The sequence below is a fragment of the Solanum lycopersicum genome, chromosome 9, assembly GCF_036512215.1.
Source record: "Solanum lycopersicum chromosome 9, SLM_r2.1".
Lineage (NCBI taxonomy): Eukaryota > Viridiplantae > Streptophyta > Magnoliopsida > Solanales > Solanaceae > Solanum > Solanum lycopersicum.
The window spans coordinates 40,769,981-40,842,069 of NC_090808.1; the positions used below are offsets into that span (position 1 = coordinate 40,769,981).

At 34.2% G+C, this 72,089-nt stretch overlaps 2 protein-coding genes and 1 long non-coding RNA gene across 31 annotated transcripts; all 3 read left to right on the plus strand.

Moving 5' to 3' along the window:
* The first annotated feature begins 12,025 nt into the window (after positions 1 to 12,025).
* Positions 12,026 to 27,408, plus strand: LOC101253223 (protein FLX-like 1). Of its 5 annotated transcripts, none has more exons than XR_743155.4 (5): positions 12,026 to 12,679; positions 14,874 to 15,073; positions 15,186 to 15,268; positions 15,382 to 15,482; positions 27,075 to 27,408. XR_743155.4 is itself a non-coding variant. In XM_004246971.5 (4 exons), the coding sequence occupies exons 1-4, from the start codon at positions 12,144 to 12,146 to the stop codon at positions 27,123 to 27,125; spliced, it is 870 nt and encodes a 289-aa protein (XP_004247019.1). In that variant the 5' UTR covers positions 12,026 to 12,143; the 3' UTR covers positions 27,126 to 27,408. The 5 variants fall into 5 exon arrangements, 2 of the variants coding, with proteins under 2 accessions (XP_004247019.1, XP_025888548.1); XR_011211415.1 differs by having other exon boundaries at positions 15,390 to 15,482; XR_002028610.3 differs by lacking the exon at positions 15,382 to 15,482 and adding an exon at positions 16,959 to 17,060.
* Positions 27,409 to 52,298: 24,890 nt separating this feature from the next.
* Positions 52,299 to 58,170, plus strand: LOC138338249 (uncharacterized). The gene is made up of 2 exons (XR_011211690.1): positions 52,299 to 54,196; positions 54,633 to 58,170. It is a non-coding gene; the product is annotated as an uncharacterized lncRNA (long non-coding RNA).
* An 897-nt stretch (positions 58,171 to 59,067) lies between these two features.
* LOC112942180 (uncharacterized) lies at positions 59,068 to 69,050 on the plus strand. Of its 25 annotated transcripts, none has more exons than XR_011211649.1 (15): positions 59,068 to 59,464; positions 59,574 to 59,775; positions 59,877 to 61,318; positions 62,673 to 62,759; positions 63,017 to 63,083; positions 63,164 to 63,303; positions 64,884 to 65,160; positions 65,251 to 65,622; positions 65,697 to 66,179; positions 66,324 to 66,373; positions 66,641 to 66,688; positions 67,616 to 67,686; positions 67,898 to 68,030; positions 68,439 to 68,624; positions 68,709 to 69,050. XR_011211649.1 is itself a non-coding variant. In XM_069288975.1 (14 exons), the coding sequence occupies exons 12-14, from the start codon at positions 67,640 to 67,642 to the stop codon at positions 68,935 to 68,937; spliced, it is 462 nt and encodes a 153-aa protein (XP_069145076.1). In that variant the 5' UTR covers positions 59,068 to 59,464; positions 59,574 to 59,775; positions 59,877 to 62,759; positions 63,164 to 63,303; positions 64,884 to 65,160; positions 65,251 to 65,622; positions 65,697 to 65,787; positions 65,892 to 65,955; positions 66,085 to 66,179; positions 66,324 to 66,373; positions 66,641 to 66,688; positions 67,551 to 67,639; the 3' UTR covers positions 68,938 to 69,050. The 25 variants fall into 25 exon arrangements, 19 of the variants coding, with proteins under 19 accessions (XP_069145076.1, XP_069145077.1, XP_069145080.1 ...); XR_011211650.1 differs by having other exon boundaries at positions 59,877 to 60,349; XR_011211652.1 differs by having other exon boundaries at positions 59,877 to 60,035.
* Positions 69,051 to 72,089: the final 3,039 nt, after the last annotated feature.

The window sequence follows — 72,089 nt, forward strand, 5'->3', positions numbered from 1 at the left end:
CTCTACTTCATAGGCATTGCCTTCAGTACGCTACGAGGATCTACCTTTACAGGCTATTTGTCGAGGACAACCCTTATCGGAAAGTGTTCCATCTCCCACAAGTACATTTCTCCTAAGTTATCTGCCATGAGAATTAGATATTCTAGTAGAAAGCAGTCGGATGTTATGGCCAATACACCTTCATTAACTCAGCGTTATGTGCATCCTGATGTATCACTCTCAGCTACAGCTACACCTAGTGCTACTCCAAATGATGAGATACCTCATCTAGTTCCTATCCACAATGTCATACTTGGTAGAGTTATGATTGAGCCAGATGGATCATCGTAAATTTATTTTGTTATGTATTTGTTTGATATTATGGTCTAGGATCTCAAAACTATGTAAGGCGATACCAGTCAAGCTTAGAATGTATTGGATCGTCAAGTCAAGCCGAGACACTTGATGGTGTTCATATTGCTACTATGTTGGCTCAAATAACACAACTTACATCGGCACTGAAAGTGTCAGAGCGGAGAGGGTAGATGAACAACAAAGCATGAGCAACACAGTTCAGCAAATCCATGAACAAGTGATGAACCTCGCTCGTCGACATACTATTTTAGATCCTAAGGAAACTATAGTGAAGATGAAGATGATTGTGTAGAGTCCACTCCCTAGCTTAGATCTCTGGAAATTTTATGATTTTTTTGAAATTTTGAAACAAATTTTGAAAGACTTTATAAGTCTTTAAATTTTGATTAAGATATTTTTGAATGTTATATTATGTTTCTTGTTTTATGTGTTAAATTGGGCTGAATAGTGTAGAATTGAATAGAATTGAATTTGCACGTGGGTAGCAGAAACAGGATTGCATCGCGGTTCCATCACTTTCATTCAAAAAAGCGACGGACTGCATCACTTTTGTTCATCTCTTTTTAATAGTTCTTTAATAGTGCACAATCCAAATTACACATGGAAAATAAAATTACAAAAGTCTCAAAACAAGCCATTTGACATAGGCATGACAATAAGATAACAACATACTTAAAATAAAGCATAAAAATGAAATATAAGTCTCAAGCTATATCTCGTAAGATATCAAAGTCAAAGTACAAAGACGGTAATATGTGAAAAGCTACTAAATCTCACGGCAAGCCTATAGTAATCATAGATGTGATTAGAAAAAATCCTAGATCACAAATAATCTGAAAACTAAAATGACATAAAACAATAAAAGGTGTGATTAGGTCCTCGAACCGCAAGGACTCGCAAAAAGTTATGCAATGCTGATCAATCCACTAGCCGCAATGGATGGAGCAATGTCACAACCTATATTATATGACAATATATGCATAATAGAATGTATGCATTAATACTTGGAATATAATGAATATGAGGAAAGATGCATAAGTATAAAATATGATAACATGATATTTTTGAAGACGTAGTAATGCATGATTAAGTAAAATATCTCAAATATGAAAAGCTGAAATCATAAGGCATATAATAAGGTCAATGTAATACTTGAAAATCATAACATAAGCTTAAATCATGATCTTTGAGGAAGAGGAAGTCATAAACTGTTATGTAAGACCATATTCTTTTGTGGGATATTTCATGTTCACCGACATAAATCGTGTAAGCTATAACATGGAGTTTGGTGTACTACTATAGAGTATCTTACTTGTCAAGTTAAGGACCATATTTTCTTAAGTTTAAATGGATCCACTACTATGTCCAATCGAACAAAGTGTTTGGGGAGGGGGGGGGGGACATAGTTATGGAACAAGCATGTTGCTAGTTGTTGACACCCAATTTTGACCGACCTTTAACAATTTTTAGGAATATTATTCGATTAAATACGTATTTTAAAGTTTAGTTAAAGTTTAGAATTTAGTCGATTTTACTTGAAAAAATTATATATTCTAGTATGTTTACTTAATAAACCTATTGTAAATATTATTAAAATGTTTTTAAATTATTAATGAATTTCAAATGTTTTAAAATCTAAATGATTTTCAATTATAAAAAAATATTTTAATATATGTAGTATTTTAATTAAATAGTAATTCCTACACTTTCCTTAAAATTATTTAATTTATAGCCTATTCTATTATAATTTCTTCCAATTCTAGCCACTCCAATTAAATTTTTATTACAATCATAGCCACTCTTTCATTTCAAATCAAGCCAATTTAGTTACAATTTTAGTCATTCCAATCCTCCAATCAATTTGATTTAAATTTTTCATCTTTTAATCTCATCCATCCATCTTACAAAATAATTCCTAGATCTAATCCTAGCCCTTCATTTAAAATTAGATCAACGATTGAGATCAACTTTTTCTAGCTCTCTTTAACACCAAAAGACCCAAAACCTAAAATGAAATTATTATTCTTCCTCTCTTCCTCTCCAGCCACCTCCCTCTCCCTTCTCTCTCCCTCTCCTCCATTTTTTCCGGCGAGGGAGACAGCTGGACGGGAACACCGGGCATCCCGCGCAGCTGCAGCGCCTAGAAAGGCGCACGCCAGCCAGAAGCCTCTATCTCCACCCCTCTCTCCCCGCGCCCTTCTCCCTCCCTCCACCTTCCCAACTTCTTCCCCTCTCTTTCTCCCTTATTTCCGAAGGTAATCGCCCCAAGTGGTGGAAGCCCCCTTCTTTCCTCCATCTCCCTTTCCTCTCTTCTTTCTCCCTTTCTTCTTCCCTTCCCCTTCATAGGCAAGAGTAGTGACGATTCCAAACTCAAAATCCCAAAAGAGTTGTTAGTTCGTGCATAAAACCTGTTTTTACGAAAAATGGGGCGTGACAGAATGGTGACTCCGCTGGGGATATTAGGTTCTTACCATTACGTGTTTCGTGTTTATTTATATGGGGTTTACTTTATTTTGGTCATTTCATTATTTGTTAGGTGCTTACCATGTTTAGTTTATTTTGTTGCCTTATTTACTCTCTTCTCTCCATGTTCCATCCCTTTTCCTTTTCCTTAATTGTTTATTACCATGTTTCACCTCTTCCCTTTTCCCTTATTTGTTTAATTACATGTTTAATCTCATATCCTCTTTCATTATTTGCGTGATTTTTTCATATCTTTATATGTTTAAATTCCTTTATTTATTTATGCTTATTTATCTATTTATTGTTTATAAATTGCCAATAAGTTACCGCTTTCCAATTTAAATGCTAAGTGTTTATTGCTTTGATAACTGGCATTCCGCTCATACCTCCACCAATTGGGACCCTATTCCTTTTTTTTATTTTGTTCTCGTGATGTTGTGCTTTTGGACCTCTCACAACTACTCCAATTTTATTCAAATACCCATTATAGAGAGTCAACATATGCATGGACGTAACAGATAGTTTATCTATCGCGAAACCACGAGCCTCTCGCATAGAATCCCTTTCAAGTCCGTTTCAAGCAAACTCTTAGAAGTCCTGGTTAGGTCATACATGATGCATAAGCCCTAGGTGGTTTGACCCTTGGTGTCAATCCACATAATTAGTAACCACCCTCTCGTCTAAAGGGCCCCAACACTCTTTAGACAAATTTCATACTTATGTGTCAACATGATCATAATATAATTAAATCAAGCCAATTTTGCCAAAATGGAGTTTAGAAGTTGTTTATTGTTTTATTTGCAAAGTCATGGATGAGTATGAACCCCCAAACCCTCAAATGGTGAAGGAGTGAGTCAGAGACTTAAGACCTGGTTGATCCGTAGACCATGGTTTACCACACGCGATCAAAGGATTCATTTCCTTCTCTTTCGACTGAGGATTACAAAGGAAAAGTGAAAGCGACTAATGCTAGAGTTATGTGCAAAACTATTGAAAAGAAGTGTCTTTCAGATAAGTTGGTATCAAACCTTGAGCAGAAAATAAAGAAGTTAGAAGAAGAGTTGTTGGACATACACAAGTGGGCAAAGTTGTTACTCTCTGTCAATCCAACTTTGGAGACAAACATGGATATGTCACCTTTCGCAAGTCAAGTCATTCTCTAAAACAATCCTCCTCCAGATTACTTTACCTCTCAAAGTCAACCGAGCTCCATTCAAATACCTCCAAAGAACATCTACTTTCCAAATCACCGGAACGTCATGCATATGCTCCTAAACCTTAAACCTTACTTTACACCCGCATCATCCTACTCTGCAAGCTCCTCAATATGAAACACATCTGCACCAAGTCCCCTGGTATCATGTGCCTCTCATACCACTTCCAATCCCTCCATATCAAATGTCTCTGTATCGAAGGCCTCATCGACAACCAACATATCCTAGCCCCAATGCCAAAGTCGTCACTCGACCGCATATCTGCAAAAACCTCTTCAAGGTTGAGAGGAGATTTACTTATACTCCTCTGACTGAGCCTATAGGCCAACTTTATGAAAAGTTGAGGATCGCTGGTCACATAGCTCCTATGAATGAAATAAAGATGACTACACGTGCATCGTGGATTGAACCCTTCAAGATTTGTGCTTATCATTCAGGAATGGAAGGACATACAATAGAACAATGTTGTGACCTGGAAGATAGGATTCAACAACTGATTGATACTAAGGCCATATGTTTGGAGGACTTTGCAACAAAGGAAGTTCAGATGTGAACGCACCAACGTCTACTTGATCCAGTTTCCCAAATAAGGCTTGCGCCATTTAAGTTCATGTTTTCCATATTCAGACACCTATGATAACATATGAGCAAATAAAGTTGGTCAAAATCTACCATTCACTTGCTGCTCAAGAATGTTCTCAATATCTCGCTTATACTCTTATGTAATTTGGAACTACGTCAGACCTAATTTCCGTTTAAGAGAGTATACGTAGGCGTTCCTATGGGGGTTCGGTCTTACCATAATAAAAATTTTCATTTTCCCTTTCTATTAATAACTGGGGCAAAATTTTTGAGAGTGTCTCAAAAATTCCACCAAGATTTCTCCTTTCACATTTCCATACTGAGGCAGAATTTTTGAGTAAAGTTCCATCAAAAGTATTTCTTCTCAACAACTGGGGAAGAATTTTGAGAGGATCTCAAAATTACTGAAAATCAAGACCTGGTAGAATTTTTTTTATTTTATTTTTTTTAAAAAAAGTTCAACAGTCAAGCTACAACAACAACAGATCAGAATAACAGAAGTTCTATACTGCGGCGGAAATTTTGAGGGGATCTCAAAATTTTCGACAACACTCTGAAGAACATCCTATCAGACACCAAAGGAGCACGCTGTGCCAAATCATGGATACAGATCAACTTCCCCCCTTTAAACTAACTATTTTCCATTGAATGTAGAAAATACAGGTACATATACAAAGGCAATTTCAACAATCAACATATGACTTTTGAGCCCGGCAAATGACACTCGACCCTCCCAACAAGGCTAATGTCCAAGCTATTACATACCCTCCTCATTCAACTATGAAATTGCACTACGCCTGAGATCTATGATTGCATGATTAAGCTAGCGTTTGGCCATTGATTTCCAAATATTCTTGGCAAATATTATTTGAGTGAAAATTTGGGTGAAATTTCACCATGTGTTTGGCCATAAAATTTGGGAAATATATTTCACCTTTTTAGAAAAATATGATTTATACACACAAGTTTTAAAAACTATCAAAACTAACTAAAAGTTTGTATTACAGGTCAATTGAATGTTAGTTACAACAATAACAAATAATATCCATGACACTGAAGCAATATGGTAATTTGGAGTGAGTGCAACAAGAATTATTTCATACATCGTGAAGTAGATAAAGTACATGACTTTGATACCTAAAGCCAATTTTTAATAATTTTCATCAACAATCATATCATTATTTAATATTCACTAAATATTTCATCACTATTTTGGTGTTCACGTAAAAAATGATGTAATACAACGCAAGCAAATACTAGAGAGGGTGTTTTTGTAAAAGATAAAAGATTGGGGTAAAATTTTAATTTTTAAAATATCCCAAATAATGATATTTGACCCAAATACTAGAACAAACTAGTATTTGGAAATTTGGGATATTTGCCAAAAATATTTGCGAATTGATGACAAATTGTATGGACAAACATTATTTGCCAAATTTTTCCCAAATATTATTTGGAAAATTTATGGCCAAACGGGCCCTTAAATTGTGCCCGAAGAAACGCATTATTGCGTGTGCCCGAAGAAATGCATCATTGCATTGTGCCCGAGACTGCATTGTGCCCGAAGTTCGCATAAGCCCAAGATTGCATATGCTCGATACTACATGTGCCCGATATCACATTGTGCCCGAAGAAATGTATCATTGCATGTGATCGATAATGCATGTGCCCAAAGAAATGCATCATTGCATTGTGCCCGAAGATGTGCATCATTGCATTGTGCCCGAAGAAATGCATCATTGCGTTGTTCCCAAAGAAATGCATCGTTGCATTGTGCCCGAGACTACATTGCGCCGGAAATATGTATAAGCCTAAGCTTACATCGTGCTCGAAGTTTGCATGTGCCCGAATCAAATCAGGTCACAAGTATCAACAGATGCCAAAAACAAATACACTCTCTTTACTCATTACTTATATTCCAAAGGCGTCATCCTCCAAAGTCATCATATTTCATGGCCTGCGGACCCCATTTCATTGCCCGAGGACTAAATTTATGCTTGTCATATTCCTAAGGTATCATAGTCTAAAGGCATCATCCTCATGGCATGCAGACATCATATCATGGCCTAAGGGTTTAATTTCTGTGTATCATGATCCGAAGGTGTCATAGTCTAAAGGCGTCATTTTCATGGCCTGCAAACAACATTTTCATGACATAAGGATACATTTTGCGTATCATGGCCCTAGATATCATAGCCTAAGACATCATTTTTTCATAGTCTTATGGCAAACATCATGGTCAACATGGGGAAGTGCATCATGTTTACATTTACCACTTATTCTGCTCTAACCATTCTATTTAAGTCAAAATATAGCTATGCAGACTAAAGACAAAGCCGCCTTCTGAATGGTTGTTCCCGTGCTTACAAACGAAGGCTCCGACAAATTCTTGGCTACTCGCATTATCGTTTTGGCTACTCAGCTACCATGAAGATATCTTCGAACTTGCCACTGTAACCTACTATCTCTTCATCAAGGCTCGTCTGCCTTACAATGCAACATCTAGGCCCGTCCGCCTTACAATGTGACTCTAGGCTCGTCCTCCTTACAATGAGACATCTAGGCTCGTCCGCCTTACAATGCGACATCTAGGCTCGTCCGCCTTAAAATGCGACATTTAGGCTCGTCCGCCTTACAATGCAACATCTAGGCTCGTCCGCCTTACAAAGTGACATTTAAGCTCATCCATCTTATAGGACATTTAGGCCCATTCGCCTTAAAACGGCAGTTAGGTTTGTCCATCTTATAGGACATTTAGGTCGTTCACCTTAAAAGGACATTTAGGCTTGTCCGCCTCATAGGAAATTTATGTTCGTCCTCTTTATAAGACATTTAGGTCGTCCGCCTTAAAATGACACTTAGGCTCGTCCGCCTTAAAATTATGTTTAGACTCTCCTTACAATATTTTCGTCTATATTATTATATCGCTATACTATCAAATCTATTGGAGTTTGACATTATTCTTCAGAGATGGGTTTCAATCTTTCAAAAAGTTAAAGATTATCAAGGCTTGCACTATGTCTCAAACAGATACGCTGCTTATCACCTCTTGTCATTTATTTAGAACTCATATTTTATTATTATTGGTCATACTTTATCTATTTATAAGTTGACATTTTATCTAGAATTTGCAGATATGATCGTCGCCCCTGATAACAATTATCATGTTATCACCTATCACAACAAAGACCCTATCAATTCTTTGCCCCAAACCTTGCTCAAAGGCTGATAACCTCACTCTATAATGCTCTTCCTGCTTTTCTGTCATAGTTCTTTTAGCCTCTCAATCTCTCTTTTCTATCTACTTTATTCTTATCCATTCAAGCCGATATCGTGCCTTTCAAACACCTTAGCGCTCTTTCAATTTTTAAGAGTTTCATTTGCTCTTGAATCTAGAACTACACACGACCTGATTCTCGTATAACCAGAGATATGTAGGCGGCTTAATACCAAAGTCTCGGTCGTACCCTTTTTTCAACTCTACCTCGCTTCAATTGATCCTACTGACATCTGTCGTCGGTTGGACAAAATCGGCTACTAAGTCAACGTTGGTTGCCTGACAATTCATTCTTTATTCTCAATCAACCAAGGGGCAGCTGTTGACACCCAATTTTGACCAACCTTTAATTATTTTTAGGAATATTATTCGATTAAATACGTATTTTAAAATTTAGTTAAAGTTTAGAATTTAGTCGATTTTACTTGAAAAAATTATATATTCTAGTATGTTTACTTAATAAAACTATCGTAAATATTATTAAAATATTTTTAAATTATTAATGAATTTCAAATGTTTTAAAATCTAAATGATTTTCAATTATAAAAAAATATATTAATATATATAGTATTTTAATTGAATAGCAATTCTTAAACTTTCCTTATAATTATTTAATTTCTAGCCTATTCTATTATAATTTCTTCCAATTCTAGCCACTCCCATTAAATTTTTATTACAATCATAGCCACTCTTTCATTTCAATTCTAGCCAATTTAATTGCAATTTTAGCCATCCAATCCTCCAATCAATTTGATTTAAATTTTTCATTTTTTAATCTCATCCATCCATCTTAAAAAATAATTCCTAGATCTAATCCTAGCCCTTCATTTAAAATTAGATCAACGGTTGAGATCAACTTTTTCTATCTCTCTTTAACACTAAAAAACCCAAAACCTAAAATGAATTTATTCTTCTTCCTCTCTTCCTCTCCTGCCACCTCCCTCTCCCTCTCCTCCATTTTTTCCGGCAAGGGAGACAGCCGGACGGGAACACCGGCAACCCGCGTAGCTGCAGCGCCTGGAAAGGTGCATGCCAGCCAGCAGCTTCCAGGCGCACGCCAACCAGCAACCTCTATTTCCACCCCTCTCCCCCCGCGCCCTTCTCCCTCTCTTTACCTCCCCAACTTCTTCCCCTCTCTTTCTCCATTCTTTCCGGAGGGAATCGCCCCAAGTGGTGGAAGCCCCCCTCTTTCCTCCGTCTCCCCTTCCTCTCTTCTTTCTCTCCTTCTCCTTCCCTTCCCCTTCACAGGCAAGAGTAGTGGCGACTCCAAAATCAAAATCCCAAAACAGTTGTTAGGTCGTGCACAAAACCCGTTTTTGCGAAAAATGGAGCGCGACACTAGTAAAGAACTCTGCATCGACTAATGGGTGAGCCTCCATCAAAGTTCACTAATTGCTAAATAAACTCTCAATATAAATATGCATACTCATATCATAACCATAATACCTTGAAATGGTAAAAATATAGTAATACCAATTCAATCGTAAACTTAATAACATATATAAAATAGATCCTTTCAAAATCATGATTTCATAACATAGTCGTAACGACACTTATTTAATCATGATCCTCTTTTCATAATAAGAATACTTCAAATGTAAACAATCTTTTCATAAAACATGTTGATACATAATCTAAAAGCATCCTTGATCTATAAATTTCTCGATTCGTAATGCATTTATATCTTCAAGCTTAATTCAAAATCATAAAACATTCATGCGGCATGAATTCATGTGAAAATCATTAAAAACATGTCTCTTAGATTAAATCATGCAAATTAAATCAAATATAATGAATTTATTCATAAACAATAATGCAAAATCCTAAAATTTGGGTTAGACTCCTTTGAGAGATAAATAGAAGATTCTTTGGGATTTAATGGATGAATAGGGACCCATTAATGAACTTTCCACATACCTTAAAGAACTCTAGCCTTGAGCTTGGAAGAGGAGACCTAAAAGCTTGAAAACCCCCCAAATCACTTATGGAGAATCCTTGGAGAAGAAAACCTTGTGAGCTTTCAGGATTTTGAGATACTCAAGGAAATGGGAGAATTTTGAAGACTAATATTAGTTATAGGGATTAGGAATAATCTAGAAACAACAAATCTTATGTATTAAAAAGGTAGAAAAATACCCAAATAAACTTTAATCGAAATTTATCGAATTTACCCTACGAATTCATGGTACTAATCAATTGTAGACCAAATAATGGAGATCAAGATTCTAAACTTTAAGCCACGACCCGTCAACCCTTCCACGAACCATCGACCTCTCGTACATCCAAGTCAAGAATTCCTTCTAAGTCCCAAATATCACTCCATGACCAAGTGTTACAACCCGTGCAACCATTCACGAGCCACCCTATCGGCCTGTGAAATCCTATTATAGGCTTAAAAAAATTCCAACTTTGAAGACTTTGAATGCCTTGTACGGACCATAGGACCTTGTATAGTCTGTACTTGCCCTTGTTTAAACTTGTATGAGCACACTCTTTTGCACTTTTATTTTCAACTGAACTTTTAATTTCGGAGGTGCTACAAAAGGCTCATTCATATAATTATTTATTCACTCAAATGAAATGAATGAACAATTTTTTTAATCAATACCATTAGCACTATATATCAGTCGGTTCAGCTAAGTTTTGAAGTTTATCGATTTGACTTATCGATAATCAGTTTGTAGATATTCTAAACCATTGAGATATTTTCATTAGTGCGGTTATCAATTTATCAATTAAGTGTGACATAAACAACAATCTTTGAGAAATTGCATATGAGTTGAGAAATTGCACTTGCTAAGACCATCTCCAACCTCACTCTATTTTACTCTCCATTCTCTATATTTGGAGAGTAAAATAGAGAATGAGCTTTCCAACCACTCTCAAGTTCACTCCTTATTCTCTATATATATAGAGTTGACTCTTAGTTTTCCATATACTCTATATTTCACTTTTTAATTATTTTATTATTATTTTAATTATTTTGTAATTAATATATTATTTTTCATATAAGACTAAGAATTGAATCTCTAATATTCGTAATTCTTTTTAAATGTAGTATAATATTTTTAGAAATATATATTATTTAATATACACTACTTTCATTTCGAATTAATAATATATCAATTTTTTAATTTTTTTTGTCTATTTTATATAATTTGATATTATTATTAATTTTCACTATTAAGAATGCACAACTTTAAATGGTCTACAGTTATTCATACTATTCGTAATCCACGTTCTCAAAAGAAGGAATATTTCACGATGAACCAAGAATCAAGCCAAAAAGATGTTGAACGTACAATAGGAGGTTAGCAATCAAGTTTTCCAGTTATTGTGGGACAATCACATTTTTGGAGAAAGGTAGTGTTAAATAATATAATGACTACATGTATTATATTTCACAACATGACAATCGAGGATGAATTTAAACTTAATGCACTAATTCAAGATGTCGTAGAGACTCCAACTGTAACGACAAAAATGGTGGTAGATGAAAAGTTTGGATTTGAACAATTTTTAGCTAGATATAAAAAAATTAAGGACAAAAAACTCATTTTGAACTCCATAATGTGTTAATAAAACATTTATGGAAGCAACATAATAATCTTGAAAGTTGGGTATTTATGTAATGTTTATGTAATTATATTTCATTAGTGATTTTACTTTTATTTGAATTTTTTATTAATTTATATATTATATAATATTTGCCTCAATTTAATGTTATTTACAAATTTAGAATAAAATAAAATTTTATATTAAAAATTTGAAAAAATTAAAAATTTGTAACAAATGAAAATTATATAAAAGTGATTATTTGGAAGAAAGAAAGAAGAAATTATGAAATAAGAAAATAAGAATTAAATAGAACTAATATAATATTGAGGAGAAAGAAGAAAATTATTTTCTAGAGAATAAAATAGAAAATTGAATTGGAGTTGTATGAAAAAATAGAAAACGAGTATGATGCAATCAAAAGTAAGTCATTTCTCAAAATTGAATAATATATTAATATATATTTTTTTAAAAAATAATTTAATTAATGACATAATCGAATCATAAGAAAAATAATTTTGCAACAAAATTAATTGTAGTAAGCAAATAATGAAATAATTTTTTTAATTGAAATATATAAAGCAAGTGAACCATATTTAAGCTTTCTCCTTAAATTAATACTTGTTTTTACCAAAAAAAAGAAAAAACAAAATGAAATTCTGAGTGTTCCTTTTTCTTTTTCCATCTGTGCAGTGGTCATGACGAGACGAAAATGCCGCCACGCCCCTTATACAGATGATTCTCGCCGCCGTTTTGCACCACCGGAAGCCCAACCCCAACCCCATCTCCAACTCCAACTCCGTATTCACCCGTCAGACTTAATTGATGATCGGGAAGTTGCTCAGCAACGCGAGATTGAAAAATTGCTCCAGGAAAACCGCAGCCTAGCGGGCGCACACGTCTCTCTTAACCAGGAGCTCTCCGCCATCCAGCACGAGCTCCGTCTTCTCTCTTCCACAGCCGCAACCGTCAAGACCGAAAGGGATGCTGAAGTCCGTGAGGTTTACGACGAGGCACGGAAGAAGGAGTCTGATGTTTGTATACTCGATGAGCTTAGAGTAGATTTGGCTCGGGTTAGGAGTGATATTCAGAACCTAGTTGACGACCGTAAAGAGCTCACTGCCAAATTGCAGAACATGGAGGAAGATCTCGTCAAAGTTGGTTCCGAGTTACAGCAGTTTCCCGTAATCAAGGCCGAAATGGAGTCCATGCGTAAGGAAGTTCAACGAGGAAGGTAACCCACTACTCCCTATTCCAGTGTATGCTTTTACGGCAAATCAATGGCACTTGCTGCAACATGAGTTTACTTGACTGAGGATGATTTCAATAACAATAATTTAAGTATCTTTGATAGCAAAACAAAAAAACAAGTAGTTGTGTTTTATGCAATTGCTAGCAATATCTAAACTAAAAAGTAGCTAGGTAAGAAAAAGATACAAGGATGTAAATTTTGAAGATAATATGGATGCAAAAACGGATCTTTATTTAATGAGATATGCTGCTATATAGTCATTTATCATTTGTTTCTTTTGAGATGACCAATCATCATCAAAAATTTTCGTGTTGTATTCCTTTTCTATGAACATGTTCGTACAAACTTTTTGTGGTTTTATAAGACTATCCCCACTACACTTCCTGATCTCATCTTATCTGTGTGAAATGAGATAATAAGTTATAAGAAAGACAAAAACAATAAGAATGGATTACAAGGGTGGGACCTAGTAGTCAATGGAGTGGTTGAGAATCCTAAGGTCTCAGGTTCAAAACAGAAGCGACAAAAAACACTAGGGGATTCTTCTCATTTGTCCTACCTTTCGTGGATAGAGTAACCTGGTACATGTTGCTGATGGGAGGGAGGTGACAGGTAACCCATGAAACTAATCGAGGTGTACAAAAGCTAGTCCAGGTACCACGGTCATTAAAAAAATTAAGATCAAGATAATCATCAGGGATTTTGAAATGCACCTTAAGTCGGAGCTTTTCGCCTTCCCTATGGTATGCGTTGAATTTTCTTTGGCTTAGAACACTTCAGTTCTACTTGTAGAGTTGTAGTTGACCTCGTTGTGATAAACTGATTGTAATTTTCCGTCTCATTCAAAAAAAAAAAGAAGATAAGCATGGATTATTCTTTTGATTGTCATTGATACGAATCACAAACCCTTGACCTAGTGAAACACTAAATCATTTAGTGAGTGTTTGGATTGACTTATTTTTAGTGGATTTTGACTTTTAAGCTATTTTTTAAGTTTTGGAAGTGTGTAGGTAACTTAAGAAGTGCTTTTAAGCACCTTTTAAGGCTGAAAAAGTACCAAAAAAAGCCAACAGTCAAAAGTTGTGTGTCTCCAACTTATGACTTTAGCTTTGGACTTATAAGTCACTTTAAAAAAGCCCATCCAGACAACCCCCTTAATCTACCACTGATCTCAAGGAAGACTCGTAATCATTCTTTATTTTTAAAGAGATATATTTCAAGCCTGGTTTTACTAATGGAAACAAGACCCATGTGAAAGTGGATTCTTAATACCAAATAGATTAGCAACAGTAGATGCAAGGTTTAAATCAGTGAAAAACAACTTGACATCATAATAATTATGGTTTATCATGATATAAGAAGCCTAATCCCTCTCTTAGTACATCTCAGATACATGCGAAGAGATTCTAGAAAAGATTTACTGATTTTAGAAAAGAAAAGGAAGACAACACATGCCTTTGCAATCAATGATGAAATATGGACAATTGGAGATCTTTGTTTGCTGTTGAAGTCATAGTTATATCCAAATTGAAATGTAACCTACTCAAACTCAAAAGAATATCAGTTCACCTTCTCCAATATTAGGTAACCCTACTTTAGCTCAGATGTGGTTGAAGGTCCTCCACGTTTGTTTATTAATGAGCAAAACTTCTTGTTCCCTTTTTAGTATATGAAGGATATCACTTTAAATTCTTCAATGTCATGTGTTAACCCTACTTTAGTTCAGATGCTGTTAAAGGTTCATTATGTTTGTTAAATATCTATCCATTTGGGAAGTAGGAGGAGAACCATGAGGTCTCCGGTTTAGATCTATGTGGTGGCAAAAAACACTAGTTGATTCTTCCCATATGTACCTCTGCCTGTGCTGGTGGGAAGGAGCAGGTACTCTGTGAAACTGTCGATGTGCGTGCAACCTGGCTGCACACCACTATCATAAAAAAATAATTGTGGCGATCATGCGTCAAGGTCACATTTCTATGATGTCAATGGACATTGCTATGGAAAGCCACATTACAGATATAGTAGCTTTGCTGTGACATGAGCCCCTTTGTAGTTCATATTGCCATTTTGGTCATTTCTGCATCACATGCGTGCATTTGTTCTTGTATTGTTGTTTCTCAAGCTCGCATACTCTTGGTGATATTTAGAGATTTTTTTCTGCTGTGTACATGAACAGGGCTGCTATCGACTATGAAAAAAAGATGCACACCAGCAACCTTGAATATAGTCAAGCAATGGAGAAACATAAGATTACTCTGGCTTCTGAAATTGAGAAACTACATGCTGAGCTTGCAAATGCAGAGAAGAGGGCAAGGGCAGCAGCAGCTGCAGCGGCTCCAAGTAATTTAAATCACCAGATTTCTGCAGCAACTCCGAGTAATTCAAATCACTTGTTTGCTGCTCCTTTAGAGTTTATCGTTATTATCTAGTTATCTACTTCATAGAACACTCAGCTAATTAAGATAGAAATTGTGATTTATCTTTGCAGATTTTACATATTCTGCCAATTATGGAAATCCTGAAACAGGATATGGAGAGAATCTGTACCCTGCGCCTTATGCTGTACATCAGGTTTGTAATTACATCTCTCTTTCATTCTAAAATGGTTTTAGCTTCTAGTGAGTTTTGATTTAATAGTTTCTGTAACATTTTGCATGAAGAAATTTAAAAAGAAATTCTATTAGTGTGGCAGCAATGAGATGTAATGCTGCATGGGATCTTAAGTATTTGTCGTCTGCCTGTTGTTTCTTCAATGCTTTAGAAAATTCAGATTCCTCTCCGCCATGTAAGTTTCCTCTGTCCGTTGCCTGTCAATGAGCTTAATCAGCATAGGCAGTATAGGTGAATTTCCTACTTGTTCTACGTGCACTTAAAAAATTGTATGCTTCTTCCATCCAGATTCAATAATTTTCTTTGTAGTATGTCCATTACTGTGTTCTGTTGGATGTCAGGACAATGATAATATCTTTTATGCTTCTTGATACATGAAGGTGTTTTAAGTCAATATGGTCATGTTAAAGATAATTTCTGGGGAATACTGGAAAAATATTTTTTGTTCTAATACCATTAACGCATTTTTGAGAATAATTTCTCTTCATAATAAAGCAACAACTCTCAAGGATTTTTTTTTCCATATTGCTTACTTGGTGAAGATTGTTTCCATGGTCACTTTGTCTTCTTCTCCATTTTCTTCACTTGACTAGTTTACATCTGGAATTAGACCATCCTTTCTCCAAAAAAAGAAAAATTGGAAATAGATCATCATAATTGATTTTACGTGAGAAAGATTTTCATATATGTATTGATTCTGTGATAGTTGCTCTGGAAAAAAAAAGATGGCATTGCCTGTTCAAATCATACCCAGGGACTTCTATGCTTGTAGTGACACTAGCTTGTGAACACGTGTATTTAGTTTTAGTAAGTACAAACTTTTCAATGTGACTGAAATAATATTTGAACTTGTGCATGGGATACAAAACATTTAATGATAACAAAATATAAGCTCCAAATGATGAAAAAGGAATTAAGGATCCTATTAAAGCAACATTGCAGTTTAACTAACCGAAAAAAAGAATTTATTATTTATTTATTTAGGTTGGTAAGATTTGTATTTGTACCACTTTTGATGAAGTTCAAGTACGTGACCTAATATTTCTTTACTGATGTTGTATGGATAGCTTATTATAATGTCTTTGTTGCTCTGTGATGTGACTAATACATCTGTTGTGATATTAGTATCCTCTTGGAAGTATACAACTACTGTTACTAAAATGTGGGTGTCATTTGTAGAAATAATAATAAGAAATTTGCTTTGGGAATTCTCTCAAATTAATTGTACTATTACAACTAATAATAACATGTTAGGTTGAATATTTCTAAAATTTGTCTACACAAGAATATCGAGTCGTATGAATATAGTTCTGGAGATAACAGTTGCATATTGTTCTTCGAGTTATAGTGACAAACTTGAAGGACCAATTATTAGAAAGAAAATCCAAAAAGGAACATTTCAATTTCAATATTTAAGGCATTGTCTATACATAGTTTGATCTTTCATTAAAATCTTCAAGGTTCATAAAGATCCATAAAATGGATGTTGGTTCTCTTCATATCCATCCATGACGAATACATATAACATAATACATTAGAAGCACTTCATTTTAAAAAGGAACTACTTGGCATCCAAGGGTGTGGCCTAGGTGACTCTTTCCATCTGTTGTAGCCTTGGTGGACTATGTTATTTGGTACCTATTGTTGGTAGGAGGTGACAGGTATCCTGTGGATTTAGTCAAGGTGTGCGAAAGCTGGTCAGGACACCAAGGTCATCAAAAAAGAAGAAAGGGAACTACTTGCTTCTTTTCAGGTTGTTTGGATCTCTCTTTGTATTAGTATCCCTCCCAAAAAAGAATGATTCATTCCTAGATGTCTCCTCAATGGAAAGCTCTTACAACCATACACATTATGATATGTTTAACACCAACACGTTTTGAGAGTTTTTGCATAGTTATGACATATTTCAAAGACAAGTTTCAAAAGTTTTATTTCTTTATTAAACTTTATTTCAAGTCAGATTATGAAAACAAAGTGAAACAACGAGGGTATTAAATTCAAGTCCACCATTGGTGTCTGAAGTGTCCCAGTACCAACCTAAACTTACAATGAGTGTATATCTTTTTGTACACCAATAATCGGATGACATCGGTCAACTATCAAAACATATTAGCAATAAGATGTAAACGTGCAATTTTTATTCCAAAGAAAGCGATCAAAACAGATGCTAGTTAGCCAACTTGTAGTACCATTTCACAATAGCACTTTTACAATCTTCAGAGTTATAGTTATAGTTTATCTGGATTGCTTCTCAAAAATATCAATATTAGTTGGGACAAGAGTCACATTTGATCTAGTGTTAAACATGGTTCAATATGAAAAAAGTATCATTTCAGAGGATTAAGATTAAAATTTTAATATTAAAACAACTATTATAATCATTCTCAAATATAATTTTTGAAAAGTGATCGAAGAAGAATAGTTTGTACATGGATTTTCCATGAATAGATCGGCTGATTTTTCGCAAGTATCCATTGGGGAGTAGAGAAGTCATCGAAGTGACATTATGGATTCTTCACTATAATGTCAAACGGGTATATATACACTAATACAAGCTAACACGTACATTGTACGTTAATATAAGAACAATAAATTCAGCTCTAAGAAAAAGTTAATGTTGGGATTACCGTTACTAAAAGCAACTTTCTAAAATTTAATGCATACTATGAATGTGAGGTAGGAATTAACCCTATTTCTTAAACTGTATGTTTACATATTTACAAATATACAATCGAAGTAGTGCTTACTCGAAGGGCAAAAAAATTCAACATTTGAAGGACAATTTGGTCTTTGAACTTTTTACCATAAGGCGTCTTACTTATATATGTAATGTGCTGAGAAAAAATTACTTGTTTTGAAAAGAAAAAAATATTAAAACAAAATCTTGAAATCAAATAATGCAATGCGGAAAAAAGAAACAAAACCCTAAAACTAAGAACAATAATAAAAGATATAAAAGGGTGTCAAGTAATTGATTGAATAATAAAACAAATAGCAAAAAAGCTCCCAGGCACATTCGCGATAACCCTAAATTGAGGTCCCTACTGAGCCCAATCTCTCCCCTCTCCGGTTGACTTCCACCACTGGAGTCGCCATCTAAAACCCACCTTTTTTCATCTCAACCTAATTGTTTCATGGACAACATAATCATCTTCTACCTTGGAGTCCACCGGAGCTGCCATCTAAACCCACCTTTTCTCAACTCAACCTACTTGTTTTATGGACAACATAATCATCTCCCGCCTAGGGGGAAAATCTTATGATATCATCTAAACCCAAATAAGGTATTTGGTATGATTGGATCGGAAGTGGAAGATACCACATGAGTAAGTTGATACTCAGCAAGGGAGCCATGTCTTGGATATGCCAAAAGCTGAAGGAGGCATTGTAGAATAGAGGAAAAACCTTCAAGTCTTGGAAATGCAGAGATAACACAACCAACATTTTCTTAACGCAAAAGTTCAATCGACCAGAAAGAAAGAAATGGAAGATGTTTTAAAGATAGATTCAATTTCATCCACAAAGTTAAATGGAATTGTATAGTATCTCTACTTTTTTGGTGTAAACAACTTTGTATAGATGATATAAGACCAGATTATAGATTTGAGAGGAAATCTGTAATTGTTCCTTTTTGGATGTAGCCAGCATACCCATAATGCCGAAGAATTCAACCTTACCAGTTTCAAAAAGAAAAAGATTCGTCTTAGTGATTACTGTTAAAGGAAATGACATGACAAAGAGTGAACAAAACACATGCAATGAGGGATGAAATGTTCTAGTTGCTAAAATAGAAAAAATTTCATTGATAGAAATCGTACAACATTAATCACAAACAAGCAACATAAACTCCTTAATCAAATTAGAGAGGAGAATAGTTAACAAAGAGATGCTTTTCAAGAACAAATGGACTTAAGAGACACAGAGGAAAAAGGCATGCTGGAAAGATGCTTGGTGGGGAGTTTCACAGGGGCTGAAGACACTCCAACTCCTAACGACATCAAAAGATGGCTTCAACAAATTCGGAATGGAGTCTAGGTAGCTAAAGTATACGGCATGTATGAATTCAAATCCTTTTCGAATTTTGTCTGAGAAAGGTGGCAAAAAATCTTTTGATGCGGAACTAGAAGAGGCAAAACATACAGTTGATGCTATAACGGTGGTCGCCAACTGTTGGAACCTTACATAGTAGCTCAAACCTTAACTGGATCTAGATTCGAGTGGTTAGTCTTCCGCTGCATTTTTGGTCAAACTTTACCTTTAGGGAAATGGGGGATAGATGTGGTGGATGGCTGTAAACAGAAGAAAAGAGGGGGCTAATAAAACCACCTTTGATGGGCCAGGATTCGTGTGAAGGGACTGCGAGAGAAGATTTCGGTATCCATTGATATCGGAGATGGACATCTGATGTCCCTCCCAATCTGGTCGGAGCTACCAGCAACTGATCGGAAATTGACAACCTACTGGCAACTAGAGAAAGTACAAAACAACACTTACGAAGTGAGAAAACGGTGACTCTCTCGAGGAGAGGAGAGGTACAATCTACTCTGCCTCAAGATTATGTTGGATGTGGACCTTCAATGGAACATCACATCTGAATATCTTCACAAGGGAGAGATTTACACTTGCATGGAACTGGAGAGTACATTTTATGGCAATATAAAGGATCAAGCATAATTCCAAAATAGAACTGGAAAATTCTCATGACAACTCAATGCCTTTGATTGCAAGTGATGAGGTAGACACCACAATGGAGATTCTGGACACACAATTGTTGTATTTTGATGAACGAGTCCAATGTAATCGGACTCAAGTGTATGGAGTGAGAGGTTGAGGCCAGATCAATAGAATGGGTGCAAATCAATCTCATCAAACTCAACAAAGAATTTGGAGTACTACTTAATGGTTGTCAGATGCTCACTTTTAAACTATCTGGGATCAACCAAGGCTTGACTTGGTATCTTACTGTTGTATATCTAGAGTGTGACATAAATAGAAGAGAAGAATTGTGGTGAGAGGAATATGTGAAGGGCCCTAATTGATCTGTGGGGACTTTAATGTACCTAGATTTCCCTTTAAAATGACAAACGATAATATAATAACCAGAGCCATGGATGATTTCAACCAACACATAAATGATCTTGAATTACTGGATCCTCCTTTTCTCAAAGGTGTTATACATGAAAGAGAGGTTAAAATCACAGTTGTGCCACAAGAATAGGTAGATCTTATTCTCTTCCAAGTGAGATGAGAGTTTCTCCATAATTATCCAAAGTGTTCTCCCACAACTTGGCTCGAACCATTACTCCATCCTAGTATCCGTTGGAGATTGGAAACGTAGGAAATTATATTTCAAATTTGAAAATTGGTGGCTTAAGGAGGAAGGATTCGTTGACAAGGTGAAAGAATGGTGGAGCAGCTTTAATGCAACAGACAGACCTGATTTTTAATTGGCTTCTAAGCTTAGTCATTTGAAAGTAAAGAATGGAGCAAAGCCAACAAGAACAATTGGAAGGTTAGGGAAGATCTGATTCTATCACAAGTCAGGAATTGGAATCCATTCAAGATCTCAAACTTTTGACAGATGACGAACAATTGCAGAAAGTTTAGTTGACTATGGAGTTTAAAGAGGTTTCCAGAATTGGGGAAATTGCTTGGAGACATAGATCCATGATACAATGGATCAAAAACGGTGACAAAACACGAAGTATTTCCTCAAAATGGTCAATGCTCATAGAAGATTCAACATTATTGAAATCCTCAATGTCGAAGGGGCTGAAGTTACTAATCATGAAGAAATAAAAAATTCCACAGTGAGATTTTTTAAGTTATGCAATAGAAAAGGGGGGGGGGGGGCTTGCGCTTGAATTGAAGTAGCGCCTTTGGAATATGAGTAGGGCTCCTAAGTGGCGCGTTCGTGGAGGCGAACCGAAGGAAGAGCAAAAGGAAGGTTGGGTCCTTGTGGGGCGCGACCATCCAGCCTCGAATAGGCTTTTATCAGGAACTCTACAAGGCGTCTGCGAATTCGACATTGGATTTCACACTCCAAGGGAATACCAGGATCTCACTAAAGAGCAGATGTGGCTGGAAAAACAATTTGAAGAGGATGAAATATTAGAGGGGCTTAAACAGTGTGCCATTGACAAGGCTTCAAACCCTGATAGATTCTCAATGCCATTCTTCATTGCTATATGGGAAATGTTGAAGTCGGATATACTACTTACCTTACGAATTTACATTCGCAACAGGTTTAGAAGAGCTTCAATGCCACATTTGTAGTTCTTATCCCAAAGAAGATGGGTACAACCAAGTTTAGAGACTTCAGACCATCTCTAGAATGTTCAAGATCATTGCAGAAGTACTAGTTGAAAGGTTGAAGACATTATGGATGCAACTTTGGTGGCAAGTGAGTGTGTAGATACCAGTTTGAGAGGCTCAAAACCAGGGGTAGTGTGCAAATTAGACATTGAAAAGGCGTTCGACGACATCAATTGGAAGTTCTTACTCAGCATCCCAGGCAAATGGGTTTTGGAAGAATATGGCTGAATTGGTATAAGTTTTTGCATTAAAACCACCAGTTTTTCAATTTTGGTAAATGGAGAACCCGTATATTTTTAGCCAAAAGAAGGGTTGAGACAGATGGGACCCCTCATCCCCTCATTTCCTCAAGTACTCAAAGTGCTAGATAAATTGATAAGAAACTTCCTATGGCATGGAAAAAAGGAGCGGAAAGGTTACAATCTAGTGAAATGGAACACAAAGCAAAATAGTAAGGAGCATGGGGGTTAGAAACCTAAAGCTACAAAACAACAACCTACTCAATAAATGGTTGTGGAGATATGCTGAAGAGAGTTCAGCCTTGTGGAAGAATGTAATACAGCAGAAGTACGGACAAATTGGGCAACTGATGAGTCCACTAACACCTATGGAGTTAGACTATGGAGGACAATCAAGTCCCTCAGGACCAACCTGGGCGAGAATTTACTTTCCAAGTTGGTGATGGCCAAAAAAATCTTCTTCTAAAGTACTCAAAGTCCTAGATAAATTGATAAGAAACTTCCTATGGCATGGCAAAAAGGAGCAGAAAGGTTACAATCTAGTGAAATGGAACATAAAGCAAAAGAGTAAGGAGCATGGAAATAGAAACCTAAAGCTACAAAACAACAACCTACTCAATAAATGGTTGTGGAGATATGCGGAAGAGAGTTCAGCCTTGTGGAAGAATGTAATACAGCAGAAGTACGGATAAAATGGGCAACTGATGAGTCCATTAACACGTATGGAGTTGAACTACGGAGGACAATCAAGTCCCTCAGGACCAACCTGGGTGAGAACATTACTTTCCAAGTTGGCGATCGCCAAAAAAATCTTCTTCTGGAGGTATAGTTGGGATGGTCAAGGCCCTTTGCAATACGCTTTCCCAGCCTCTTCAACATCAGTGCCAACCAAAATAACACAATAGAGAACATCTGGACAACTTAAGGATGGAACCTAATTTTGAGAAGGGTTTTGAATGATTGGGAGGTCGAAAGAGTTGCTTCTCTACTTGGAAAAATAGGAACCTTCACAGGGACTACCAATGGACCTAACATCATCAAGTGGAGGCACAATACTTATGGCAAATTTTCAGTCAACAGAGTCTATAAAATGGGCCTTCTAGAGATGACAGAAAGAGATAGAGGACCTTGGAAAGCTACTTGGAGAAGCATGGCACCTACTAGGCATAATAGCAAAGGAATTTCATTTAGATTCCACATGCTCTCTTTGTATGGAACCCGTTGAAATAAACAACCAACTCTTCCTCCACTGCAAGGTAACTTCTTAAGTTTGATCCCTATACATTAAAATGCCACAATACACTACTGATCTATTGAGCTGCTGGATTTGAAGAGAAGGGAGCAAACACCAATAAAAAAATGTTGGAAAACTGTCCCAGCTTGCATATAGTGGACCATATGGAAGGAAAGGAATGAGAGAATTTTCAAAGGAAGATCAACTCCATTTAGAAGATCAAAGGGAAATGCATATCTACTTTATGTTTTTGGTGTAAAGAGCAATATATAGTAAATAAAATATAGATTGTGGGTTTCCTAGGCTTATTGTAATTAGCTATCTATGTAGGCAAACTTTTGGAGGTGGGCAGCATATCCTTAATGCTAAGAATACTTCTTAGCAATTTCAAAAAAAAAAAAAGATAGAAAAAAGTGATAGATTGACACAATATTGAATTGATTGGTCTATAATGCTTTATGATAGCTAAAACCCCCAATTGGTAGAACCAAATAAGCATCTAATCTCTTAGATAAGCCCTAGTAGGAAGAATTTCTCATGCAAGCAATCTCTCTGGATAACCTTCAAGAGGAATCATTCCTCAAGAAAGCAATCCTTCAACAACAAAGGCCATAGCTAGGGGTATCAAAATGAGCTCAAAGATAGGTAGACGGCTCAACCCGTCCAGAATTTTATGGGTTGGGTTCAAGATAATTTGAATCATATTCCATCTCAAACCATTTTAAAATAGTTTCCAATTGCGCCCAATTTAATCTTCAATTGATTCTCTTTTCGAAATTCCAAGTGACATAATTCCTCTCTCAGAAGCTAAAGTTGAATGATTCAATGCGTCTTAATACTCTTTTTTTGCATTATTATATTGAATGTTTCTATATTGAAGGTTTGAATTACTATCTATGTGATATCTTTTAGGATCTATCAATTTGTAACTTTTTTGTAATCTTTTTGAGTTGAAATTGAGATTGTGGTTATAAAACTTAAATAAGAAAATGTAAAAATTGTTGAGATTAAGCGGGTCAAGATCCAACCCATTTTTAGCCGTTTGAGCCCAAAGTCAATTTTGGCCTGTCCCTATTCTATTTTAACCCATTTTAATGTCTGCAATTTCATCCCAACTCGTCCATTAGACACCCCTAGCCATAGCTCCACTATCTCAAGAGTATTTCTCTTCAAATTAAAAATGTTCAATTCTAAATGAGCTTTTCTCTACTATTTATAGTTTTAGGTTAACAATTTTTATATGGATATCCAAAATTAGCATTCCAAATATCGCAAAAATAACGCAAATGCACAGTCAAGCCTGACGGGCGGTCCGTAGATGGAATATGCAGTCCACATGTTGCTTAGTCGTTTGATTAGCATCTCCCGAATCTTGATGGATGGTCTGAGGTACGGGGTATGTGCATTCTGCGGCCCGTATGTGGCTTCGTGTGCTGTAGCTTCTGAGGATAGAGTCTTGACACTACAACTTTGGACATTAAAGTGTGGGCATAAGTCTGATGTATGGGCCTGCATGATGATTATGCGTCCCATGTCTTCTGTTCCATCCGCATCTAACTTATAGTCAAGATACGGTCCATATGTTGATCATGATGATCTTATATGGACCCGCATGTTGAAACTGAGCCCCTACGCTCTCGTGATGTGGAATCCCTCGATGGCATTAAAATTTGTTCACATGCCTCCATCTTCCGGAGCAACCCTTGTAGATCTTGGAGATAAATAGCAGGTGCGATGCAAGTACACATACCTATAGGCTTAAGTCATCTACGACCCCCTAAAGTTGTCTTCATCATTCATTTAGACAGCTCAACTATGGCTTGTACCTATTGAACACCTAAATTATTCAAAACACGTGTCCATTAAGCTTAAAATGCTCATATGGCAAAATAAGTGCATCTCACTGCATGGACGCGCGTGAACAGGTCTAAATTTTTATTTTTTTTTATTTTTTATTAATAATAATCTTCTACCTTTTTTTCCTTATAATGACACTTGGCATTGCATTAATCAAAATAACTAAAAAAAGTTTTTTGCATTATAATATCCAAAAAGAAAACAGACCCACCCACCCCCCTTTCCTGTAAGGTATACCAGCAGTTGTCTTCTTCTTTAGCCCATTTTCATTGTTGTAAACTCTGTGTTGGTTTTTTATTTTTTGTTTTTTTCCCTCTTCATAAAAAAAACTGAATCTGCTAAGTGTTAAATCGAGCTTGCAAGAATGAAAAAAATAATCGGACATCAGAGTTTAAAGGCAACTCCCGCTCATTTCTATTTTCGACTTCGGTCAGCAAACATCACCACACATTAAGTTGTAACATAATATCTAAAAATTTGATATAATTCTTTGAAATCCTCACGATTTCTCTTAGTAATCAATTTTAAATTAATTTATTAAAGTTAATTTATTTTTCAAAAAAACCACAATATTCACTCAATTAATTTATAATAATGGGTGACAACTAGAAGAAGAAAGCACATATAACTCAATGGCTGGGGAGTTGATTTGTTTCTTTCTTTCTTTTTCATTGTCGTAGGAGATGTCGACCGACATTAGGGGAGGAAGAAGAAAGATGGGTGGTTCCTGTGGGGGGAGGAATGGTTTTTTCTTTTCTTTTTAAATTATTTTTTGTAAAAAAATTAAAGGTTGGAACTAACAAAAAAATTCAATAAATTGGGTCCATGTGTCATGTAATGGAGTAGTATTGGTTATTTTTCAAGACAATGTGCGTGAACTATACACAATATTTTATAAGCTTTATTATCATTTTGTGTTCAATAAGTACATATCCATTAATATTATAGTGTTTACTAGGTACTTGTCATAGTTGAGGTGTCTAAGTGAATTAGGCGGACAACTTGAGGGGGCCGCAGATGACTTAAGCCCATACCTATATGAGAGAATTTCCAGTTCATAATCCAATCTAAATCTTCTTTGTCACAACATAAAGCCTACAAACAGAATTTATTGCAACAGATAAAACCTATAATCAAAAAATACAATCTAGAAAAACAAAGCACAAATATTCCCAAAAACAAAGAAGTAATTATCATGTAGATAATTCAAGGAATATATGTAAAAGCATGTTAATATTAACAACACACCACAAAAAGTTTCATCAAATATATCTAGAATCAAAAAATACAATCCAGAAAAACAAAGCACAAATATTCCCAAAAACAAAGAAGTAATTATCATGTAGATAATTCAAGGAATATCTGTAAAAGCATGTTAATATTAACAACAAACCACAAAAAGTTTCATCAAATAAATCTAGAAAATAAGTATCAATACAGAAATTACATGATTATTGTTATTGTAGTTTTGGTACCCAAATAAAGGCTCATTCAAACCATTTTCGATTTACCAATGTTACCATGCCGGAGTCTTCTCCTCTATGCTGTTTAGGACATGAGTATATATTCTTTATTGTTTTTTTGATGGAGTATATATTCTTTAATGTTCTTGAACGACTTTTCATTTGCTGTGATCTTTGACATACTTTCACAGGAAAATAAATGGTTTTTATTAAAAGTTGGTCATTTCAAGTGTCGAAAGGTTTCCAATGCTTCTATTTCATTATTTTATTTTTGTCATATTTATAAATGTAACATTTACATTTTTGCACAAAAGAATAATGTTTTCATGAAGGGTAATATAGCCGTTCAACTTTTGAGGGCTATTTTAGTCTTTGAAGTCGCTTTCCGATATGTAGAATAGTATGGATATAGATAGATAGATGCTTGGCTTTGGGCCTCAGGAGAAGCAAAATCTTGTACTTTTGTAGGGATTTTCCTATTTAAAATGCGCTTTTAAACTGAAGTATTATTTAGTTGGTTCCCACTTGTTTGACTTTTGATCTATGATACTTTCCCTGTTAACCTACAAAGAAGACATAAAGTAGTATGAGATGCTAGTAGGCATTATTCAAACTTTAAATTAGGTATAATACAACTGTCTGTATTTGTAATGTTTCAGGTTCAGGGTAGTGCTGATGCAAATACCCAATATGTTGGTGGACATCACTAGTTGGTTGTTTGAAAGTGTGCTGGATGACAAGCATCGTACTTAGGGATGTTTTACTTCATGAGAAAAGTGGTGGTTTTTGGAAACATTTGTCTCAGAATTCAGATAATAACTGTTTCTACATGTCTCTTTGACCTGGGTTTAGTCGTTTGAATTTATTAGTTGATTGGATAGCATTAACTAACTAGATAAAAATGTGGCTGTACATTTATGAACTTCTAGAGGAATAATGGGCAGGTAAGACCTCATCAAGGAAACACATCACCATCTTAAACAATCACTAAAACTTGCCTTCCCATCTTAAACAAAATTACCTTGCAAAATGAACATGGCACAAAAATCTTTCCTTTAATTTTCTACAACATTATGGAATACTTTTGCATCTACATCTACGTGATTAAACCACTAAGGTTGTGCCCTCACTATCAAATACACAATTCTTCGATTTTCTTGCAATTATAGATATAACATGGTTTATGCACTCGCCCACCTCCAAAACCATCACTCAATCTTTCCTAACTGTTTAATTCATTTATCTCGACATAATGTTGATAAAAACAACTAATTATTCCATGTATCTATCCTAAGCTATTCTATCTCTGAGTTCATCTACTCTTTTACCAAATCTTTATTCTCTTTCTCAAGCAAAATCAAGATATCATGGTGCATGCTAATGTTAACCAATGAGTGAGAACGATAGAAAATTTCATATCTTAAATCATGCAACACACAAAAGCTTATAAATCGTCAATCCTCAGAAACCTAAGAATGTTGTATCCGCACGAGCATTAAAAAGGATATAACTACTCATGATGGAAGATAAACAACAAAAATAATAATTCTGTGAAAGATGAAATAAATAATGATGTTATTATTTTTCACGAGACTTGTAAACTAGAGAGAGAAATACTCAAATTGAAAACTTCAAATATTTAAAGCTCTTTTGTAATACTCTATACGTCACGTGGTGAAGAATTTGTGCAAATCGTGAGAACGAGAATAAAAATGAATGTTTGTTTTAAGAATTATATGTTGAGGTATTTAAGGGGTCGTTTGATAGAGTGTATAAGAACAATGCAAAATAGGGTGTATTAGTAATACTTGCATTACTAGTGCTTGCATTAGTTATGTCTGAATTATTTCTTATACATTGTTTGGTTTGATGTATTAGAAAAAAGAAATCTTTCATAATTTCTATTTAAAAGTGTGTGTTTACAAAAATACCCTTTACACTTTATTTTTTTATACACTTCCTTTGCAACAAGGTTCTTTGCTAAAACATCAAAAACGATATTTTTGCTAAAACATTATTTATTCCTATTCTTCTTCTTTTTCAAATATAAAATTAAAAACTTCTTAAATATTGAAATAAGAGTAAAAAGAAAAGAAGAAGAAGATGTCAAACAACTTCACAATTTTGCCACCATATTTTCCAAACTAAACTTTACCAGCAACATTCTATTAAAACCCAATTTAGTGGTAGTTTTTCAAGAAAAAAACTAATAAAAAAATGATATGTATTTACATTCTCCATATTTAAAAATTAACAGACTAGCTTGCTTATATAAACTGATGTTAAAAATAATTTCACAATATAAATTTTACTTTAACAAGATATGCATCAGTGATTAAAATAAACCCTTTCTAATTTTGGCCTATGAGGTTAATTAGTGGATTATGGACTATATTTAAATATTTTAGAATAAGCCTATTTATAACCAGTTTTATTAGTTCAAATTGAAGTAGCAAAAATACAAAAAAGTGCTATGAAACAAGTACTATGGAAAATGTTTTTTTAAGAGGGCTTTGAGGGTACTTTTGTAATTACATAATCTAATGCAAGTGTTAAAATGCTATGTATTACTAATACCTAGAATTTCTTGGTATTAGTAATGCACAACTTAATACACAATGTTGTGTATAACTAATGCTTGCATTAGTTATACATAACCAAAAAAATATAACAAACAAGGTATTATTATTACAACACCTAATGCATGTATTATTTTTCCTCATACGCTCTACCAAACGGCCCCTAAGGTGCTAAACAAAATTTCTACGTCAAAGTAAAAAGTGATGCATTGTGGAGAGTCACTTCAAACTGATCCAACATACTTTGAATGAGAATGTCCCAGAAGGTGTGTCAAATGGGCGGGTTGGATTAAAATTAGAAATATTAAAATGGGTTGAATAGAAATTGGGTTGAGTCTTGACCTGCCCAAGTAAATTACTTCGGGCTCAAATGGGCTAAAAATGGGTTGGTCTTGACCCACCCAATTTGACCCGATTAATTTCAATAATTTAACATATTAATATTTAATTTATATAATCACAATTTGATTTTTTGCTCAAATATCTTTTGCTAAAAAAGTAATAAATGAATAGATAAATCTAAAAAATGGTAAATAGATAATAATTCATACCTTCAATATAGGAACACATCTTAATAAAAAGTTTTAAAATAGCTTGAAATCGGAGATATTTAATTGCGCTCAATTAAGAATTCCCTTCAAATGGGTTACGCTTGAATTGGTTGAGATTGAATGCAATTCCAATTATTTTGAGCCCAACCATTAAAATTCTGGATTGATTGGGCAGGTTACCTACGTTTGGGTTCATTTTTGACACCCCTATGTCCAGTATATGAAGAATTAGAGGAGGTATTATTGCCTCTAAAATAAAGTTGCTCGACTCTCATTTCCATCTAAACAAAGGGAGTTGTATTTTAAGATTTATATGAGTGAATAAGACACTAGTGAAATATTGCCAATTACGACCAAGTCGCGTGCGTGAGCTATATATATGCTTTATCTACTAGTATTAATTAATGTTCTGAGGAAATACATAACTATCCTATTAAAGTAAGAGAGGAAATACCTAACTACCTTATTAGAGTAAGACTTGTTTATTAAAAGACACTTGAACTTTGTAGGGGGCCGATTACCCCCTTAATCTTATTTAGAATGAATGTGTTATCCCATTACGTGCCTACGTGACATGTTGAGTGTAGTTCACTCTCTGGTAGAGAGTGAACTGAATTAAAAAGTAAATAAATATTTATTTAATCAAAAATATTTTTTTCTTTTATTTATTTTATTGTACTTTCTCAATTCTTTAATTTTTGTTATCTTCTTCCCAATTTTTTTAAAGAACAAACTACCTCTCCATTAAAGACCCATTTACTTCACTCATTTTTCCCAATTCTTCTTGCTTTTCTTTGTTCCGTTTTCTTCTTTTGCCCTTATTTTTTTTTCAAAATAGTAATAATTGTAAACCTCCTTGATTACATTACTTCTTTTTTTTTTTTTTAATTTTTTTTATTTAAAAAAAAACAATAAATTGTTATGTTGTTCTTTAGAATGTAAGTAAAGAAATTTCTTTGATTTGAGAGTATTATAGAATTTTCTTACCTTCATCGTAATGGTATTCCGTTGCATAATTGTTGCAATTTGGAAAAGGAAATGGTAGATAGAGATGGTTACTAATTTTCAATTTATCATTTGATAGTAATTTTATTTTTGATTTAACAATTGATGATATTAATGGTATAGTGATGTGATGAAGACTACTCTAAAGAATTGATGACGATGACAGCTACGTAGAGGATTTTGGTGATGACAGCTACGTAGAGGATTTTGGTGATGACAGCTAGAATAACTGATCTTTGAGGATGACAATTACGTGGAGGATTTTGGTGATGGTAGCTATAAGGACTGAACAAGAGCAAATGAGGGCAACGAAGAAGAAGAAAGAGAAAAAGAAAAAGAAAATGAAAATGAAAATGAAGTTAATAAAATAAGAAAAACAAAAAATGAAAATAAAGATTAAAAATTGAAATTAACACGTTGTAGATTATAACTGATGCATGATTGCACATCTTTTCTTGCAATTGAGGGTGGTTAATTAAAAAATGAGATATTTACAACACTTTAAAATTTTTTTAAGGGATACTAGAACTCCGACAAAGTTAAAGTGTCTTTTTCAAAAAATAAGTCTTATTTTAATAGGATAATTATGTACTTTCTCGTAATGTCCCACATATTTGAACTAACTTTATCTTAATGTCCCACATATTTGAACTTTAACCATATATATATATATATATATTATTGGAGAGTGTATATATATATATATATATATATTTACATCCATTAAATTGCAAATAATAATACTTTTACATCAATGAGTGCATCAAACATGCTAAAATATACATATACACAACAATCTCTTAACTTTTAAAATACAAGCGCGCGCGCGCGCGCGCACATATATATATATGCTCTTTTTGCATTAAATTGCAAATGATAGTACTTTTACATCAATAAATACATCATGCATGGTAAAGTATATACATATACACACCAATCTCTTAACCCTTAAAATATAAAAAGAACATCAAATTCTCATGTCTTTAGTAGTAGAAAAGGATGATCTAAAGAATTGGAAGGATGAAGAACTTACATACACATTTTGAACTCCAACCAAACGAACTTACATACACATTTTGAACTCCAACCAAACCCATCTAGAGGAAAACAAACTTCTATATTTATGTTTAAACACAACAGACAGACAAATGCGAAGTAAACAATAGAGAAATTTTGATAGAAATAAGAGAAAAAACACAATAGGTGAAGCAACTTCAATTCCACCACTTGAAGCTTTTGATGAGTCCATGTTACACTGATGTTTGAGATTTTATGATGGGACTCCAACTTTCATTACATCTCAAAATTCCTTAAATAATAATTTTATACAGTTAAACTCACCATTTTTTTTAATAATAATAAGTACTAGATCATGAGTCATTTAAATAGAAAATCAGTAGATACACTTTTTGAATAGAAAGTTTACTCTTGATTTTTTGTTAATTAGGATCTCATTCTACATAATTATTTATAATTCATCAAGCTTGAATAAGAAACACATAAATACTTCCGACAAGTAATTATACAAAAAAAGAATTTCACCCTTCGTGCATTCAACATGCCATTTTCACGCTTCGTACATTCAATATCAAACTCTATTCCTACTTGAAGTTACATCCATACTATAAAAGTGGGACATATGTTATGGCTAGTGGAAACTTATTGCCGCAAAAATAAGTCGTGTAATCAAAAGTTGTAACAAAATCTAAATATCATTCTATATACATGAAAACAGAATTTGGGAGTTGAAAAAACAATGCATACTAGACTACATATATGAAATGAAGTAGAATTGTCAGCGGTGCTCTAAAGAGTTAGAGAATTATCACAATTTGATTTCTTATTCCCAAGATAAAAGATTGACTTTATTATCAATATTACTTATGTGATTTAGATTGTTATGAACTTTACTTCAAAATAGTTATTATTATGTAAACATTGCCCTTTTGTTTTATTGATTTATTATTTCTTAATATTTCAGTATTTTTGACGAAGAAAATTTCGTATGACTTGTAATAACCCAGTTGAAGTTTGTATTAGTTTAATTTTTATCACAGTCGAAATTTATATTTTTGTTAATAATTATCTTGTTGTGTAGATATATGTTTCTGAATATCTTTTTCCAAAATTATTAAGCTTTTCAAAAGTTAGAGAATTGTCACGATTTGTGCTTCTGATGCTCAAGACAAAAGATGATGACTTTATATATCAATGCTACTTATATTTAATTTAAATTGTCAAGACGTTTGCTTAAAAATAGTTATTACTATGTAAACATTGCCCTTTTGTTTTACTAATTTACTATTTCTTAATATTTCAATATTTTCGACAACGAAAAGTTCATGTGACTTTTAATAACGCCAAATGAACTTGGTATTAGTTTAAATTTATTATTTATTTAATAGCTATGTTTTATGAGATAAATATATTCATTAATGCAAAACATGCTTGGTTGAGTACATTGAAAACTATTTGCAAGTATATGAGTTATATCTTTGTTGGGTGTTAGATAAACAGGTGATTATATATGTGATTTCACAAATAGAACATATTCTCTAATTTTATTTTTTAGTTTTTTTGATTAAAAAAAGGAAACCTTTGTCAGTTAATCAGATAACTATCTTTGATTTATGTACACTACAAATAGAGAAATCAAATATAAGAGCCAACAAAAAGAATGTAATATATTATATTATAACTCATTAAATAAAAATTAATATATAAAAATAGTTCTAAAAAAATAAAATATAGTTGTTCTTCACATGTTCATATGACATCTAAATAAATTAAGCGGAATACACATTGAGTTTTCTCAATTCTCCTATGCTACTTCAACCAAATCCATTCATCCATTGAGTCTCCAAGATTTCCTCAGTTCTCCAATGCAACTTCAATCAAATTAATTAAGTTTTCATTCAATTCTTCATGGGTTCTAATTCTGTTGATTCAATTGTTCAATTTTGATCTTATTATGATGGTTTTGACTCAATTACACGTTTTTAGTTGTTTTACATGAACAATGTATTGATCATGATCTTCGACTATGAACCCTAATTTACATGAATTTATGAAGAAGCTTGTATATATGAGTAATGTTTTAATGAAGGATATGCATGATATATGAAAAGAAAGTTTTTATGATATGGTTTTTTCTAAGATGAACATCAATGAAGTTGTGAAAGGAGTTTACAAATAATAACAAATCATAATTTGGAAAAAGGTTTTCTCAAATGTGCTTGATTCATGATTTAATGAGCTAAACTATATGATTTAACCTTGCATTAGAAACTAAGTGATGCTTTTCCATGTATGATGATATGTTTATGAGGTATGACTATTGCATTGGGATTTTAACTTAGCACTGAGAGATCTTTGAGGTGGAGGCTCAATTATGATAGTCTCTAACAACAACCTGTAGTTCCAAACTACATGCCCCCATATAATTTTCCTCAAATGGCCTAACTATTGGATACACACATATAATATGATATGATAGAGAGTTCTACCTTTACAAGTAGACTCTCCCTTCTCAACGTGGGAGTTATATTAGATTTTCATGTTATAGCTTGCATGGTCTATTGTCGGCTAAAGATAATATCCCACAAAATGTACTAAGTTACTGTCAAAGGTTTTACAAAGTTTTTCTTATGATTTTAAGATGCACTGTACATGTTCATGATATTTTTCATGCATATCATGTTTTTGATTATTTCCTCTCATGATCACGTTTCATAATTTTATTTTATAATCCCCATATTTAGTACATTTAATGTACTAATGCATACTTCTACCTACATTATTTCACTAATTTAGGATGTGACAGTTCCTCTCCGTCCACTCGTAGCTAACTAGTGATTATTTGGAGTTGGTAGAGTTGGTGAATCCTCATGTTTCAAGAGTCATATTTACCTTTCTCCCCATATGATTTAGTTTTTTTGACATTGTACTTGGTGTACGGATTATGTTCAGACCACTTCTTTTGAAGTTGTAGATGGTTTGACAAGACTATGGTAGTTTTCTTCTTAAATGTGAAACTCTTTTATTCATTTGAGATTTCATACTTTTGTTAATTATACTGTGTATTGATTCTTATCGTGAACAATGACACTAACTACGGTTTGAATGTTTACAATTGTCGATAATATAGTAAACCAACTGGGGGTTGGGATCGTGTCCCAAGAGAGCAATTTCAAGAATATGTAGATAATTAGAATTCATTCTAATTATTTATAGCTACATAGATTTACGAATAAAAATATAATAAATTAAAATGGGGGTGAAAAAAAAGTTTCAAATATCAAATGGAGGGTTTGTCACAAGTAGTCAAAACAGTAGAAATTAAAGGAAAATCAAGTATGAGGGGTAATTCTTGGGATCTAACCATAATACAAGTTAACATAGATTATTGGCTACATGCTTCCGATACAAAATTTGAAGAAAAATAGTGACTAGGCTAAGCTTTAATTGGAAAGAAGTTATGTCTCGAGCAACTTACCCCGTTTCAAATGGGATCTTCTTTGACATCCACTTGCCGCATGAAGAATAACCAACACCTTAACCCACTCACTTTCTCCAGCTGAGTGTTAGGATATGGGACTAGGGTTCACCGTCTCGGGCTGAACCTCCTGTCGACCTACTCATAAGACCATCAATCTAATGGTCTTCATTTCACGATCACTCTGTCGAGCAAGCCAAAAACACATGGTGAATTTGTATTTGCTACTAAAATCCATTAAATTAAACCACAACCACTAGACGAAATCACCATGAAACTACATCTAAGCTATCAAAAAGGAAGATCCAGAAACAATATTAACTCATATTTGCTAAATCACACCCCAAGGATGGGAGATATTAGCCACACATAAAGAAATAAGAAATTATTTTCTTAATGATGTTGAAACCAAATGGGTATAAGAAGATAACTCTTGATTTAAGTAAAGTAAAAAGAATTTAGAATACCCACTTCAAAATTTAGAGAATATGAAAAACTATGTTTAAATTCTAAAAAGTATAATAATGTTCGAACTCTCTAATTAACATCTAAAACTAGCATTTATAGTTTTTAGATTTTGTGCTGCAATGGATCGTTCAACAATGAAAGCATTGAATTGATCATCGCGAATGACTTGGCGACTTGCCCATCTTCTAGTTCATCGCCTTTTTGTGATTTCCCATAATATCTTTAAGTCGAGGACCATTAGGCGGTATTGTATTGCTTTGCAGAACTGATCGCACCGACTGTTTCTGTCTTCGCCGATTTGATCCTGTTCCTTCAAGGCTTAGCATGTTGGAACAAAGGGCGACATATGTCCCTTACGTGATGCACCAAGTTTACTTGTCTATCCTCAGACTTCACTTTCTTTGTTCTTTTCAAACTTTTTGTTTCTTTTTGCATCATATTGTCCATGCTTTCATTGAAACTTCAAATAAATGAAACTTGATAATTTTCATCAGATATTTAGATAAAACAAGCATTAGAGGGCACTATTTCTATTAAAATGTAGCCCTAAAAGAGTCCCAATTTGTGGACTCTGTCAACACCCCCAACTAAAACTTTTTTTTGTCCTAAAGTGAAACTCAAGTCCAGCAATTCAAATAGTATGTCTAAAATAGTGCTACACAAAGCTCAATCATGACTCTACACAACCAGACTCAAACTACTTATTCAAGGATTAATTTTGTACTTAAATATTAAAGTTATGACACACCATTATCAAAGATTCTCAAACTCGCATTACATGTTTCAAGTGCAAGTTCAATCTCAAACTTGCCCTAACACAAATGATGATTCCATTCTCACACACAGGTGTATAATAAATTTAAAGTTCAAGAATCAGACATCACGATCACACTCACAAAGAGGAATACAATGCATATTTTTACCCATAGGCTTTTCCTTATGTTCCAATCAAGAATTGTTTCCGATTGTTAAAGATCAAAGAGGTTTTTCTAAGGCTTGTAATGGGGATGAGTGCAAAGGTATGGTCATTTAGGCTCATTGACTTTTTTCCTCATGAGATATGGTATTCTCAAAACATCCTTCTCCCTTCCTTTATGAATTCTTCTTCTAGTGCTTCTAAGTCATCTTTTTATTCACTCTCCATGGAGTGCTTGGAAACCCAATTTCTTTTGAACTTCTATCTTCAACTTTTCTTTTTCATTTCTTCTTTTCTTTTTATCTTTTTTTTGTATGGAGGGTTTTCATTCCTTCGCAATACCATGGTTTAAGAGAGACTTTTCGTACACTCACAGGGTGGGTCACTAGAGAGGTATATGTCGAATTGGCTCACACTCTTCAAAAATGCCTAAGATCCTTTCAAGAGAAAACATTACTTAACTGACTTGAATAACGGGGCAACTTCTATGTTTATTCATGTATGGTTCATAGTAAGCTTATCAAATTAGGCATCAACACTTGAGTCAAACAAGACTACACACTTTCACTAGTGTACAACTGTCATCATAAGAGAATCAATTTGGTACATGGCTAATCACAATGAGATGCAAATTGTTTAGTGGGGTAATAGAACAATTGCAAAATTAAGGTGTCTTTTTTTGCAAATCTAAGACAACATCAGTGGTGACTTTATGTCTTTTCTCCATATTGTCTATGCAACTTCATTTGGTATCTTCATAGCCGCACATTCATGTTTGTTCAATTGATAACACTATTCAAGTCATTGATATTTATTGAAATCGATACTTAAAGTTATAGAGAACAACCACTTTCAACACAAGCGGTGGTGAAATTTTTTGAAAAATATTTTTTTTGGAAATGTTATTTTGCAATTAAAATCAAGCAAGGGAGTCATAAGCTCAAACAATCAAACAAGAGGTATAAAACACAATTTAAAACAGACAACCCAACAACATGAACAAAAAGACAAGTATTAATAAGCACACATGAGTGGGCCTCACCCTACCAAAATAAAAAAGATTTGTCCTCAAATGAGAATAATGAAAATATCCAAAATTATGATAACAGTAAGATATATATAGAGAGAGGTTAAGAAGGGTCATGTCTATGCAGCCTCTTCCCATGTTAGGGGATCAACGCTCGGAGCAGTGGTCTGTACTTGGGCATCAATGTCCGAAATCTCCTTAGAAGGTATGATAGGGCCATATAGACTGAGATCTACTGTGGATGTCGCAATAGTCGGTGTCTGGGTCGCTTGCTGCACACTAGTGCAGCAGATATGACACTCTCCATCATTCTTGGGGACGATCTCTCCAGCTTGGTCTCCCTAGAGTCAGCTGATTGGGTTAGACGCCCCATCTTTAGGATCAGAACATTAGTATTTTGATCGACTAGTTAGAGGAAGAGTCACCTGGATCATGTGAAGAAGAAGGAGGAACTGATGTACCCGATGGTCCAAGGACCAAAGTGGGTGCGGGTGCGTCTGTAGACAATAATTCAACATCAATCTCCAAAGAGGTATTTGATGGAGCTGGTCTCTGTCGGTCATCGTCCTCACACATGTTTTTGGCCTCAAAATGCCTGATATTAGTAGCTGATGAAGGGGTAACCTTGACATCCCTTACAGGGTCCACAGACACTCCAACACGACGACATAACTACGTGATCAAGAAAGGGAGTGTTAGAGAAGTCTGCTTCTATTTTTCCCTCATGGCCATCTCTTGTGAAGACAGTATCCCAAGATCGATGTTCCTCCTATACATGATACAACCAAGGAAAGCTGCCTTAGGAAGGCACAAAATAGACTTATTCTGGGATGGCATGAAAGTGCAACTGACAAAAGCCAAACCTGAACCTAACAATAATGTTCAGATCCCTCTTCTCAATAGGAGATCCAACCTCGATGAATTTATCGATTTCCTCTGAAATTACAAGAGCCAATCACTCCTTTAGGTCACTAAAAATGCAGCAATAGAAAATCCCTTATAAGGGAGTACAAAGTGAAATGACCTTACCAATTTAACGTTGATTGCTCGATGTCGCACTGCACTTCCCAACCTCTAACCATGACCGATTTCACCGGCATACACTCACTTTCCTTCTTCTTGTTCTTTGGCAACAACCCTTCATAGGCTTTGTAAAGTTCCATCACATAAGAACGAATGTAGGGGGCTCGAGGCCTCATAAACTACTCGAAGCTATGGTAGCAAAGGATGCCCAAAATGGTAGGATACTTTTCCTCTATGTCCTCCACGGATAAATGATTCTCCTATATAATGGTTCGTACCCATCGCCCTTTAACATGTTCAACAACCGAGGTAAAGACACGAAAGGAGGTGCAGGGTCTGTTGGAAGTGCTTGAGATGGCTCTTGAACTTGTCAGTAGGAGCTGCAACTTACATATTCCTGGTGGAAGTGACTGCATCTGATGAACCTTGGTGGATGAGGTTTGAGACATTACTCTGTCGTTAAATCAGTGGTTGATCATCTTCAGGATCCGTCCACGCAATTTTGGCCTCAACAACTACTCCTTTCTTTGCTATATATTTCTCCTCTTGCCTTTGTCTTGTGGGAATTCATCCCCTTTTCTGTTTGGAGGGTTTGATCCTGCTTCATTGATATGAATGTCTTGTGCTGCCTTCTTTGGGGATCTGACCTTTAAGTTGGTGCATACCATATCTACAAAAGTTTGTGACTAATTGGCAGGACAATCAAACTTAAACATAGAAAATCTATTGTAGAAAGATTCGCCGATCCAGTTGGTGAATCTCCAAACCTCTTTGGCAAGCTAGGTCGAGCTCTCTGAATGGATTAGCTTAAAATTTAGGCAGGTTGGCAGTGGAATGATCCACTCGGCGAGACGCTTAATTTTTAAGTTGATCATGAATTTATATGTCGAAAAATATAGTGAAAGAGGATCATGGGAAATGCAAAAGGCGATCAAGAGTACTATCGGTGAGTCGCATACTACTTTCGGAGATCACAAATGTATTTACCGAAAGTTATAAAGCTCACAAAAATTGAGACATGAATTAAGGGCGAGCTAGAGTCAGTAGGCGAATCACCTAGTAGTTCAGCGAGCTCGACCCTGCTCATTAAATGACTCAACGTGCATATTTTTAAACCCACTTCTCAAAGCAGACCTTACAAGTCCTGAAAACAAATCAAAGCATGCATACACGAAATTCACGCAAGACCCTTACTTTCTATCACCCCAAATACTCAGACCTCTTCCGATTTTTGCCATATTTGTCCATTTAGCTACAATTGCCTTAAGAATGATGTCACCCATTCTCCCATATACTAATTTTAATTATTTCGCAAAAAATGGGCTAATTAGACTTCACCAAGACAGTCTAACAATTGTCACGACCCGCAAGTACCCCCCAGAAGATAGGGTAACCCGTAGGTTTGAAAATTGCGTACTTGACCCTTCGAGGGTCTTATACTATAGTACTATCTATCATTCATTACATAAGACGGAATTAAAACTTTTTATGATATTTATAATAAAAAGGAAATATCTTTTATAAATACTAAAGAGTAGTCTCGTCGTCACAATCCAAATTAAGACACGACATAAATATCTTAGGGACACATCTCTTTACATTGAAAGAAATACATAATAAGTCTTAACAGTAGAAACTACAAAAATAGAACTATGCCCTCAAATATATGAGAACCTACTTAGTCCTTAGAGATTCGATTCCCAAGCTTTACCTTCTAGACTTCTTATTGCCTCCAACCTATACATATAGAGTATTGAAATGTATGGGTTGGTACAAAACAATACACTAAGTATGACATATGCAAAAACATGTAAAAAGAGATATTTTAGTAAAATAATTTTCTTGCCAAAGAAGTAAAACCTTAATGAATATAAAATTAAAATAGTATAAGAATCATTATTTATCACATAAAATAGAACTCCCATGATTTTAGAACCAAGACATAATTTTACGGTAAACTTAAGTAACATTACAGTGAGTACATTCATACCAAACACAATGAACTCTTTTCCTTTGAAGTTTCCCTAACAAAGTTATCTTAAGATTCACTAAGGTAAGACATGAAGGAACCACCCATAAAACCCCTTCAATACACACCAAAGTGAACCTTAAGACTACCAACCATAGGCTTACCTCGTACGGGAAAGAAGTCCACACTCTAGACTAGACATTAGAAAAACATTTATACATTAACGATTTCATGTAAGTGCCCTACTCCAATGGGACTTGTAAGTTACACTAAGTGCAATGTGAGAGTAACATCCCATACTACTACTTCCACTTAGTGCTCTTGAGCTCCTTGAGGATTCCCTTGGATCAGGAAGACTACATCAGTCATTCATAACTTACTTATGTAAAACTTAACTTTAACATGCTTCCTTAACATTAGAACTTAAGTCATTTAACTTCATTAACGACACATGATATATCATTCATACACTTCATATAAAACACACCAACACTCCCCTTTTGGAATGTCTACTTAGTGAAATGGATAAATAGTGTCCTATACCACCATCTACCCTGAGTAGTGCATTCTTTTAGGAGACTTCATTCATTATATAATAACACATTCATACATTAAGTACAAAAACACATCAAGACTCGCCTTTTGAAATATATACTTGTGAAATGGATAAATAGCGTCCCATACCACCACCTACCCTAAATAGTACACTCTTTTAGGAGACTTAGTTCATTACATTCTTTTGTAGGGGTTAGTTTAACCGATAAAGACCATCATGGAATCCTGATATTAGCCTTTATCAGATGAAAGATACTCACTTGGCTAGGGTGAGATTATTCTCTTTGCTTTTACATGGATTTTCCAATAGCTACACCTACACGGGTGCATAGTTAAGGGATAAGGAGATTGCTACTATGTAACTCATTCTCTAGTAGCGAGGAGTAGTCATATCAAGAGGTACATTGGAATACAACATCTTAACTCACAAAGTGCAACCACCCCTTCTTCATATCCTCTCACTGCTAATCATAAATCCCCCACGGAGTCTAAACATTAAATATATAATAGGTTAAGGATAACTAGTGGACACCAAATCTCAACTCACGAAGGATATCCATCCTCCGACCTATCTTAGAAAGCTCTTGGGAGATAGTGAGGTTTCTACTAAAAAATTCATCTCAACTTTGAAACGTGGGGACAAACGTTAAAGTTTATTGGTTAAAGGGGAATTGTGTCATATTGATCAAAAAGTGGAATGCAGGTGAAAGTTTTATAAAAATCAATTGTCATTCATGTTTTTGAGTGGATTTCACGGGTTTTTATGTGATATTGGTTTTCCTTGGTTAGTTTATCTTCTAGGTTCATGTGTTGGATGATACTGGTATCATGATAGTGGTAACTTTACCACATTATAAACAAGTATTTGATATATTGATATAGATAATTAAATATGAGGTGTAGTATATTATAAGGTGTAATACATGATAGTTATGCTAATGGAGGAATTAAGACTTACCCTTTAGGTTTGAACTTCAGAAAATTGATTATATAATTAGGAGAGTAGGCTAGACATATAATAACATGAATATTTATAGGATTGTTAACTTACAAATTTAGCATATATACTTGATATATTGGAAAAGTTCAGAATCATTAAGGAAAGAAAATTTATTGGAGAAGTAGTTGGTTGACTTCGGTTCTTCAGTGGATGTAGGTTATGGTTATTTCTATTTGATAAATAGACTCTTAATAGTGATAGATATGTATTGAGTGATATTGTGAAGTTTCCTATGGACTTGATTGTGTGGTTGTATAGCTTGGTTGTGTTGTTTGTGATTGGTCTAATATCTTGAGATCATGAAATTTATAATCTTGAACAATCTCTATCAAAGTGATGTCTTGAATAAAGAAGGCTTGATGAAATAAATTAATGAGATAATTTGATCAGAGTGTAACATTTTGACACAGTATTATTGGATCGGAGTGTCATATTTTGTCATGATATTATTTGGTCGGGTTGTCATGTTTTGGCATTATACAATTGGATTGGAATGTCGCGTTCCGATTTGATAACATTAAAGGGAAGAAATCTTGAATTAACTTAATGCACTCAATCTGAAAGAACCCACTTCCAAATGAGTATGGTGTGAAGGTATGAGTCCCTATATGTGTGCTTAATATTGTGATTGATTATGCACCCTCTATGGTGTTGTTATAACTAATTCATGTTGTTTGTTTCTTGTCACCTGCAAAGTATCATAGTTAATTTTATACTATTATTCAATATATATTAGTTTCTATTTTGATTTGTCCTATGATACCTACTAAGTACGTGTTCCTTGTACTGACCCCTACTTGTGTTTTCTTCTTTTTCTTTTATGGAGTGCAACAAGTGTACCTTCGACTTTGACTCACCCTCAACTCTAGCCAGTCTCCACCACGTCCGATATCAGGGTGAACTATTAATTCTTGCTCGTGCTGGATTCTTTCATTCATGTCATGATGTCCTTAAATTTCGGACATGGTTTGAGCTTCCACTTTTTATTGGTGTTCATAGTTGAATTATTGATATATATTGGGGTTTAGATTCCTTGGTTTGACCACTTAGGACGTTAAGTGTGGGTGCCACTCATGGCTTGCTTCATGGAGGGTTGTGCACTCTCAACTTGCTTCATGGAGAGCTATTATTTCTGCATGGAGGCTACAATTGTTTGCATCATTGATATCCATGATAATATTGTATATCAACATCTAAACAAATAACATGTTTAACCGAGCTTTATGTGGATCATATAAATATTTTATATTTGCATAACCAATCAGTTCTGGCTTGAACTCTTTGGAATAGTATTAACTCATGTGTATGGTCCTTCGAAGATACTCAAATATGTATGTAACACCATTTAAATGTCCTTTTGTTTGGAAGGAACTCAACCTTGTTAGTAAATTTATATCGGGTTGAGTATTGTTAGCAAGATGCATTAGTGCCCTGATTGCACTAAGATGTGAAGTTTCATCACCAAGAAGCTTTTCATCCTTCTTTTGAGATCAAAGTGTATTTTTAATTATTTCAAACACTCTCATAATCATTGGTTACTCACTGAATGTGATTTATCCAGTTAAAATCACATCAAATCTTTTTGGTGTATGTTTATTAATGGACAAATATTTCATTCTTCAAATTCTCAATCTTTAGGTCAAGATTTTTTTTGTCTTTCAAGATCTTTTCATTGTAGATTCTCTTCTCAAATGTCCAATATATTTTGAAAGATCTTTAAGAGTGTTATTAATATTCAATTCATCAACATTCACACCTATTATAACATATTCAGATCCTGTCCTTTTTATATAAACGTAAGGAATATTAGGGTCATTTTTTTGTACCATTTTCTTCCTTTATTATTTCAATCCGTATAAGGATTCTTGAAGCTTTTTTGAATTTTTTTTAAACTTTTATATGTTTCAGACACCTTAATCGATTCAAGCATTTTCATATAACCTTCGGTATTATCTAACTAGAGAGGATAAAACATTCATGCTCCGAGCCTACACCCAGACGTGGCTGGCACTCGAGAATCATTACTGTCCCCAAGAGAACCCTTGCCTTACCTTACTTACTCAGTAGAAAACTTAACTCAACACAGACAAATCTCTGAAACAAACTGGAATGTTGTAAAGAAACATTCAACTAACCATTAAGGCAAACTCATGTCTCCACATAAGATAATGATAATACATTTGACTGTATATGAATATTTTAAATAAATGAGATGGATTTTGGGATAAACCTCACAACATCCTAATTAACTAATAAAATGACTAGAAGCAATAAAAAGGCAACCTCTAGAATGCAAGGAGGCTCACCGACTAATTATGAAGTGCTCAATTTGATAAAACAGGTGCTGAGTGATAAGTGTAGGCTAAGTGAAATTAGTACATGTACAAGTATGCGAGTTTGAATGCTAAACACAAAATAGGCATGAAAGGAACCTGAAGAACTTACCTAGCTCAAGTCAACTCAACATAACTGAACTCATTTTAATATACAACATTTTAAGGTAAGTGAAATATAATGAATGTTTTTTAAAACATGATGTCAACTCTGTGTGTGTCCAAAGATACAACATAACTTAGAAATGTGTCAAAAAATACAAAAGAATTGTGTATATAAGAATACAATTACTTTTATGGGAGTTTTTTTAATCACGTAAGAGCTATTGTAATGATACAACGTTTCTCCACACGCTGCCAGGGCCGTCCTATACCTTCCCAAGGATATGGAACCTAAACTACTAAGTAAATCCACTAGTCTATGCTAAAAATGTTACACCTCCAAAAATGAGCTAGGTTGAATTAGAGCCTAACATGTGTTTCATGATGTTATAAAGTCATAAGTTTGTTAATAATGGTATTTATAGGAAGTATATAATGTTTGGAAGAGTTTGGAGGTCAAACGTCCAAGACGTTTGGAAACTAGTCGAAGTTGAACTAGTGTGTCGTCGTGTTTTGTAGTGATGGTTTGGGGGATGGTTTGATGGTGAAATTCATTACTGAGGGTTAATACGCATACCGTGACGTACAAAGGATCAAAAAGTCCGAGAATGATGCCTCAGGGACCAGCCTAAGGGTTCACAAATTGGACCGAAACTTGGACTGCCAAGCTGCTGCGCCAGCAAGTTTTAGGAAGTGGCTGTGCGTCGCGCAGCTAACACGCAGCGGGGAAAATTCTTGCCCTGCGATGCAGGGCTATCACATACCTTTCTTTCTAGAAATTTTCAAAAAATAAGATTTGGAAAGGCCTCCGTGATGCGCAGTAAAGTCCCAGATTTTGTTGCATCATTTTTAAGTCAAGTCTGAGTTGGTTAAATTGTCTAATGAATGCAGGGGTCTTTAGAGTGATTTGAGGATGACTTATACACAGTTACTGAATCTTTTTAAGCCCATATAATCACCAATCAAAGCAAAACCCTCAACTCAAAACAAAACCTCTCCATTCACTCTCTCCAAATTTTCATTGTTGAATCTTTGAAGTTCCAAGGAAGAAGGTAGGATTTTTCAAGGTTTTCTCCATCAATCTTTTGGGATTTCCATCACAAATAATGTATGTTTTTCAATCCTTGAAATCTCTTTCTTCAAGAAGTCAATTCCAATGATTTTCAAAGATGCTCAAAAATTTGAATTGTCCAATTTCGTAATCTACTCATTAGTTCTTGCAATAAAGGTTTTGAAAAACATTATTATGATTGAATTGATGTTAATTTGATATGTTTAATTTAAAAAATCTATGAACCCATGAAACCATGCAATTCCAATTTTGACTATTTTATGGGTGAAGTGATCATGTCTCGATGCTTATAAATTCTAGTGTAGTATTCTTTGGGCTATTGAATGATGTAAGAATTGTAATGAATTTATGCATAGGATGTCTTAGATTTATAAATCTATATGGAGTTGATTTAGATTCATTGAGTATTATGATTTTTGTATTGAATTGATAATCATGGCCAAGGGTAAGGCCCTTTTGGTATTGTATTGGATAATTTAGTTATGGATTGAAGAAGTGAGAATGTATTGGTGGTACGCTGCCCTAATTTTTTTATTTTATGTAATATAGGTTTTGAATTATGTTGTTGTTGGTATGGTCCACTTATGGTAGCAGTGCTATGTGCTTTACTTATGAATTATGTGGCCTCGTCTGTATTACTTTATGAATTGTATTGAACATGGCCTTGTTAGAATTACTTTATGAATAATGATATTATCATGTTAAGACTTGATTATGATTAATGTGAAGGACTATGTGATATATGTGTATGTATGACATTAAACTCTTGTAATTGACAATATGTGCTTATGATAAACCAAGGTGATGTCTCTAGTTGTGTTACTAGTGTATCTTGATAGGTTAACTTGATTATTCTTACTTGATACTAGAACACTATTTTACATGTGATATGGAGATGGTGTGTGTATATTAATAGGTAGACTATGTCTCTCTTTTTGATACATGAATAATATATGAATATGAACATCTTGACTTAGTAGGCTTACACACATTTGTCTTTTATGTGTATGGATGAATTTTGGATGAAAGTCTAGGATCGGTAGAACGAAGAAATGGTACCTTTCTAAGTATGATTAATATGTGGAACATTCAATATATAAAGAAGGTTAACAATAAGCTATCCTTATAGACCCTTGAGTGGTAGCCCTAGTGGACCCATCTTTGGTAGGTGCATTATGATTAGGTAATGACTAAGAGACAATACCTTTTTCATATGGCCTTATGTGAATAAACATTACTCTATGAGAACAAAGGCTAGCACCAAGTGAATATGTTATAGTTTGTATCTCTAATTGAGAAGGAGAGTATAGTGCAATGTAGCTCTACTTGAGAAGGAGAATAAAGTGCATAAAATACCCACATATTCCTCAACCACGTGCCTACATGGGTTGTGTACTAGTTCTACCCTTTGCAAGTATAATACCATTTATTGAGTAGGGTTGACTCCAGATTCCATGACTAGATAGTATGGTCTATGTCGGTTATTGCCTATTATCATCATGTGGGATGCATGCTAGTGTTGGAAAGTACTAGAAAGTTTAGGTAGTGGAATGAGACGCTATCAAGATATTTCACGACTAGGCTTTGAAGATGTTTGTATGTGAGTCCCTAGGTCTTCTCCAAGACCATTATGCGAAAGTCCTTGATTGATGAATGTCTCTTAAATGGTCTAATGAACATAATGACTTAAGTAAAGCTATGTTAATAAAAATCTACTTATCTAGAGTATCTTTGAGGATTGCTTAGGCAAGCTTGAAGAGGGTGTATGTGCGGTCTCTTTATGTTTTACTTAGGTGAGTCTTAATGTAATTCAAGGTAGGGAGTTTAATTAATAAAAATGGAATAATCTTATCTTAGGTAATCTATAGGATCTCTCTTGTGTGTGTGAAAGAGATTGTATGGGCGTTCGCTTCACAACTCCCCAAGTGATCCTTAGAATCACCTTTGGTAGGAGGGTCTCATGTTCCCGTGATCAAGTGTTCTTGAAGTTATATATGAGTTTTTCTTATACTTCTCTTATGAAGTTTTACTCAAAAAGAGCGTGCTTTAAACAAAGGTACGTTTATCATGATTTTATGCGTTTTGTCATACTTAGTACAAGTGTTTGTACTAATTCTATACTTTTTATCTATCTCTAAAGGTTTAGGTGGCATTTGAGAGGAGACTTGAATTGAATCTTGGAATAGCATTTCATTTAAGCAAGAGTTGGTATGTACTCACTAGATTTGAGGACATCATGATGTTTAGATTTTCTTATTTAAATTATTGTAATAGACTTAACTATTTTTCTGTAAGTTGAAGTATGGGTTGTTTCCCAATATATATGTGTCTAACATGAAAACTTTGAGACTTAGCCTTTCATTACGTTTTTCTACAAAAGAGATATTTGAAGTATTACTTTTTTGTGTGAAAATTTTAATTCCGCACTACTTTTGATACATTTAAGCAATGACTGATGTCAAAGACTTGTATAAGACCTCCGGGAGGTCAAGTACGCCATGTTCCAATTAGAAAATGCCATAACTTTTAGGGGGTACTCGCGGATCATACCAAACATGGTATCAAAGCATATGTTATGAAAGTGGTCTTAGGAATCTAAAAGTTTTAAAAAGACACATTTAGTAGAGTCTTGATCATCATTGTTTGTCGCGACACATCTATAAGCGAGAGACTATAGGACGATGGCATTTCACTCTCTTCATCAATCTTGTATCGTGCCCATACAGTTGAGGTTATAAGTGTATACTCCTAATTTCTTATAGTGTGTTTATATGAGTATGACTACAACAAAAATGGCTGCAAAAAAGGTTGGAACAAAGGAGGAGTTCAAGAGGAAGTTTCTCAAGGTGGACTAGCTCCACAAGGAGTTAAAGTTTCTCAAGATCCTCAAGTGACTCCCCAAGGTGATCATGTCGCTATTGGAGGTGAGAGTAATGTGGTTCCGCGGTTCCCCCGGCTATGGCTAATGGGAAGATTAGAGAGCATCTCCTCACTCTAGCCCGAGCTATAACAACTCATGTGAATCGAAGTGTTGAGCCTAGGGTGAATTATTTAGAGGATACAATTACCTTTAAACTAGGAGACGTTGTGAGGATGAATTCTCTATCTATCTTGTATCTAAGGTGGGATCCCAAGTTACAAGGTGTTGAGTGCCATAGGGGTGACCTCTAGGGAGAAGGCGAAGTTAGATTCATTCCAAATGAGGGAAGTTGCTCAAGTGTGGTAGGCATAATGGAAAGATAATAAGCCGGTCAAGTCGGGTCCCATAGAGTGGAAAGAGTTTAAGGAAGCTTTATTAGGAATGTACTTTCCCCGAGAGAAGAGGGAGGTGAATGTTGAAGAGTCCAAACTTAGAAGGAGCACTAGGAATTTGAATTGGGGTAAATCCAACGAACAAAACAAACCTAGTTTTAAGAAGAGGACCCGAATCAAGATGTTAGGCCTTCTTGTTCTACTTTTGGGAGAAAAAATGTTGGGAAGTATCTAAGAGGAATCGGAGTTTGCTATGGTTGTGGTAAAACTAGTCATAAGGTGAGAGATTGCACTATTAGTGAGGCCAGAGGAAGGGAGGCCAAGCATGTTACTTCTAATGCTTCGGGTGATGATGTTGGGAAGTATAGCTTCCTCTCTTGTGGTGTTATGAGTTCTTTATAAGTGGGGGGAGTGCGGTGACTTGTTGAGTAGTAGATTATTGTCTCTTCTCTTCTATTCAATTCAAGGTTGAGAGATAAAATGTCATAGTAGCATGTTGCATATTGCATTTTGTTTAGGGATCTAGGTGAAATTGAATTTCATTGATTCCTTGCATTTTTATTTTTATAAAGTTATAGTTATGTTGTGAATTGAGTTTATATGGTTTTATCTCTCATATTTTCATGCTTACATCATAAATTGCTTAAGAGTTGCATCTTTGAAAATTTGAGCATATTTCATTGTAAGGTCTTGACAATTAACTGTAAGGATTTCAAAACATTGAATTAATTGTTCTTTCATGAAAAATGGTTATAATGTGCATAGATTTGATGTATATGATCATGATAATATGTGGAGCAGGAAGTTCCTCCTATCAGAAATGAAGAATGTGAGTCTTAATGCATGATGAGTCATAGATTAGTTTCTATCTTTTTGTTTTATTGAGCCTCTCGAATAATTGGAGTTGATTTTTATCCTATATATGTGGATTTGAGTATGATGTGGTATGGTTATGTGTTGATAGTCTTGAGTTTCTTATCTCTTGAAAGTGCTTAAAGAATAGCAAGTGTCATTCGAGGACGAATGTTTCCAAGTGAGGGAGTATCGTTACACCCTTGAAAATGAGATAGGTTGAACTAGAGTCTAACATGTGTGACATGATGTTATAAAGTCCTAAAATGGTTAATACTGGTGTTTATAGGCAGTATATAAAGTTTGGAAGACTTTGGAGGTCAAACGTCCAAGACGTTCAGAAACTAATCGAAATTGAACTAGTGTGTCGTAGTGTTTTGTAGTGATGTTATGGAGGATGGTTTGACTCTGGAATTCAAAACTGAGGGTTATTACACATAGTATGACATAAGAAGTGTTGAAACGTTTGAGAACGATGCCTTAGGGACCTTTCTAAGGGCCCCCAAAGTGGATCTATAATTGGACTGCCAAGGGCCACACCAGCAAGTTTTGAGCAGTGGCTGCGCGTCACGCAGGTAACACGCGGTGAGGAAAATTCTTTCCCTGCTACGTGGGGCTGTCACACACCTTTATGTCAAGAAAATTTTGAAAAATAAGATTTTGAAATGCCTCTGGGACGCGCAATAGAGTCCCAGATTTTGTTGCCTCATTTTAAGTCAAATTTTAGTTGGTTAAATTTTCTAATAAGTGTTGGGGTCTTTTGGGTAATTTTGGGATGAATTATAGATGGTTGTTGTCATTGTTGTTATTATTATTGATGTTATTATTGTCGTCATTATTGTTGTTGTTGTTGTTATCGTCGTCATTATTATCATTGTCGTTGTTGTTGTCATTGTCATTGTTGTTGTTGTTGTTCTCATCGTTATTGGCGTCGTTGTTGTTTTTGTCGTTGTTGTTATTGTTGTTGTTGTTGTGGTCTTTGTTGAAATTATTGTTGTTGTTGTTGCGTTGTTGTTGTTGTTGTTATTGTCATTATTGTTGTCGTTATTGTCCTTGTTGTTGTTGTTATTGTTGTGGTTATCGCTATTGTTGTTGTTATTGTTGTTGTCGGTATTGTTATTGTCTTTGTTGTTGTTTTTGTTGTTGTTGTTGTTATTTTTGTTGTCATTGTTGTCCTTGTTGTTTTTGTTATTGTTGGTGTCGTTGTTGTCGCTGTTGTTGTTGTTGTCGTTGTTGTTGTTGAAGTTGTTGTTGTAATTGTTGTTGTTGTTGTTGTCATTGTTGTTGTTGTTGTTGTCGTTGTTGTTGTCGTTATCATTGTTGTTGTTGTTGTTGTCGTAGTTGTTGTGGTCGTTGTTGTTGTTGTTGTTGTGGTCGTTGTTGTTGTTGTTGTTAATTTCATTGTTGTTGTTGTTGTTGTTCTTGTTCTTGTTCTCGTTGTTGTTGTCGTTGTTGTTGTTATTGTTGTTATTGTTGTTGTTGTTGTCATTATTTTTTTTGTGGCTAATAATTTATTGCCAGACCCAATTTTCGTACTCATAATTCATCCTGTACATTTGTTGGACACTTCTTTTCATTTCATTGAAGCATACAACTACTGTAGTTAACGAACCCCAACTTCAGCAAATGGCCCTCTTTAGTCTAGCATTCTACTAGTGATTATTATGTTTCTCATAAATTCCATTACCCTCTGATCTTCATAGTTTAAAGAACCCAGAAGGCAAAAGGTACTAATCTCTAGGTTCTGAATCCATTCCCAGCTTGTGGATCTTCTGGTTTCCAAATATGCCTCTGGTAAATGAGATTTAGGAAACACACTGAATACTGAGATTGCACATTGAATTTCTGGCTGTAGATCCATAATAAAAAAAGTGTTTGTGATTGGTACATAAGAAATGAATAGCCATCTATTTCTTTTGTATTACTGCAGCTACTGTCATAGAGTTAGCATAGATAACCTAGAACAACGTAAACTATATAGTTTCCTTTCCAAAAGGACTTCTCATCAAACAAGATCTAGACAAGTAGCAAGAACAATATGAAAAAGGATATAGCTAATCAAAGAATCAATTCACTAGAGGCATGGTAAAAACCCTCAAACCTATGCATCAAGGTCAATGTCTAAACTCTATCAGTTTTTAATAGGATAGAGCAATAAACAGTACCTTCACTAATATATTTTGGCAAATAACCTGGAGTACCATTTCTTAGTTTATTTATTCATATGAGCCATTTCGAGGCAACATGTAGCCAAACAGATAAACATGTTACCAAAAGTTTAATCATGTTTTTTGCTTAATATAGGAACATACAGTTTCAAGAAAAAAAAACCTTCCCCTTCAACTTTTATACATATATAAAACTACCCATTTGTTGTTGTGAATAAGATTGGAGAAGAATATTATTAAATAGTGTACATGCATTATTACATTGAGATAGACACTGTGGAAATAAATTATGGCAACAATTAATTTGGCATCCATACTTTTTGAAATTACAAGCCACAAATGTGAAAATTGGTAGCCACCAATGTGAAAGTTGGTAGCCACATTTGTGGAAGTAGGTAGTCAAAGTTTGGTAGAGTTAGGCAGCCAATATTTTGTTAGAATTGGATACCATATGATGTCATTAATGATGTAAACAAGTGTTCAAAAAACTCTATAAATAGAGTAGTAATTGATTACTTGAAGACACACCAAAATAGAGAAGCAATAGATAGTAGAGAGAGTAATCCACAAACTACTTAGTTTGTGAGAAAATAGTGTGGAAGTAATGTTATTGTAAGTTGTAAGAAGTAAAAGAGTGTTGAGTAGTATTCTTTTGATACCACCAAATTTTTCATGAATATTATTGTGTTACTTATTTGGGTATCACATTTACCCATTTTAATATTTGGTGTCGTTGTTACTCTCTTCCTATTGCTATTTAGTTTGAACATTATCCTCGGTGTGATTATCATTTTGTCCAACAATGTGGTATCAAATCCATGACAAACAATTGTCCGTTGTCCTTTCAATACCCCCAGCTCACAAGAGAAAATTATGAAAAATGGTGTCTACAAATGAAAGCTATTCTTGGCTCTCAAGATTTTTGAGATATTATAGACAAAGGGTATACAAAGCCCGCGAATGAGGAAAATTTTCCCTTAAATGAAAAGGAGGTCTTGTTAAAGACAAGAAATAAAGATCAAAAGTCCCTGACTCTTATCCATCAATGTTTGGATGACGACATGTTTGAGAAGGTATCTGATGCAACCACCTCAAAAGAGGCGTGGGAGATTTTACAAAATTCTCTCCAAGGTGTTTATAAAGTAAAGAGTGTAAAACTTCAAACTCTAAGGTCTGAGTTTGAAGTTTTAGAAAAGTAAGGATCCAAATTCGTTTAAGAGTTCTGTTCAAGATTGATGGCTGTTGTAAATCAACTAAGAAGATATGGGGAGGAAGTATATGATGTGCGTGCGGTAGAAAAGATACTTTGTTCTTTAACACCTAAATTTGATTATGTGGTGTGTGATATTGAGGAGTCTAAATATCTAGACTCTATTATGGTAGACCAATTGGAAGGTTCTTTACTAGCCCATTAAGAGAAAATGAAAAGGAGAAAAGAAGAGCCACTAGAGCAACTTCTTAAAACTCATGCATACTTCAAAGGATTTGAAGGTGAGAAAATTTACACCGGAAAATGAACAATGGCGTGGCCGTGGAGGTCGTGGAGGCTTTGGAAGAGGAAGAAGTTGTAACAATCATTTCAACAATAAAGAGAAGGGTCACTAGTCATTCAAAGGTCATGGTCGTGATCAACGAGGAGGTAGAGCATGTGGAGCCTATCAAGGTACAAATGAAATGAGGTATGACAAATATAAAATAAAGTGTTATAACTGTCATAAAATGGGACATTACTCTTGGGAATATCGTAGTGATGTTAAAGAGAAAGTTAATATTGTTGACAACAACAAAGATAAAGATGAGTTAAAACTATTATTAACACTCAAAGAAGAAAATAAAGATGATTGCATCTCATGGTATCTTGACAATGGAGCAAACAATCATATGTGTGTCCACAAAGATAAATTTGTGGAGATAAAGAAGACCGTGAAAAGTAATGTGTTTTTTGGAGATACCTTAAAGATCCAAATTGAAGGGATAGGTACGATTCTGATATCCTGCAAAGATGGTCGTCATAAATTGATTACCAATGTTTATTATGTGCCAGAATTGAAAAGTAATATTTTGAGTTTGGGTCTACTTCTTAAAAAATATATGATATTGATATGAAAAATATGCATCTTTGTCTAAGAGATTCAAGTAACAACTTAATTGCTAAAGTCATAGGTAAAGAATAGGTTGTTTCCTTTGAATTTTAAAACTATCAATGCAAGGTGTTTGAAGGCTAATGTGCAAAATCACTCATGGTGTTGGAATATGGATTTGGGAGCTTGAATTTTGAAGCGCTCAAATCAATGAAAGACAAGAACATGGTTGATGGGTACAACCAATCCACCATCCAAATTAATTTTGTGAAGCTTGTCTTCTTGGAAAACATGCAAAGAAGAGTTTTCGAAAGGAGACTACATCAATAACAAGTAAGCCTATCCAACTTATACACACCGATATGTTTTGTCTAATTGATTCACCTTCTTTTGGTAAAAGAAAATACTTCTTGATCTTTATTGATGATTTCAGTAGAAAAACTTGGGTATACTTCTTGAAGCAAAAATATAAAGTTTTTGTTGCCTTTAAAAATTTCAAAGAACTTGTAGAAAAACAAAGTGACTATGAAATAAAAGCATTAAGGTCTCATAGAGGAGGCGAATTCACTTCAAAAGAATTTAATAACTTTTTTCAATCTTATGTAATTCGTCGGCCTCTAACTGTATCTTACTCGCCCCAACAAAATAGAGTTGCAGAAAGAAAGAATAGAACAATTCTTAATATGGATAGATGTATGTTGAAAGCTAAACATTTACCTAAAGAATTTTGGGCCGAGGTTGTTTCATGTGCAATTTATTTGAGCAACAGGTCTCCAACAAGAAATGTACGAGATCAAACACCTCAAGAAGCATGGAGAGAAAGAAATCCAAGTGTTAAGCGCTTGAAAATCTTTGCGAGCATACCCTATGCTCATGTTCCACATCAAGGGAGAGCTAAACTTGACGATCGAAGTGTCAAGTATGTGTTTGTTGGCTATGATGCAAGTCCAAAAGGCTACAAACTATACAATACAAGCAATAACAAGGTGGTGGTGAGTCTTGATGTTGATTTTGATGAAGAAGCATCATGGAATGGGGAGGCTATGGAAGAAAAAACATATGATTTTCTTCCATACATCGGAGATGAAGAAGAACAGGAGACCATGGAACAAGATGAATCCCCACCTCCTTCACCAACAAATGTTGCAACTCCATCTTCTCAAGATAGTTCAAGTGAAAGACCACATAGGATGAGGAGCATCTAAGAACTCTATGATGACACAAAAGAAATTACTAATTTTGATTTTTTGTGTTGTATCTTTGCTGATAGTGAACCAATGAATTTTGATGAAGCTGTTAATGAAAAAAGGTGGAGACAAACCATGGAGGAAGATATCCAGTCAATAGAGAAGAACAACACTTGGGAGTCGACAGCTCTTCCCAAGGACAATTGAGTAATTAGAGTCAAATGGGTATACAAGATGAAGAAAAATGCCCATTGAGAAGTAGAAAGATACAAGTCAAGACTTGTGGATAAAGGCTACAAACAAAGGCATGCCATCGACTATGAAGAAGTCTATGCGCCTGTTGCACGCATGGAGACAATCCGTCTATTGATCTCCTTAGCAGCGTAAATGAAGTGGAAGATCCATCAACTAGATGTCAAATCATCATTAATGAATGGATATCTTGAAGAAGAAGTCTACTTTGAGAAACCATTGGGTTTTGTGGTTAAAAATCATGAAGCTAAGGTGTTGAGGTTGAAGAAAGCCTTATATGGGTTGAAGCAAGCTCCACGAGCTCGGAATAGTTACATTGACAAATACTTTCAACACACTGGGCTTACTCGTTGTCTCCATGATTGTGCTATTTTCAGTAAAGTTCATAATAATGGAAATATTCTGCTTTTTTGTCTTTATGTTGAGGATCTCATTCTAACGGGTAACAATCTAGTTTTATTTGAAGCTTTCAAGAAATCTATGTACCTTGAGTTTGAGATGATGGATATAGGGCTCATGTCATATTACTTGGGCCTAAAAGTGAAGAAAATGGAGGAAGGCATCTTCATATCTCAAGAAAGTTGTACAAAGGAGATTTTGAAGAAGTTCAACATGTTTGGTTGCAACCCTGTGAACACCCCAATGGAAACTGGAATAAAATTGTCAAAATTTGATGTTAGAGAAGAAGTGCGTTCCACTTTGTTCAAGAGTCTATAGGAAGTGTGAGGTACTTGACATATACGCGACCAGATATACTTTTGCAGTTTGAGTAGTAAGACACTTCATGGAAGCTCGTACCTACACTCACTATAAGGTGCTAAAAGAGTTCTTTGCTACAGAAATGGTACAACCGACCTTTGGCTATTTTACTCTTCTTCTGATAATTTTAATCTTGTGGGATATTGTGATAGTCACTATGCGGGAGAATTTGATGATAGAAAAAACACATATGGATTTGTGTTTTTCTTGGATGATTGTGTTATTTTTTGGAAGTTCAAAGAAACAATCAATTGTTACTCTCTCTACTTGTGATGCTGAATATGTGGCAGTGACATCATGTACGTGTCATTCTATTCGGTTAAGAAGATTGTTGAAGGAACTCAATTTGCCACAAATTCAAGCCACAATGATTTGTGTTAATCATAAATCTGCGCAAGCACTAGCAAAGAATCCCGTGTATCATGATCGAAGCAAGCACATAGGCACAAGGTATCACTTTATACGAGAATGCATTGCCAAGAAAGAGGGAGACCTCAAGTATGTAAAATGTCATGATCAAGTTGCGGATATCTTTACAAAGCCTCTCAGGTTTGAAGATTTTCAGAGATTGAGATCAAACCTTGGAGTAAAGAAGAAAAATCAAAATTAACGGAGAGATTTGTGTAAATAAATCATGGCAACAATTAATTTGGCAGCCAAACTTGTTGAAATTACAAGCCGCAAATGTGAAAATTGGTAGCCACCAATGTGAAAGTTTGTAGCCACATTTGTGGAAGTAGGTAGTTAAAGTTTTGTATAAGTTAAGTAGAGGTAGGCAGCCAATATTTTGTTGAAATTGCCTACCATATTATGTCATTAATGATGTAAACAAGTGTTCAAAAAACTCTATAAATAAAGTAGTAATTGAACACGTGAAGACACACCAAATAGAAAAGTAATAGAGATTAGAGAGTAATCCACAATTTACTTCTTAGTTTGTGAGAAAATAGTGTGGAAGTAATATTATTGTGAGTTGTAAGAAATAAAAGATTGTTGAGTAGTAGTGTTTTGACACTACCGAGTTTTTCATCAATATTATTATATTACTTATTCGGGTATTATATTTACCCATTTTAATATTTGGTGTCATTGTTACTCTGTTCGTATTGCTATTTAGTTTGGACATTATATTGGGTGTGATTATCATTTTGTCTAATAGACACTACATTAGACTCCTTTTCTAACTAAAACACTGTACTACAATCCTAAGTAGGATTATATATTCTATTCTTGTTCCTACTCCTATTCAAAATTACTCCCTCTTAAGCTAGAGTATACATGTCATGTACCGAGCTTGTTATAGATGTGATTAATATGAGGTCCATTGAGGGACTTGATGAAGATATAACTGGTACGGACTGCTTCCCAGACCTCAGTTAAAAGGGAACAAACTGAAAATTTTCCAGAAATTTGTATACAATATATGGGTCGTCTCGAAATTAAGAGATGAGTAGATCTTGAACAAGAAAGCCACCGAAAAACTATTCGGAACAAGCTCATGAGTCGGCGTGTCTGAGGTCGTTTCACGTGGCACTAGTTGTGGTTTGATAATAGGGAGGCACTGTACCTCTTGGTAGTGTTGATTTTCTCACAACACTGACAAAAAGTGAAACTACGTAGTCACATATGAGGAGTCAACGGAAAGACACGAAACTACGCAAATTAAATCTTCTTTTTATTGACATAGACTATGCAAATCAGATTTGTGGAGTTGCCAGGAAGATGTGCGGTGCTTCACAAATCAAATATGAGAAATTAGTCCAAAAAAATGCAAGGTACTACACAAATAAGATATGAGAAAGCAGTCACAAAAAAAGAAGCACGATGCTACGAAAAATCAGATACGAGAAAGTAGTCACACAAGAGATTCACAGTGCAACACAAAATCAAGTCTAACACACCACAGAAAGAAGCACAGTGACCACTTTGTTTGTCCCAGATTCATCTCAAATCAGTCCTTAGCATCACTATTTTTCATGTAACCTCCTGCCGGCTGTAGTTTTCTTAATTATTTTTCTACCAAGGTTGTAGAGGCTTTAATACCATGAGAAAAATATTAGAGAAGAATATTATTGACTTGAGTATCTACATTATACATTAATATAGACACCTCATTGTACTCCTTTGCAAACTAGGACACCACATTACATTCGTTTCCAAGTAGGTATCTACATATTTTTCTTGTTACTACTCCTAATCTAATTGTTGCATATAAAAACGACCATTTACCAATACCATCATCATTAAGAAAAAAAGGCTCTTAAAATGTCGAGACATTCAAAGATAGCTGTTAATAAATTGATGATAATTGACAATTGCCAAAAGATTAATAACTTTAACTGGCACACATGGAAAGAAGCTTTGGAATTTAATGGTAACAAGTTGAAGTGTTCAAATAGGTCACTGTTTTTGTCAAGTTTTGGGGGTCATCAATGTATTTGGCTCTTTATAATGTTCCGCCAACTTTTTATGGCATAGAACCTACATTGTAAAACTAGAAGTGAAACTTGGCAGGTAGTCTGATTTTCCTGACTAGGGTAAACTGAATAATGATAGAGCAGTTGTTCTAAAACAAAATTTTCTTATGATGGAAATATAATGACCAACTTCTTCACACCTCGAACATTCCACCGGATACCTGCTACTTCTCAACATCACAAGTGTCAGGTAACTCTGTCCACCAACGTTAGGCATATATTGAAAGAAATTACCATTTATTGCCTCCACAAGGATTTGAATCTGAGACCCTCCTCGCACTTCATTGACCACTAGACCAGACACTTGGGTGCAAAAGAGAATCTTTTATCATTAACAGTATCATAACTTAGATTATCCACTAAAGTTGAGAAGATGTCTGGTCAAAGCGTGGATAAGCTTTTAGGAATTCTTTTATTCCTTCCCCACCTTCGCCCCCTCCCCCCTCCCCCGGATGTTGCACTTTTCATATCAATCCATACCACACTATCTATATAAAACATATATAAACTAATGGAAATTACACAAAAGAGTACCTATTTAAAGAAATTACACACAAGTTCCTGATGGATTTCTAGAGACTAACTCCATAAGGACTATTGCTTACTTTGGTAGTCCATTTTCCATCCAAACCATATTTTTTCATGATTATTTTCTTCCATAATGGCTGAGCGTATAAATTGAAGTTCCATAACCACTTCATCATTAAAGTCTAATTCTAGATCTTTAGATTCTTAATTCCAGCACCTTCTTCCTTCTTGCTGGTTTTACAAGACTTCTAATTGAAAAGATGTATTTTATTTTTCTTGTTGTGCCCTTCATAAAAAAATTCCTTCTCAAGGAGTCCAACCTTTTCATAACACTAGTAGGAACATGAAATAGAGACGTCATGTATGTAGGCATTACATCCAATACAACGTTAGTCAAGGTCAGCCTTCCTCCCATGCATAAGTATCGAGTTTTCAAATTAGCCAACTTTTTTCACATTTCTCCAACACTTGAGTTGATATATTAATAGACTTGCTTTTTGTCCTCAGAGGTAATCCAAGATATGTTGTTCGAAGATCCCCAATTGTACCTCCTAGAATGTTGAACAACCTGTGAAGATCACTCACTTCATTAATTGGGTAAATAAAACTTTTGTTCCAGTTAATGTTCAGCACGGAGATGGCATCAAATAAAATGAAAATCAATGTTAGCATACTTACTTGATTCAAATCTCCTTCACAAAAAATCAAGGTATCGTCTGCATATTGTAAATGCATGATCTTCATGTTACTTTCTTCCCTAGAGATTACTTTGAATCCTCTGATCCAGTTGTTTGTTTGGGATTTCTGTAGCATGACATTTAAATCCTCCATGGCAATGATAAACAAGAATGGGGATAGAGGATCCCCCTGCCTCAGACCTCTCTGTGAAGGGAAGAAGCCAGCTGGAGAGTTATGAAAAGCACTGAGAACATAGCAGTACTTATGCAAAAGTTCATCCATTTGATACAAGTTTGTCCAAATCCCTTATTCCGAAGCATCCCCAATAAAAATTTCCAGTTCAAGTGATCAAAATCCTTCCTAATGTATAACTTGAAAAATATACTTGGGGCTTTACTTCTGATCCTAGCATCAGTGCATTCATCGGCAATTAAGATGGCATAAAATTTTTGAAGACCATTGATTAAAGCCCTATACTGAGCATCCACCAATTTTTGCACTACTTTCTTCAGTTTCCATCAAAAGCTTGGATATGATTTTGTAAATGCTACCTATCAAGTTGATGGGTCTAAACTCTCTCAGATCTTTGGCCGCAATCTTCTTAGGTATTAATGCAATGAAAGTGGCATTGAAGCTTTTTTCCAAAATTCCTTGATGATAGAAGTTCTGAATAGCAGCCACTACTTCTGTGCTTATGACCCGTCTGGGCCAGGGGCTTTGTCCTTTGCACAAGGTTTGGCACACCTTGTAGCATCTGATTTTCTACATCATTAATTTTAGGGCAGTCCCTAAGATCCCCCTGAGGTCTCCATTTTTCTTCTTCTATATATAGCTTCTGGTATAAAGAGACCATATCCTCTTTAATGTTTGCTTCGTTTTCCACAATGGCCCCTTCTATCTCCAATTTGTCAATGTTATTGTACCGCTTGTGGGCATTCGCAGTACTATGGAAAACTTTTATGCTTCTGTCCCCCTTTTTCAACCAAAGGTCTCGAGACCTTTGCCTCCATTCCACCTCTTCATGATTTTGATATTTTCTCATATTCTAGATACAAAGAGTTTTTTTTTATTAAAACCTCTTCATTGGTTAGAATTCTGCAGTCATGTATCTCTTCCATCTCTAAGAGTTGGTTCAGTATGTTGGATTTCTGTAGATGTAGGATCCATTGGATGATCTTACTCAATTCCTTTAGCTTCACCTTCAGAGCTTTCAACTTGTACGCTAAAATGAAGTGAGGTGTACCTTCACAATTAACGACAGTCCACCAGTCTTTGATCCTTTCCTTGAATCCTCCTGTCTGCAGCCACCAATTTTCAAATTTGAAATATGACTTATTTTGATGACAACTACCACATTTAAGTGACAACGGAGTATGATCAGAACTAATTCTATGAAGAGGGGTTTGTTTGATGTTGTTGAAGATGTCGTTCCAATCCGCAGAGATCAAATACCTGTCTAGTCTGGCTGTGAGGTGTGCCTGTCACCCCTTCTCCATGTGTCTCTTCCCTTAGATAATGGAATATAAACCAACTCTAAATCCTCAATGAACTCGGAAAGATCAGTCATAGCTTTGGTAATTCTTCTACAATTCTTTTTTTTTTAGAAGGAAATCTAATTTTCACCCATGGTCCATTGAATAATCTCCTAGCACCTGCAACTTCCCACCAAATTTCCTCTCTCTCAGTTCTACTATTTGGAGAATATATACTAGAGAGATGCCTACAAAAATCTTGCGATTTTCCAATGAATTTGCATGTAATGGAGTAGACCCCTATGTTGCTAACTTTTCATTCCCATAGTCTGTTGTCCCATAAGATAATAATGCCTCCTCTTGTCCCACTTGCCTTTAGTTGTGAAAATTTTGCCTATCTATTTACCCTAACTTCTTTAATTATCTCCCTGATATCCCCGTCCAATTCAGATTCTTGAAGGCAAAAGATATCAGCCTTCCAATTTTAAATAAAGTTTCTTATTATCCCTCGTTTCCCAGGGCAGATTAATCCACCTCACATTCCATGAAACAATATTTACCTTCATTGAGTTTTAGTGAAAAAAATCCCCACCAACGTTTCTAGTTCCATTGCTTCTAAAATTTTCTCCTCGTTTCCAGGTTCTTTACGTCCTTGGAAATCTTTCTTAATGGAGATTGTGTCATAGACAGGTCTGGTGTTATTTTGATCACTCGTCTCCTCGTGTCAATTATCATAAACAGTTCCAGTGCTTCTCTCTCCTAACCTTGGAAGCACACCCAAAGTTCTTTGCTCAATTTAATGATATTTTGATGCACCCATAAGGATGCTTCAAAATCCATATCCTCTTCCTCACCAGAGTTATGGGTGTTTAGATGAAGCACATCTTCATATACCAATTCCATATCTCTGTGTATTATTTTTGGATGCAAGAGACTGTCGTCTAACTTGAGAGAGAGAGAGAGAGTTGACATTATCTTCAAAGATGGACATAGTGTACTCTTCGCCTTATTGGGGAATTTGGTCATCTTCCCCTTTTTAAGTTTCTGTTATTGTTAAATGCTTAGAAATTCTAGATTTCTCGGCAGTTGGGTATTGACGAATTGACAACAAGTGTCAAAGTATTTGGAAAAATTAGCAATTAAGATATATTTAATAACATAATTAATCAAAATAACATTAATTTAAATTTTTTAGTGAAAATGACAAAATAACAATATGTTTATTAATGTTACATATTTTATTAAATGTGTGTATTTTAGATTTTAGTGTATATTGATATTATTAATTTAATATATTAATGGAAATTCATTTATTGGACAAAAACATGGTCCAATAACATTCAATGAAAAAAAAGAAATTAATTAACAATTTCGTGTAAAGTTCCAAGAAAGGTAAAAATTAAACCAATTAAAAATTTTCAGCCAAATTTTCAAGTTTCTTTCACAAATTTTCCAGATTTCTTCATCAAAGCCATTGATTCCCAAGGATTCAAGCAGATTTTCGAGCTAGCATCATTATTAAAGCAGATTTGGTTGTGGCAAGGTTAGTTCAACTTTCGGTTTTGATTTTTTTTTTTATGTTTTTATTAAAGTTCTGATTTTGTATATCACAGTTTTATGGACAATTTATGTGATTTTTATTTTAATATGCATCATACATTTATGATTTTATATTTTTTGTCTATTTTTTTGTGATTTTCTTTCAATGTTTAAGATTGTAGATTATGAAAGTTCATATATATAGAATCGTTGTTGTTTGATGTTCAATACGCAGTTGTTAAAAGAATTTTTTTTCTTCAGATTTTTAGATTGTTGAAAAAAAAGAGTGTATTGTATGCAATGGCTGATTTAGTAAGAATTACTTGAGGTATAAACAACAACATTAAAAATTTTGTGGAATTTCCCTCATTTGATTGTGCATTACTCAAGGATTGATAAAAAATGTAGGATCTGCGGCGAGAATGACACAAGAGTATAAAATGGCAATTGATAGCTCTTCCAAAAAAAGGAAAGTGTCGTACTATAAAACCCCTGTTGATCATCAAGAATATCGAAGTGATGAAGTATTACGTCATGACGATGAAGAGGTATTAAATTATTAACGAAGCTATTTTTATGCTATGTCAATAGTTGGTTTTTGTGTTTGAAATTGCATGTGTTTCAGATTGGAAGCTTGTTAACGAAAATCTGTATATAGAACATGAATTTTTTCATTCATTTCCATCAAATCAGCTCACTAGAAAAAAACACAACTAAAATAGGTTTTCACTGAAATAGTAGGTAACTTTTTAATTTTATGAATGTAAACATTACTATTTTTTTCCCACTAATTTGTGAGAATAACCTGTGAATATTTTTAGTAGGAAATTCATAGAGAAAATAGTAAGTTTGTGCAATTTTGAGACACAATTTTAAGGCATGTACGGAGCCGGATTGTTACTCCGCTGTTGGCCTGAAGAACATGTAGATGCTACTGAAAAAGAAAAGAAACTCTTAATATCCAAATGCATTGAGAGTCTATTCTCTTCCTACACACAAAAGACTAGGCTAAGTGAAACTGTATCTTGCAGATTGATGCACTTACTATATATTTCCATGCATTGATAGTGTTAAAAAAAGTATTCATGTAAAAAAAGTTGTCAACAAAAAATGTACATGTATCAATATAAATAAAAATACCAAAACACTAATATTGGATGCTACAAATTACCTTATACGTAAGAGTCTTCTCATTTGCTTGTCAATATTAAGAAAAGGAATACAATATTTATCTTTATATATTTCAATTTAGTAGATTTCTTTCAACTGTATTCTAGTAGAAATTATTTTTGCCCATTTTTTGTTGTATACATATATTAGATTGTTGAATAATGTATTTATATTCTTTTCAGCATCTTTATGTATTCAAATTTTGATAAACTTATAGTATCAGTTTAGTTGTATTTTGTTATTTATTTCATTTTATTTTTTATGTCATCAATATTCATGATTCAAAATGAACATTCAATATTTCGTATACAATGTAGTTTCTCTTATTCTATTTTGTTAACTAGTAATAGATTTATATATTAGTAATTTTTTAAGTATGTATTCATTTTATTGTTGAACATGTGCAGGCAAATGAATTTTATGTCAAAAATAAACCAAAAAGAGCTCCCCATATTCATTGTTTCTTTAATCATGACATAAAAGCTAACTTGGTAAAGTATTTACATGGACATATATACAATGTATTATGTGAAAGCACCTGTTTTGGTAAGTATATACAAATGCATCAATGTCATGTTCACGAACAAATACATAGGCGTTGTATGGCTTTAGAACTCAATTGTAGTTCTCGCCAAGCATTTGTAATGCGTGTAAATGGATCTACGTTGCATTTTAATTTGAGAGAATTTACTTTGATTAGTGGATTAAGTTGTGTAAACGAAGAAAATGATTTCATCTTTGATGAGTCAGAACCAAATAGGTTCATGGAAAAGTATTTTGAGGGTGTTAAGTTGATCAGGAAAATTGATATAATGAGGAGTTTTCAACAAAAAGTATGGGGGGAGAACCATCAGGATGGCCTGAAGTTTGCAATTTTATACTTCATCCAGACAATGATTTTTTCTGGTGAAAGAGCTACCAAAAAAGTTCCTTGATTATATTTTTATCTTGTTGAAAGTGGAAGGTACAGTCAGTTTCCATGGGGGAAAAAAGCTTTCTATTTGCTGATGAAGAGCCTGAGCAAGAGGTTGAATAGTGAAAAATAATTTTACAGAATCGGGGGAATGCCTATTGTATTCCAAGCATGGTTGTTTGAGTTCAGTTTGAGTATTGATTTCCAGGTCGCTCAAAAGGTTGATGACCATATTCCGAGGTTGCTCAACTGGCAGACGACCAATGAGAGTCGTAGATACAAGAAACTTATGAACAGCATATTTAGTGATGTTAATAACAAGGTACTTAACTCACATATATTTAATAATCACCAAGTTGTATGTTTTTTGGTTGTTTTTATTCATAATAGTAACAAAATGTTTTGAATTCAGATTAAATTCAGGAACATTACACCTAATTAAACGGAACTTGCAGTATTGCAACTGCCACCGGAGGATATCGAAAATCAAGCTCCACCTCAGTATTCCGATTAATCAGATGATGATCTAGATGATGAAATAATTGATAGTAATGATGATCCACGAGGGGGAAGTTGTGATGATAAAGATTCTGACGATGATTTTCAAGAACCTTCTCCACAAGCAGTAAAGGTCAAAAGAAAAGGAAAAGTTGGTTCCTCAATGTCGCCTGTTAGAAAAAGGACAAAGAAGCCGGTGACTAGTGGATCCAAACAGGATGCAAAAAATTTGGAACCTCGAATTGCTGTTAAACAACCGATGAAAAAGAATGTTGTATCCAGAAAGGTACTAAAGAAACTTAAGGTTATTTTAAAGCAAACTGAATGTCTACATGCATATGTAACAAATACAACTTCTAGTGATTATGATATTTCAGAGAACAAGCGGATCTGAAGTGGAAGACTGGTTGAAAGAGCTATCAGATTTCAGGAAAGAAGTATTTACCATATAGTAAATCCTTCATAATTATACACTTATTAGAATTTTAAATTTTTAATAAGCTACATCATTATGTCGTATTTTTAGGTTAAACAAGAATTTGTTGAAATTCGCAGTTTGATCAATGACAACTTCAAGACTGTTCCGACAGGCATTAATTAAACACGGGATGAGCAGGAGGTTTGTTATAAAAAATAAAATGATGTAACGTATTTCAAATTAACATTTTTGTTAATGATTTACGTTGTAATATAACACATGCCGAGCATTCTGATGATCATATTGTCCCTTCAAATTCAAACGATGAAGATGGGTATACACCACAATACACTTCCAATAAAGAATCTCCATCAAATCAAGTTCTGGTAGTTCAGTGTGACAAATTGGAATCTGGAAATTCAGAGGTACTTGTAATTTTTTTATTAATTTAGGTTGTATATACGATCCCTATTTTGGTGTTTTTTACGAAAATTTTGAATTTATTCACTTTAATGAAGTGGTAACTTTTAATATTTGATTACATGGTTATTGAATTTTTATTTTTTTAGAAGACACTCAAGGATTTAAATGACAGTAAATCAACAAATGTTGTGCCCATGTAAGTCAAGATTTGTGTAACATTTTAAACTCAATACATGTGTAATAAATATCAGTAATAAGCCTCCTATATTTTATATAATTATAAATTTATATAATTATGATCAAACTGTATCAAGCAATCTTAACTCGGTTTATGCTTACATGTATTATAAAAAACAATAATTTTTAGTCAATAATTGTTATAATTTACAACTTTAACGGACTTTTCATTATTGTATCCATTAAATTTTTTTCATGTTTCTTGTTATTTTTATTTTTTTTATAGACAATCAACAATCCAGATGGAATATATCCCAAATCCGATGATCATGAGGTAAGTCAGGTTTTAGACAAGTTTTATGTTTTTTTGTCGTACATCCTAATTTGTGATTACAATATACAAATTTGCCTTAAATTTCAGTCTCAATAAATGTTCATTATCATATCAACAATTTCATTTATAACTTTCATTTTGTAAGTTTTTTTGTATCAACACCCCTATTAAAAATCTGATTGAAGTGGATTTATGAATTTAGTACTCCAAGACCTACAATTCCTAGAGTATGTTATTTAATTTTATAAGTACATTTGTTATACCATTATTTGGGTCATTACTTTTAAAGTGTTTTTATTTTTACGAAATTAATAGGTAAATCAACCAAGCTTTGTATTTGATATACCCCCCCCCCCTAAAAAAAAAGTGCTTGGAGTATCTGAAAATTCACATGAGGTCGATGTTGAACAAATGTCATGTCCAGTCCCTATCTGGGTTTTGGATCACATGAATGTGACAACTGATTCACAGTTTGAATTGGACGATCAATTCATGCCTAGTCTCAATTCTATAAAGAGTAACACCGCACCACATTCAATTGTGATAAAAGGACACATCGAACAACTGCCAACAACAATTGCTGGATGCATTACAACAAAGGCAGATCAGGCCACTATCGATGTCCATTTGGGTACGAATGGTGAAAAATTGAAGATAGATTAACCTATCAGCAATAACGAACAGACGCCATTACTTGCGCGTTGGAATAGTCGTCCACGTCCTTATAATTTATCGCCGTATCTGACCAATTTTAAATCATCTGTTGGTATAATATTCCATTTTTAATGCTTAAGTTAATGTAATCTTTTTTTATTGCTGCTGTTAGTGTGTATTTAATTTATTATTTTTTGAACCATTTCAGGTAGTTCATCATGTCAGCCCCACATTTTTGAATTGAAACACCCTTTATGTTTGATTTGATCTCAGGCGATTATACTATAACGCTGTGGGATGCGTTTCATTCATGGATCCGAGATGGATGCAAAGCACGACAAAAAGTAAATCATTGGTGAATAATTACAAGATATTTTTACAACATAACTATTTAAATTTTTGTATCCGGTTAAATTTTTGTTCGTGTTTCAACAACAGTTATTGTTTGGTGTAGCTGATATATAGGTTTTCTTGATTTTTTTTTGTATTTAATTGTTGAAAGTAATTACTTTTTTAATGAATGGTATACTATTTCTATTTTTATTCTATTTTTAGGAAGCATGATCAAGACCATTACAAGAAGAATCTAGATGAAATTCCTATGGCCATTAACCTTGGCGTTCTCCTAATAGACAATAAGAATTGGTTCTATAATCTGTATTTCAAAGGATAGTTATTGAACAATTCGGTAAGAGTTGTTTAACATTTATCTTTACAAACAATGATTGAATAATAGTTATAGTATTTATACATTTGTCTTTAAATTTGTCAGCATGTTGATGTGATCTTATATTATCTACGGAAAAAAGTTAAGTATGATGTTGGAGGCAGCTATAAATATAACACTGTAGATTGTGTATTTAGTTCAAAGATCTGCTATTTGAGAAAAATATTTGGATTTAGATAGTGATGTTTGTTGTGCCGATGAAGAGCATGTCATTGGTGAATACATTAGAGGGTACAAAATGCATGCTTTTACACCTTCGCATACGATTAATTATGTTTTTGTTCCTCTCCATGATAAGGAGAAATTTCATTGGGTGTTGGTTGTGATATCATTTAATGATAAGTGTATCAACATGTATGACTTATATAGGGCAGCAGGTCACGATGCAGCTATCAAGGCAGAGATAGTTAACCTGTCTCAGTTGATCCCTTTGAAGTTAACAATCAATGAATATTACAACAATAAAGGAATTGATGTATCGCAAGCTCAACAAGAGAATGAGTTCTTTAATGTAGTATTCATAGATAATGTTCCTCAACAGTCGCATGGGTCTTTGTAAGTTTGTGTTTCTTTTGATTTTACTATCATCAAATCATCAATATTATATTGTGTACTAACTTTTAATTTCTTATATCATAGGGATTGTGGTATTTATATTCTAGCTTTTGCCGAATATCTATCATATGGCCAAGGTATTCCAGTGAATGTTTTTGATGCATCATGTTTACGGTCAAGATACGCTACACTTCTTTGCAATTATGGCCAACAAAAGAATGATGCTGGAGCAATAAGTGACAATGAAGCACCTCCAAGATATAGCAAATTCAATGTAGCAATGCAGGAGATTGATACAATTCAAATAGATTAGTTGTTGTCCATTTTTTGATTTGTCATTATACATTAGTTTTGTATTGCTATGAAACGAATTTAAAGGGTTCCAGTTCTTGTGTTTATTAATGTATAAAATCTTGAAGTTCTGGTTTCAAAGTTTTGGGTTAATATTAAAGTGTTTCAGTCCTTGTGCAGTTTATATGATAATGTTGGTCCATTTAATGAATCTTTGCTACATATAAAATCTATTTCTTTGTTGTTCCAGTTAATGAATATTTGCTACATATTCTATTTTTCTTACCAAAAGAGCATATATGAGGCTTTGTGGTAAGTGAGGAAAAAAAAGCGTTTTATTTGTGTGTCAAGCTTAAGTATTGCATGTGGGGTACACAAAATTCGTTTTTGATGTTTACCTGAAATGCATATGATTCTACCGACATATAATTTTTGTGACTCATACAAGTTCACACATACAATTTAGATAGAACAAATATAATGTAGATTAAAATCATGAATACGAATACATTTCGTTATAAAAGGTATACCAAAACAATTACAATAATATAACAAAATGTATGCATTCATATGTTTCAAATGGATGTAACAATTGATATTAAATTAATAAATTCTAAATACAATTAATAATACTAACAACTTAAAAAAGATAGAATACGTATAGCGAATATGAATAATTTTAGAGATAAAAAGAATACAAAAAAATGTATGCATTAAAATGTTACAAAAACAATTTATATTAAATTATAAATACAATTTAACTTGAATACAAGTATATGCAATGATTTTGTTTTGTGACTCATACAATTTCACTCATATATTCTAGAAAGAGCAAATACAATATAGATTAAAAACATAAATATGAACACTTATCAAAAGATATTAATACCATGGATATGAATACATTTCGATAGTAAACGAAGAAAAAAAATTTGTATGCATTAAAATGTTACAAAAAAATAATTTATATTAAATAATAAATACAATTCAACTGGAATATAAGTAACTGCGAATGTTGTGTTTGTGACACATACAAGTTCACTCATAAACTTTAGACAGGTCAAATATAATATATATTGAAAACATGGATATGAATGAACACTTCTCAAAAAAAATGTATAAAAAAAAATATTTGCCGAATTCAAATAGAAGAATCCAACAATTGATGCATTCAAATGGATGTAACAATTGGTATTAAAATCTAAATACATTTAGGTTTCGAATACAAGTAACGGTATTCGAGAGAAGACGTAGAGCGAATACATTTCAAGATACAACCATGAACAAAGAATTCCATGTTATTTTATTATCCAGAAGGCATTAGAGATCTGGAAGCAACCTAACTCTAAAAATATACAAAAATGAAACATCATTAACTATACAATACGCTGTCCATTCCTACATGAACGCCTATTGTGCCCTTTAAACCCACACGTACTGCAAGAATTCTTTCTCTTCTTACCATATAGCTCGCTATACGTCTTGTCAGGATACTTTTTGGATGGCCTTCCAGGAAGTTTTTTGTGATTTGAAGGCTGCACTATTTGGTCCTTAGTATATCAAGGTACATTTCACTCGTTTTGATCATGTCAGGACCCAAATCAAACCGCGACTGGCACCCACACTTACCCTCCTATGTGAGCGAACCAATCAATACAAAACCCAACATTTCGAACATAATAACACAATATAATGCGGAAGACTTAAACTCATTAATGAAAATCAATTAAATAACTTCTAAAAACTCGACAACTATTATTATCCCCAAACTGGAAGTCATCATCACAAGAACATCTATCCTCAAATTACTAATCTAAGTGTATCGAAGAAGCTAAAATAAGTAAAAAGCTAGTCCATGCCAGAAGTTCATGGCATCAAGACATGAAGAGGAAGATCCAGTCCAAGCTAGAAGCATTAGCTCACCCTGAAATCCGGTCTAATAAAGACTGGCTAGAGTTGCGCTTGAGTTGAAGACGACGGCACGTTTGCTGCACTCCACAATTTAACAAAAAGAAACATACAAGTAGGGGTCAGTACAAAACACGGATACTGAGTAGATATCATCGGCCAACTCAAAATAGAAAAAAAAATATCAAGTAATAATATAAAATCCACTACATTACTCAACATGTAGCAACAACAAGTACTATGATCGTTAATAAGTACCGCCAAGTTCACACATAAGGACTCAAGCCTCAATATCATACTCATTTGGGAAATAGGTTCTTTTCATTCGAATTTATTAACATAATTCCAAGATTCATTATCTTTATTCCTCTTGTGTCGGAACATGACACTCCGCTCCCTTACTACTATGTGTCGAAACGTGACACTCCGATCCCCTAATTCTACGTGTCGGTTCGTGACACCCGATCCCCTAATTCTACGTGTCAGTTCGTGACACCCGATCTCCTAATTCTACATGTCGATTCGTGACACCCGATCCCCTAATTCTACGTGTCAGTTCGTGACACCTAATCCCCTACTTCTACGTGTCGGTTCGTGACACCCGCTCCACTAATCTCATTCTATTAATTCATCAAGCCTTCTTTTATACCAAGGCATCATCAATCTCATTTCTTTAGTTCATCAAGCCTTCTTTTATACCAAGGCATCATCAATATCATTACTTTAGTTCATCAAGCCTTCTTTTATACCAAGGCATCATCATTACAAGGGGTTTTCAAGATTTGGGATTCAATAGCTTCATCATGCTTATTTCATCACAATTATATAATCATATTAATGCAAGCATACAATTAAGCATATAGAAGACTTTACAATACAACCCAACACATATCATTCGCCATTAAGAGTTAACTACGAATAGTATAAAAACCATAACCTACCTCCACCGAAGATTAGTGATCAAGCAAGCTAATCCTCAAAATCTTTGCTTTCTCCTTCGTTTCTCCTCTCTCTCTCGATCGTTTTCTTTCCCTCTCCTTGTTCTTTCTATTTTTATTATTCAAACCCTCTTTCTTTTACCCAAATTAACATATAATTAAGTATGAAAGATGATGAATTTAACCCATTAATTAATTCAAGGTTATCTCTTTTAACCCTCAAGTAGTTAAATTATTAACATTAACCCACTAAATTTATAATTATAGCAGGAATAGTCAAAAACGCCCCCTTAAAACATTTAAAGAAATCCGACTCAGCCTGGGATTA

Excerpts from the sequence above, each read along its gene's own strand:
- LOC112942180 (XM_069288965.1), top strand. The coding sequence starts at position 60,289 with ATGCTACCTATCAAGTTGATGGGTCTAAACTCTCTCAGATCTTTGGCC. Across the intron at positions 62,760-63,163 it reads GCAGATTTGGTTGTGGCAAG|GATCTGCGGCGAGAATGACA; the intron begins GTTAGTTCAACT and ends TAAAAAATGTAG. Across the intron at positions 63,304-64,332 it reads TACGTCATGACGATGAAGAG|GCAAATGAATTTTATGTCAA; the intron begins GTATTAAATTAT and ends GAACATGTGCAG.
- LOC101253223 (XM_004246971.5), top strand. The coding sequence starts at position 12,144 with ATGACGAGACGAAAATGCCGCCACGCCCCTTATACAGATGATTCTCGC. Across the intron at positions 12,680-14,873 it reads AAGGAAGTTCAACGAGGAAG|GGCTGCTATCGACTATGAAA; the intron begins GTAACCCACTAC and ends GTACATGAACAG. Across the intron at positions 15,074-15,185 it reads GATTTCTGCAGCAACTCCGA|ATTTTACATATTCTGCCAAT; the intron begins GTAATTCAAATC and ends TTATCTTTGCAG.